Source organism: Scomber scombrus, chromosome 8 (assembly GCF_963691925.1).
Source record: "Scomber scombrus chromosome 8, fScoSco1.1, whole genome shotgun sequence".
Classification (NCBI taxonomy): domain Eukaryota; kingdom Metazoa; phylum Chordata; class Actinopteri; order Scombriformes; family Scombridae; genus Scomber; species Scomber scombrus.
This window is the reverse complement of record NC_084977.1, coordinates 21,630,725-21,691,672: the sequence shown is the minus strand read 5'-3', so window position 1 is coordinate 21,691,672 and position 60,948 is coordinate 21,630,725. Positions and strand designations below refer to the sequence as shown.

General features: G+C 38.3%; 5 protein-coding genes across 6 annotated transcripts in view; 1 reads left to right on the top strand and 4 right to left on the bottom strand.

The window, feature by feature from the left end:
- Nucleotides 1–659: 659 nt before the first annotated feature.
- On the bottom strand, nucleotides 660–21,087 carry dazap1 (DAZ associated protein 1). Of its 2 annotated transcripts, XM_062424375.1 has the most exons (14): nucleotides 20,983–21,087; nucleotides 19,890–19,930; nucleotides 17,961–18,127; nucleotides 17,347–17,412; nucleotides 15,964–16,071; nucleotides 15,683–15,731; nucleotides 11,675–11,757; nucleotides 8,464–8,611; nucleotides 8,211–8,243; nucleotides 7,411–7,560; nucleotides 6,256–6,420; nucleotides 3,863–3,872; nucleotides 3,424–3,566; nucleotides 660–1,521 (listed from the first exon to the last, which is right to left on the bottom strand). In XM_062424375.1, exons 1-14 carry the CDS (start codon nucleotides 21,012–21,014, stop codon nucleotides 1,349–1,351), a joined length of 1,368 nt encoding a protein of 455 aa, XP_062280359.1. In that variant the 5' UTR covers nucleotides 21,015–21,087; the 3' UTR covers nucleotides 660–1,348. The 2 variants fall into 2 exon arrangements, with proteins under 2 accessions (XP_062280359.1, XP_062280358.1); XM_062424374.1 differs by lacking the exons at nucleotides 3,424–3,566; nucleotides 3,863–3,872.
- Nucleotides 21,088–29,630: 8,543 nt separating this feature from the next.
- On the top strand, nucleotides 29,631–34,857 carry gamt (guanidinoacetate N-methyltransferase). Its single transcript, XM_062423989.1, has 6 exons — nucleotides 29,631–29,861; nucleotides 32,599–32,744; nucleotides 32,940–33,003; nucleotides 33,442–33,509; nucleotides 33,774–33,884; nucleotides 34,602–34,857. Exons 1-6 carry the CDS (start codon nucleotides 29,684–29,686, stop codon nucleotides 34,740–34,742), a joined length of 708 nt encoding a protein of 235 aa, XP_062279973.1. The 5' UTR covers nucleotides 29,631–29,683; the 3' UTR covers nucleotides 34,743–34,857.
- Nucleotides 34,858–36,753: 1,896 nt separating this feature from the next.
- ndufs7 (NADH:ubiquinone oxidoreductase core subunit S7) lies at nucleotides 36,754–43,055 on the bottom strand. Its single transcript, XM_062423988.1, has 8 exons — nucleotides 43,027–43,055; nucleotides 41,693–41,729; nucleotides 40,881–40,952; nucleotides 40,668–40,788; nucleotides 40,107–40,286; nucleotides 39,681–39,727; nucleotides 39,120–39,208; nucleotides 36,754–37,876 (listed from the first exon to the last, which is right to left on the bottom strand). Exons 1-8 carry the CDS (start codon nucleotides 43,040–43,042, stop codon nucleotides 37,779–37,781), a joined length of 660 nt encoding a protein of 219 aa, XP_062279972.1. The 5' UTR covers nucleotides 43,043–43,055; the 3' UTR covers nucleotides 36,754–37,778.
- A 4,583-nt stretch (nucleotides 43,056–47,638) lies between these two features.
- On the bottom strand, nucleotides 47,639–53,918 carry LOC133984286 (uncharacterized). The gene is made up of 4 exons (XM_062423484.1): nucleotides 53,645–53,918; nucleotides 51,360–51,926; nucleotides 50,539–50,752; nucleotides 47,639–47,894 (listed from the first exon to the last, which is right to left on the bottom strand). Exons 1-4 carry the CDS (start codon nucleotides 53,916–53,918, stop codon nucleotides 47,639–47,641), a joined length of 1,311 nt encoding a protein of 436 aa, XP_062279468.1.
- A 5,433-nt stretch (nucleotides 53,919–59,351) lies between these two features.
- ctdspl3 (CTD (carboxy-terminal domain, RNA polymerase II, polypeptide A) small phosphatase like 3) overlaps nucleotides 59,352–60,948 on the bottom strand; it is an 8,581-nt gene continuing 6,984 nt past the window's right edge. The window contains exons 9-11 of the mRNA XM_062424196.1: nucleotides 60,825–60,948; nucleotides 60,483–60,578; nucleotides 59,352–59,836 (exon numbers count right to left, since the gene is read on the bottom strand). The exon at nucleotides 60,825–60,948 is cut by the window's right edge and continues 3 nt beyond it. Of these exons, the coding sequence (XP_062280180.1) occupies nucleotides 59,771–59,836; nucleotides 60,483–60,578; nucleotides 60,825–60,948 (286 nt within the window). The 3' untranslated portion in view covers nucleotides 59,352–59,770. The remainder of the gene's footprint in view (nucleotides 59,837–60,482; nucleotides 60,579–60,824) is intronic.

The window sequence follows — 60,948 nt, the reverse complement described above, 5'->3', positions numbered from 1 at the left end:
ATTCCCAAATGAACATTGAAATAGTTTTTTCTTGCCATAATCATTCCTCCTGTTCCTCCTGGCCATTAGATCTCTCTATAATGTACTTGCAATGTAAGTGATGGGGGCCAAAATCCATCATTCTTCTGAACAAAAATGTGTATAAAAGTTTATCTGAGGCTAATATAATATGAAGCTTCAGCCTTCTAAATTAGTCAAATGAAGTAGAGATCTTTTTATTTTTAGTACCAAAGTCCCTCTATTTGTTGTTCTTCCACCACAGCTCAACAGGGAAACACTGTCTTTAATACATTGAAAGCACATTTGAATCTGATCTTTTAATAGCCAGCATGAAAAGGAGGAATAATTACAAAGATTTTCTTCAGAGTCCATTTTGGCACTTGACTGCTGTTTTAAGGCAGACTTAGGAAATGTAAGGATAATGTTTCATTTTTAATTTATCTCAATTTACAGCCCGTATGTGAAACAATTACACCACCTAAAAACTACTTAAATGTACTTGTGGTTATCCACATATTTTTTGAAAATGTGAATCAATCGTTTAATTTAGGTAAACGTACCAATGACACTTTCCACTGCAAAAAAAGGCAAATACAATCAAAATCCAAGACAAGCATTATATCCTTAAAACATTTATTTTTGTAATAATTTGTCCTTTTTTTCTTTTTGCATAAGTGCAAAATGCACCCAAAACAGCCACCTGAGGGAAGTCTACATCTTTAAATAAAAAAACAAGCAAAGTGTACATTTATAGTACAAAATTCTCTTTTTAAAAAATTGCACAGTTTGTGTATAATATATATATTCATAATCTCCATTTTAAACAAACTTTAAAGGCTCAGAAAGTAAACAAAATTCACCAAATGAAAAATAAAAACATTTTTCCCTAGAATTTAAAGCTGAGGAAACTTGAAACCCTGTTTTCATTTGTGTCCACCATAAATATACATATTTATATGCAAGTCTCTTTCCATATAGTCTCTGTGCTAGTGTTTGACCAGACAATCAAAATTATTGCAAAGTAGTTTAGTTCTACTATAAAACATGGGGTGGGGGGTGGAGGATAAAAGCTTCTTTCTGCTGAATGTTCCTTTAGTTATGCAATTTTAAAAAAACAAAAAAAAAACAACCCCTGGGGATTTTTTTTACACCCCTTTTTAACTTTACTGGAATACCTGCTTTCACAAAGGTTTCTGTTTCACAAACTGTGTGCATTCAACATTCCCATCGAACAAATCCCGAACTCCAGTTTTGCTTTTTAGCGAGAACACACATTTTTTCCCTGACTTTTTTTTGTTTTTGTTTTTGTTTTCAACTTTACACGGCGGCCCTGCACCAGAAGTCGCGGTCAGCGTCGATACGGGTGGAAGCCCTGTACGTTGTGGTTCTGCCCTCTGCCGAATGCGTTGGCGGCGGACTGTGGAGCGGTGGCGGGCTGTGCTGTCGGTGCCCCGTATGAGGCCGTCTGCTGGTTGGGGTCTGCGAACGTGTGGCCGAATGCTGTCAGGTCCTGACCGTATCCTGGTGTGGACGACAGAGAGGAGAAGCAGTGGAAAGGAGAGAGAAGAGTTTTAATGTCAGGGTCACCAGAGTGTTCAGGAAGAAGCCTTACTCCTAAAAAAAAGTATCCAGTAAATAAAAGACTTTATTTTGATGAAAAATCCACCTGATACCCTGACACTGTTATATTTCTGATATAAAATTATTCTGTATCTGATGGAATTATTGGGACTTCACATCAAAATGATTATGATTTCATTTTTCAATTTTCCAATCTAATCCCGACATCTACTTCATACCAAGCTTTAATACCCAAGACCTCTTGGGTTGTTTTTTTTTCGTCCCTGATTACAGATACATTTGATAAATTTGGTAGTCCATTATGTCGTAGTTACTGTTATTGTTGACAAGCCCTATCTAAATACTTGTATGTGAAGGACTTTGAGATATTTTATGCATAATTTGCTATATAGATAATTGAACAAGAGCAATACATCAAACAATTAAATGAATTAAGAAATGCAAATCTGCATTACTAATAGCTGATTTTTTAAAACAGTATTTAAGGGCTTCATGGTGGATTTCCCCCCCAGATTCAAACACTGTATTCCTTCAATGAGCCCTTAAATGTTGAAAATGATTTAGGCAAACAGTGCGAATAAAGAAATAAATTATGGTTTCAATTGAATTTAAAAAGCAGCTTAAAGCTGAGCTTCATTGAGGAAAACCATGTATAGATTGACTTGAATGATCAGTGCAGATGCACAATGTTCCTCTGTTTAGACACTGGATGGCACCATCTCCCTGCAAACAGACAAGGGAACCACAGTGACACCCAGGCAGGGCACAAAATTAGAACCCGCCACCAGCCAAATGCTGGTACAGGATACGAGTGGCTGGTAGATTCACTCACGAGCCAAAAGAAGGGGAAAAAAAGGCCAATACAGTAGCCAATTGGCCAGTGGACAAAAAAGTGAATTTTGCACCCTGCACCCTTGTGACAAAATAAACAGGCTAATAAATGGCTGGTGCAACCCAAATATCAAGTAGCCACTGGCCGAGTCAAAGGGCCTTAATGGTTGAAAAGACAGATCAGTTTGCTTCCAAATGACTGACCAAATATTTCCAGCATCTTTCTGGTGATTGGTTATTTTCCCGCCCTGCTAACATCCAGTTAGCATACATTTAAAAATATCACCAATAAATACTAGAGCACAGAACATTAGAAACAACTGGAATGGAAAGACAAAAGAGAGGAGAAAGAGAAAGAAAGAAAGAAAAAGGGGGAAAATAGAAAATACAACATTTCTTTTGGGGTGCTTAAAGTGCTTCAAGATCAGAACGAATTCTGCAGAACAGGGAGCGGTCCCAACAGGACCGCAAGACAGAAGAATCTGAGAGAAATTGGAAATTTACTGGCTTCGAGTCCTTCTTTAAATCTTCTTTCGTTTCTCACCCCTTTAGCTATAATGTGGAGACAATACATGGGGAAAAAACAACGGGTGAATGGACTGCTGATGCATAGAGACAACTGAACCATGAACACATTTTCTGACAATTAGATCATCCTTTTATAATCAGCAAAGCAATGCGGACAGAGAGTGGACAAAAGAAAGGGGGACATGGTAAGTCTTGGTATAGTAAAGCTACAGCCGCTGAGGGATAAGACGCTTAAGAGCTCCGAATGCTAAATTTTAGTGTTAATTTCTTATCGAATCCACTCAGCTAAGGTACAGCCCACAGCTGTGTTTTACTATACAAGAGTACACAAAGTAATTTGTATGTACATGAAAAATGTACATGCAAAATACTAAACACAGAGCAAAAGAAAAGAGGCAAAGAACCAGGTTGCAGCTCTATAAACACTACAGTACTCAACAAATGCTACTTGTTGTGGTTGGAGAAGACGATGCTGGCACCTACCTGCACTATATCCTCCCTGCTCATCCTGACCATAACTGTGAGAAGGACGCGTTGGTCCGTAGGCAGAGGGGTCCTGAGGGTAGTTACCCAAGCCTATCAGGGAGATGAGGAGACCAGGTTGACTGAACCCAGATACTGCTGGCCTACTACTTTACATAGTTCCCCCCTTTGCTGAGCTAACAGAGCTTTACATTTATACTCATTTACTGGGTCTGCACTATGCTTGGTGAAGCATCACTGCTCAGCTTCATCTGGAAGTCAAAACAAAATGGAGTGTGAGCATGTCAGCTATCTGCTAGCGCGCCTAACTTTTTTTTTTTTCATGCCAGCCTGGTCTCATGAAATTTTGTGAAACGTGCATGATATGCCGAGATGCAAGTAACGTGAGAAATACGCTTTCCCACCATGAAAATATTAACATGAGAAAGCATCTAAACACAGGAGATAGCCTGGCGCTAAAGTAGCGTGGTATAGCAGAGCGGCTGCTTCAACTCCTGAAAATGTATTGTATTTAATCTGAACCTTAAATGACCACAGTTTCCGAAGAATGCCATCAGCTTCTAGATCAATATTTTATTCTGCAGGAAACCATTGGTTTCCATTCATTTCAGCACAATGCGAAAATCAACTGAACTTGAAACTTGTTTTAGGTGCTCCATTGATTAAAGTTAAGTTACTATGTGTGTACTTAAGTTTTACCAGCAGACCACCATGTTCAAAACTTTAGGTTTCATGTGTAACCCAGATTCTCTGAGTAGCATGACATCGAGACGCACTGCGAAATAAATCTCTCCTTGGTGGGGCATTTAGGGATGTTTCAGCAATTTCTAAGCAACATACTGATGTCTAATACATAAAACAAAAAACTCCTGGGATAAAGTGAAGTTTCTTCTTTAAAAAAGGCAGCAATAAATTCTCAAATTTCAGATATTCCTTGTTCATGAACACCAAGAATTCATGACAAAAAAAGTTATTAAAATATTTATTGTGATAAATGAATTGTCAAGTTTCAAGTTTTAAGTAATCTGAATGTATGATTGGCATTTAAGTAAATATTGACAGAAATAAAATATTAATGGATTAAAATATTCAAAACCAACCACTGGTTTGATCCTTGCTCTAACCCTAACCAGATATTTGAACTGCCTAACTCCACACAAAACAAGTTATTTTATTTGCCTGATATCAAACTTTTCCTGATGTTACACAGGTAAAAACAGCATGTCCACTCCTGCTTTTGTCACTTAAGCCTTCATGGTGGAGGTGCGTGATCTTCTCATTATTTATGTCAACAAACACACCAACTTTATCAGCATTTGTGATTTTTGGCTCATTTCACACAAAATAAACTTTGCAAGGCTGACTTCGATTGCTTGACTACATGCCTGAGCAGGCAGTGGACACTAAATGCAACAAGCTGGATGGACGATAAGCATAATCAGGAAACACTGAACATGATGAGCACCTGTCACGACTGACAGAAATCACATGACTGCTTTAAATGTAAATCCAGCAGTGCGAGGCAGATGTAAGCCAAGTCAGAAGAAAAATACCAGCCAAAAAAAAGACTGAATCTAACTTCTGAATGAATGTCTGACTCTTATGTGACTGAATGAATGAATGCTGAATAAAGACGAAGCTTGGTCCCTTTTCCATGGATGCTGGGGAGTTTTCACATTATCTTTTTTTTTGGTTTCAGAGTTGAAGACCTCCAGCCTCCATTTGTGCTCTCAGCATGATCTCAAGCTCTTAAGCCTACCTGTGCATACAGCGCATTTTTGGAAAAGCTACCTAACTGCAGCATTACATGGCACTTAAAACATCTTTTAATTGAGAAAATTAATAAAGCACATGGTTTTCTACACTAGTGTTACTGTTGCTTTATGAAATGTCTTTTCTAGTCCCTACATGCTGACTAAAATTTTGCCAAGAGTTCACCAGCTCAATAGATAACCAGGTGAAATGATAACCCAGGCCCAGCACAGTCCGAAGGTCATGTTAGAAAAGACTAACAGTCCAGCTCAAAGACCGCAAAGATATCCACCAAACAGTCAAATCTATAAACACATTAGTCAAAAGTGACTTGCCCCAGATCCTAGCTAAGATCTGTATGTTTTTACAAGAGAGAGGGGCAAAGATCAAACTTTGCTGACAAGCATGCAAAGCTCTGGTGTGAAAAAGAAAGATTTTGATAGGTAGCTTGGACATGCCTAATTCCTGAAACAAAGTTTCAATTGGCATAATATTGCCATGCTGGTGCTCTACTATGGCGATCATGCCAAGACCAGGAAAAGAAGCCAGCAAAGTCATCACCAGGGAAAAAGAGGAGGAGATGTAGGAGGGAGTAATTAAAAGGAAGGAGGATTTCAACTCAGTCAAATGTCCAGTGCAGTCAGTCTGGAGAAGACGGTACTCCCTTCAGAATCAAAACAAAATAAAAATGCAAAACAAAAAAACATTGCAAGGCAGGATGATCTAATTCAAACCTACCAAGACCTACCAATCTTTTTTTACCAATCCATAGCCCAGCTGGAAAAACTTGACAGAAATGACTGCTGAGGACTCCTGGATATGGTGGAACTTCAGCAGCATCTTCAAGGCAGAGCCAGGGAGGTTCATGTATGCAAGAAGCATGTATGCATGTGTAGCTGTTCAAGCTAAATGGTACCAAGAGCAAGCTCCTGCTTGTTTAAGGGTTGTAGTTATGCACTTAAATGAGTTGAGTTGCACCCAATAAAATATCCAGGGACATGGGCAGGGCTGAGAGGTGAATAAAAATAAAATAGGAGAGAAAAGGGCAGCAAACTGATTTATGCAAAATTATTTTCTTACCATACTGGCTATAAGAGAAGTCGGGCTGCCCAGTGGGAGCTTTGCTCAAGTCCTGAGTTGGTGTGGTGGCGGGAGCAAAGCCCAGCGGTGCAGTTCCTGGAGTGGTGGGCGGAGGAGGAACCTGTTGAGCATACTGGTCTGCTTGGGGTGTGCCAAAACTGTAACCTGTTGGAGAACAACAACATCATGTCTATGATGGTTTCTTGGTGGTGTTTTAATCACAAATGGTGTCCTATGTGGGAGTTCAAACAAGTTTCTTTAACCATATGACCCCGTTCAAGCCCCAGTGTTGCTGTTCCTGAGTAAAACCCACATTTTCTTCCACAAGTCAGATTCAGTTCAAATCAACATTAGCCCTGTGTGAAAAAATGCAGCCATCTCATTCATTGAATTAAATAGTACTGTATGTTGACGCTGTCGATGCAGATTCTTTATGGATTATTTTATAACAGGAACATAATATTTCTGCTGCGTACCTCAAGCAGTTGCCGCCATGATAACTTTCCTGAGTTGTAAAATCACATTTTTAATGTAAAAACAAAATATAGTCTACTATCAATAAGTCCTCCAGATCAACTTGTGACCACTTTGCCAAGGACCCTGTGATGAATCATTTAAGCTTCTTTCTCACATGCTTTATATGTTGTCCACCACATTCAAAGTATTGTCTTGGTACTTCAGATGAACCCGCAGACAAGTTTAAATGGTGGACGGCAGTAATCCAACCACAAGCTGCTTAGCAGAATTTAAATTAAGGTTTGACCAATATATAGTTTAGTATTTCACGACATGCTGGCTATCTGCGAGTCACTCTGTCCATCTGTGATAAGCTGGAGGATCCTCCCTGACCACAGCAACAGAAAAGCTGCCTGGAAAACCCGACATAGATTGGATGTTCACATTGTATTCACTCCCAAAAACAGTTATTGCCTCAAAGACTCAAAAAATAATTTCACTTTTATTTCAAGTGATGTGTTTTTTCCCCGTATATGCTGTTTGAGACTTTTGCACTCTAATAATGAATAATGATTTGCATATTAACTATTTGTGACCTTTGTCGTTCATCGCTAATCTCTTACATATTCTACTTAACCTATGAGCATTTTGTTGTGATGTCAAACATGTGAAATGAGTGAGTGTATTAGTATCACTGACCAAACTGAGGTGCTGTGCTGTAGCCCTGTTGAGGGTAGCCCTGAGGTGCAGCGAAGCTGCCCGCTGGGGTTGTGACCAGGAATGCGCTGAAAGGTGACGGAGGCTGTGTGGGGGTTCCCCGGCCTGCTGATAATGGAGGTCCATACCCACCTGATCAGACACAGAACAGGCAGGTTTATGTATGTTTATATATAAAAACATGCATAATATACATACATTTATCGCTTTAAATAAACAAGCGATAATTGTTAAATGAGCTAAAGTGTCAGCAAAAGCTAAAGTGTGAATTACACCTGTTTGAATATGTATTGAAAAACTAAATAACAGAAACAAATGTGATGTATAAATTGTTTAAAAAAAAGAATTTCACGACACAATCTGAAGCTGAATGAAACAAAGTATCCTCTGAGCATGCACAGGGTCGACACTGCAGCGAGCGCTGCAGGTTGACCCGGAGGTGGTGATATGAAACCGAGCCTGACCAATAGCAGAGGGAGGCCGGAATCCATTCAAGGCTGCCATCTGTCTCGAGCAGCAAATTATCAGCAGCTTCAGCCATTATGAATCAGTGATAACACGTGCTGCTAACTGTCATCAGCCTATTGGCCCAACAAGAGTGCAAACCCATTTTCTGTGACACAAGCATTTCAAGATAAGCACATGAACACACGACAAGGACACAAATCTATCTGTACTTTGATCATTAACCAGTTATGGAACATGCTCATAACAAGTAATTTACTAAAATACAAGAGAAAAGACACAGTATTCTGAGTGTTAAGTGGAGGTCAAACACTTACCTATGGGTTGGCCGGTAGTTGACACCCACACCCCTTCATGAAAAGAAAAAAAACCAGTAAGACTAAGGACAATATTGTTTCCTGAAATGTAAAATGTTCACAGAATCCAGTCTGACATTCAATCTGACAGTGCAGGCAGTGACCTACATGAACAAGGTTAAAGTTAAAGCAGAGGCTTCAACACATTTTATATTTTTTTCTCTGAACAGCAAGCCTCTCTATTCGCTCTGCTCTGGGATTTGTTCCCACTCACCCTGTGGCCCGTAAGGCTGTTGCCAGCCGTGGGCAGGCTGTGCTGTCCAACCATTAGCTGCACTCAAGATGCCCCTGGGTGCCCACTGGCCAGGGCCAAGCTGGCCAGGAGCTTTGCTGTCACGAGGTTCGGCCTTCTTTACTTCCACCTGGACAAAGGACAAGGAGGGCACATTTGGCAACACCAGTATAAGGTCCATGAAGTCCCTCACCTAGACAGACCTGTCCTACCACTGATATTTAATCTCAACGTTTTGGGCCAGTTTGAAATCTTTCACTTTATGTTTATTTGAATAAGGTGGGGCAACTGTGTAAAAATATATAACTGTGTAGCCAGGACAGCTTTACAGTTATGTGTCTCAGGTACTAATAATCAAGTGGGAATTTCACAGTGCCCAGAATATATGACAGCAAATTATGCAAAAACAATTTCTGAAATACAGAATGGATCTTCTGAAAATGTACCTGAGAAACATATATTTTTCCCTTTAATGACCTGCACTATATATGATAAAGACATCTAATGGAAGGTCATGACTTACCTTTCTCCATCTAACGCTTATAAAAAATCTCATTTTTATTTTATTTGGAATAAGTTTTACGGGGGAAATGGATGTAGAGAGAAATGTTTATCTCAGTTCTAACAGAATAAAGGGTAAACATGCAGATAGTACAAATGAGCAATCTTTTCAGTCAATCTAAAAATCGAATCTTCATACTGTGTCAAAATTGAAGTTCAAGTGACTGATACACATTGACCCCAATCCAATTAATTGCTGCAGGACACTTTAATTTTTTTAACGACCAAACCCCAAATGTGAGAATGAAAAAAAGTATAATACATAAGCGCCAATTTCATTTACTGCACTGTAGATACAGTAACAGCTCAGAAACCAGCTTTAGCCATCTATCCCTTTACATGTTATCCATTTACTTATCATCCATCACTGTGAAGGTTTAATGCCTTGCGTCAGAGATAAATTTAATGCCCCAATAACAAAACTTTCCTCCCTGTGACTAGGCAAAGCCACCAACAGTTAACCAGAGCAAAGAAACAGGCTGAGACTAAGGGGGAGCCAACCAGAAATAGACTGAGGGGTTGAGTTATTGGGGTCACCTTGCAGCAGGAAAATGAATCGCAAATTCATCCCTGCTTTAAGGTGTTGCCACCTTCCCCAGCCTCCCCTCTTCCTTCTCTGTCGACCTAATTACATGCACATGTTTCCGGCAGCGGCACTACCTGAGCACTTTCTCCCGTGGGCATCATGGCTACGAGTGATGGAAAGCATGACTTCTGTACAGTCCCCAACAGCAGAACTGGGATTTGTTCCAAAGTTTGATGTGCTCCAATTTCTAATTTTGTAACTCATATCTCCCAGTCTCCCTCAAGTCCCAGCGTAAGGTAATGTCAAGTCAAGAACAATGGATTAAGACTAGCCTTGATTCCTGCTGAAAACCAGGGCAAAGTCAAGGGGGGCGCGTTCCAGTGGCGAGTGTACAGGTTGGGCTGAATCATTAACCAATGAGATGGGATTCGGCTCATGTTTTAATGTAATAATCAGTTACATTTTAATGAAGATATGCTGTGTTGCTACTCCATGAAAATGCATGAGAACATTTACATTTCCTGGTCTAGACAGAGGTGTCCAGTTTTTTTCTGGGGGAAAACCATTTTGGCACAAAGGAAATTATGCTCCTAACTTTCTTTTTTGTTTGTTTAGAATAATTAAATGAAGTGGGAAGTTAGTGTGAGCGGTGATAGCCACTTCCAGACACTCCAAGTTGCTCGAGAAAAAAAATCTAAGAAAAAAAAAAAACACACTAGTTACACTATCCTCAGAGCAATGGACACTCCTCAGTATAGATGGAGGCTGCTTTAATGTTGCCCAGAGGAATTAAAAACCTCACGTAAATGTTCAACGGTCTACAGAGTGTCAAGTACCGCAGACTGACCTTCAAATATTTAAAAAAGTTGTTCAGCCATGTAAAGACCAAAGATGGAAACAGGATATGACTGAGTGTACCTACACTGTTTGACTTTGATCGTTTTCTTATGCGCACACATCATTACTGCCAGCGTAGAGAAGCCGTCTCTCCTCTGGTATCTCTGATGAGTGCTTTAAAAGCTGCTAATTACAACACATCTCTACTGGGGAGAAGGGGGAGGATGTGAATGAATGAGAGCTTTAAACGTGCCTTTAAAGCTGAAGTGTTGGGACCAATCCTAATAAAGATGAACGTAACAGCTTATACTTGGAAAACATTTTTTCATGGTTTGTTTTACTCATCTGAGGTGCCAGGTGGGTGGTGTTTTGTCACATACAATAAAACAATATAATCCAGGAGGTTAAGAGGTTTGTTTAAATTACTGCAGTGACTTTGTTGTTTTTTCCCAGATGGACCGCTTACCTGATACTATCTGAATTGACTTTGTGCAGTGAACCTCATCCATCTGTTACACCCAACAAACATTAAAAAGTGTTACCGCGTGACTCGTGTCCCTTCCTAAGCAGCATCTTAAAAATAAATCGTTTTTTGGTATATTAGATATATTTGTCAGAGAAGTGACGGACACAGTATGGAGATTCTTCAACTGAGGTCACTGAGTTGAGCTTTTTTTTTTTTTTTTACTTTTCAAAACAAACAAAAAAACATGTTGAAGTGTAAGTGACCTGCCAACAAAATATCAAAAAACAAAAAGAAACAGAACTGATTGGACCAATCCTTTAGGTGATTTTTATTCAGTGAAATTCTGTGAACTTTAAATGAACTTTTATATTTTTTATTGTCAAATTATTATTGTCATTTTATAATTTTTTGGCACCTAAAAAAAAGCCAGAAAAATCATATAACTTTAATGTTTAAGTACAATATTTTGCACTTAACACAACCTAAAGGAGTGGTCAATTTAAACAAAGCCTTGGGCGACAATAAAACTGTAAAATAACAGAAGAAATCTGCCTACAGAAACTATTAAAAGACAAAACAATAAGATTAACGGTACAATGTGTTGAAGATGAATCAATTGAAGTACATTAAAGTTAGCTGATCATTTTATGATGTTAAAAGCCAAATTTAGTGGTATTTGATGCTGCTGTGACAGAATAACTAGAAAATGAGCCATAACTAGTAAAACAGCATCATAATAAATCTTATTTATCGCCCAAGCCTCTGTTTGATCTGAAGGGTAAAATAAAACTACAACTACACACTTTTTTGCCCATGATGTCGTGAAAATGCATGTTGACAGCCTGGTCCACTGATTGTTCGGCCTCGAAAGTAATAAATCCAAAACCTAGCCAACGACCAAGAGTGAATCAAGGTAGCAGGGGGGTTGTGACAACACAAGATGAAGAACAGTATTGGGCTTCAGCAGAGTGAGGATCCATCAAGACTGAGCAAGAGGCTCCTGGGGTTCGGATGATGTCGCAGACTTGCAGAACAACACATATCCAAGACTAAAGCCTGGGGGATTGAAGGAAACTTTTCGCTTTACTTTGCAGTGAAATAATTTGTGAGATAGCAATTTTTTTTAAAAGAGCTTAACTATTACACATCAATAATGACGGGTGTAGCATTTGATTTAATGTTAAATGTCAAATAAAAGGTCAATTCAATCCATCTTACACCCTTTAACAAGACTGAACATGCAGTTACTTTATAAAATTTTTTTTTTTAAAAATCAAATAAGCCGCTAAATGCCAATTGTACCAATACTACAAGATACTACATGGTGTTACTTCATGCTGTTTCATCCAAACCCCACCTTGATCTGTCCCTTGGTATATTGCTGTGGAGCACACACTCGCAGCAGCCATTGTTAATGCATCACAAAAATATGGAGAAACACAAACTGTAGAATGCCTAAAGCTTTCTCCAAGCTTTCCCAAATTGAGTATTTTACTTTTGAGTCAGCCAGGATAAGCCTAAAATGGACAATTAAAATATTGCTTATGGTAACACAAAGATATAGGCCATGACTGGTTTCCCAAAGTAACATGTTGCTGATTTTGCTGAGGAGTTTTAATGGGGAATATTCAAAGTTCATCAACAAGAACACAAAATCCAAAGTCAAAAAGGATCTTGTAGCTGAGGGATTACAATTTGGTGAAACGTTTAGCCTCGCCAAATGCTTCGTAAACTACTTCATCTGAAAATATGTAACAACACTTTTCAGAGCGCAGAAACACGATGCAGTGATCTACTTTCAATTTGATTAACTTTCCGCTATGGCAGAATTGGGTTGTGTGCACATCTCTACTTGGGGACCTAACCTGAATCCAATTAAATGTCCTGCGAGATTTTAGAGACCTCTCGTTCCACGCCAAGCGCTCCAAAGCTTCATGATCTATTGCTATTAATAACATCTGTCAATGACCCGTCCCCAAATCTAAATCTGAAACCAAGCTGACATATGTTGGTTGCAATGAAAATGAAATATTACTATTCACAAAACAAAGATGTTTTCTATTACAATTGAGACGCGCAATGACCCAAAATTATAATTGAATGTCTTTATAATTATATTGTCGTAAGATTCTCAAATTACAGAATTTTATTCTTTTTTTTGGTTCATTTGTCGTCATTTCTATTTTTATTTTACAGCTAATAGTGTGATGATTACCACAGTACTGTTGGTCCATATCAGCCACTAACTAAATAACATTAAAAGGGTAACAGCCATTCGGATAATGCCACGCATCATCAAAGAGTCGCCATCAGGTTCCCATTATCCCAAAAATATTTAAACACAGCGATTTAAAAATTTAGACTTCATTTACTGCTAAACTGTCCCTCAAATAACTCTTTCCATCTAAATTTCAAGAATAAAAAGGTCTTCAGTCCAGCTTATAATAGTGATGCAACTTTGTGTACTCCCCATTTTAAACAAGTGAAAACTGGTAGATTTTCTTTTTCTTTTTTCTTTTTTAACATTTGGCCTGTACCTCTGTGGTACCTGTCAATGCACAGTAACCTAAAGGAGAAAAGACAAATCTTAAGAGACACCGTTAATCACATTCAAACCATTCACAAAGGAGAAGGGGGACAGAAGAAAGAAAAATAGAAAGGGCTTACTTACAAAAATACTTAACTTTCTACATATGGGAAAACACACTAAGCCATTTAAGATACATGTATCAGTTACATCTAAAGTCAAGGTAAAGAAAACTTATTCCAATGTTGAAAATCTAATGGTTTTAGTAAAAGAAAACAGTTACTATACTATTAAAGATTATGTAATGGTTGTTACTGGTGCATTGCATCATGTTAAATTCCAATGACAAACTATTCTGGGTTTCTCCCAACAGAGAATGAACTGGGTTTTGAAAGAAGAGCAGTGATACAGTACATGTTGTGGGTCAGTGGCCGCTGCATCGTTGATATATAGGACAAATGCAGATAAAACAGCTGTGAATGTAGCTCAGCAGTCAGAGTGTGACACCGACACTGCTGGTGGCACCGGTCTGATTCCCAGTGAGGCCATCCACACTCAAAGTGTCAGAGCCACATGTCAGTACACACATGATAGATTTATGACTTAACTGGACAAACTCCTCTGAGATATCAAATCATTTCTACTGTCAGGAAGTATGTTGGAGAGACTTTTTGAAGTATTAAGGACGCTTTAAACCTTCCTTCACTGATTCCATTGTTCTTGTGACAAATGCTGTATTTTATCACCTTCAGCATTTGGCTGAAACCAAACGAAGCGTCTCTGAAGGACGAATCCACTCTTGGATACTCAAACTGTTCTAAATATGCCAGTTGCATGTTGTGATAAAGTACTGCAGGTTTTTTTTGGAGCACCTACTTTCCTCCAACCTGTCCCCTTTTCAGTTCAGTTAGTTTCCTCTGCTTCCCAGAACGCCTTTCAACAACTTTCCAATTAACTGGATGAACTTCTTGCATTTGATTTTATGAGAGATTTTCATGAACTGAACACATCTTGTCGCTGTATTATAATTTGCTTTATTGAGGCTAATGTGGGGACACATTGGTACTCCTATTTCTCTTTTCTTCTTTTTACCTTTGATGGTTCAATAATCTTTTTTTTCCCTTTTGTCAATACTGTTATAGATCTGAAACAAATTAGTCGATTGATTTGTTAATTAATCCACAGAAAAGTACTCAGCAACCAGTTTGATAATCCATTTTCTCTTACTCTAAATTTCCAATCAATCAATTAGTAATATAAATTCAGGATAATATCAATGATGTTCACTGGACTGTTGGTCAAACAAAAAAAAGGTATTTGAAAATGTCACCTTGGACATCATTTTTCACTATTATCTGACATCTGATAGAATGATTAATAAAAAAAAAGTTGGCTATAATTTGTTAGTTGCAGGCAGCCGATCTTCGTTTCAAATGCAGTAAATACTTAGAGGTGATGTCATCTTTACATTCAGCCAGTTATCCACAGGAGTAGCGAGAAAATTTAAGGACAAATGTAAAGTACATCAGCAGCTAATGTTCTCATTTGTTTGTTTTTTCATTATAAATAAGAAGCTGGTGGACGTAAATCTAACAATTCTTTCTACATCCTCAAGCAAATCCAAATGAATCAGTGCTAAACTGTTTGAATCAAACAAATCTTCCCTCATTATCTTCCTCATAATTTTTACAATGATAATAAATGTTGACGTGGTCGTCCTAATTAAATCATCAAGCATACTCAGCAGAGAAACCCCCAACATATTTAACTTGAGTAGAAATGTGTGCATAAAACAGACTCCTGTCGTCCACAAGGTCATGAAGGACACTGCAACAATCAGAATCAAAGCCTGAGATTTCTACTAACTTCTATAATTTCAGATGTGACAGGCCATCTACTGTTGTGTTATTTAAGCTGATAACATCTAAAAAAAAATGTGTAATCTTCACATCCATTAAAAAAGGTACTGCCTTAATGCTTCTTTAGGGCATAAATATTCAAATTTCGTGTTAAACTCCAGAAATGACAAATTATATATTTTTTCCGTTTCATATACACTGTGGTGACTTTAGGTTTAATCTAAAATACTTCTATTGTATTTTATTGTGCTTCTTCACCATAAACCCTATGAGCAAACAAAAATTCAGATATGAGTTAACAGTGTTTAAATTGAATTGAATAATCTGGGGCTTCTTTCTTTTCTCTTTGGGCCAGAATAGTTTGTCATGAGATTTAAGATGGTACGGTATGGAGAGGGGAGAGAAAAAACGGGATCAGCTTTTACCTCGGGGCCTCTGCTTCTCTGCATCATAGATCATTACCACCTCTGTGACCTTGAATGGGACAAAGGGAAACAGTGGCTCCATTTAGAAAACTAGACAGGGTCCATTCTTATTCCAATTAAATATTCTGCCTCAGTTTGGACAAATAATAATTGTTCTTTCCTATCACACAAAATTTCCTTCTTTTTTTTTTAATACAGTAATATTGACCCTGTTCAATGTCACATCCATTCAAGCAGTTATAATGATGATATGAACTGATTATGCACTCGGCAATACTCACCACTCCGAATCTATTGAAATAGTCCCTGAGTTCAGGCTCGCCGCAGTTATGGGGGATTCCACCTACAAATATCTTCTTTGATTTATTGCTATCGGCTTTGCTGCCCTTCTGAAAGAAAACAGGGAGTGTATGGATTTCAATATCTGTTAAAGGATCACTCTGGGAAGGGGCCAGTTAGCCATCATCTATTCAGACAGTGCAGAAGAAATTAGGTTCTCCTCTTGCCCTGGGGTATAATTCTTAACATGTCATGTCAATGCAAACACTAGTCTCCACAGATCAGAGAACACGGCTTCCTCCACTCATTCTCTCTCTCTCTCTCCCATCGCTGCACACTGCACTCACACTGTAAGGGCTAGAGGCTGCTTACTACAACAGTGATTTTTAACAAATACATCTTCTGCTTTGTTAGTAAAACATTCAGTGCGAGCTACATGGCTTAAAGTCAGCGAAAGGCGTTTCAATAGCAGGCAAAAGGGCCTCATTTATAAAAGTCTCTGACATGCAGAGTCTTTGCTTACAGCCAAATATGTGACTTATAAAAAACGTTTTATGAACAGTAAAGGTGCAATAACTAAAACCTCTGCTGCCCAACGGGACGAAGTGACTATAATAGATCTGCAGGGGCTTTATTAAAATTGTTGATCGACCCACAAATTATCCAAGTTGGGGAACAGATTTCTGCCTTTTAAAAGATTCACTGCTGAAGCAATTTTCTGCACCACACAAAGCTAAACTCGTCTGCAAGCCTGCTTGTGTTTGTTTTCTCAGTTTCACACAGTGAGGGAGCACAGTTACAAGAACAACATATTTTAAATAATCAAGGTTGGAAAATGTTTCTCAATCTTCAAAATAATTGTTTTTTTTAAAAAAGACAATAAAATTCAATAAAGTTAAAGTATACGTGGTTTTATAATTCCAGTATTTGGCTGGTTGTGTTGGCTTATGACTTCTTCATGAGACATATTTGTTACATCTAGGAAAATATGAGCTTATTATGTGTCAATCGCAGGCCTGTGTAAGCTGTGTGAGAGATCTGCTGATATTGTTGCAGTCCCTAGGTCACAAATAGAAGTCGATGCAATAGATTCTTTAATGCTTCTGTGATTTATCAAAACCCCAAACTAATTTCTATCATTCTCAAAAGGCATGAAGGCTATACACTGATGATTAAAAAAACATCTCACTCTTAGAAGGGGGGTAAAAAAAAAAAAAAATAGGTCAAAGTCAGACTGTTTTTATAAATGAAGTTCAAGGTCTCCTCATGGCCCATAAAAAAGGCAACTAAAGTCCAGCCTCGGGAGGAGGGCATGGACGGAGCTGCCTTACTCCAGCAGAAACCCCTAGCCTAGCCTCCCCAGTTAGAAATCATATTCCTCTTACCCAGCCCTCCTTGGTCCGAGACTTTTCAGGTTGCATTCCTCTGGGAGTGCATGGCTTCGGGTCAATCTGACAGCAGAGAGAGAGAGAAAAAGAGAGAGAGAGAGAGAGAAAATGTTTGACATTAGCACCAAATAAAAGGCACCTTCAAATGTTCTTTCTTTACACTGGCCTGCCTCAAAGCACTGACTTACATTCATTTGAATATATGGCCAATAAAACTGTAAGTGCTTCTACGCCTCCATCAACAGAACAAAGGAGGCAATACATCATTCATGGAGAGAAAGCTGTGTGGCAGACTGGTAGTATCTAGATAAATGGTGTGTTTCTTTTCAGCCATCTTAGAGAAACCAGACAACAACTGCCAATTTTTACTAATTTGACTACGAACAGGTAAGTCTAGTTAAGCAAACAAATGTCAGTTTCTGTAAAGTGCATCATCTGTATTAATGGCTGCAGGCAGGTACAATTTCTCCTTGAACAATTTCTAACCACTGTTGATGAGGAAATACAGTATTGAGGGTTTTTTCCCCCCACATTGCTCACACACAAAAGCGCAGGCAGATTGCTCAAGTTGATTTAACTACTATCTGGTCCTTTTGAATTAAAATACTCACATTTCTTCCATCGAGATTATGCGGCTTTGTCTCCAGCACTGTCCGTACACAATTGGGGTCTTTGAATTTGACAAAGCCAAAGCCTCGCGACTGATTTGTAGTTTTGTCCTTCATGATGACACAATCCACCACTTCCCCATATTGTGAGAAGTAGTTTCTCAGCGTCTCTGAGAAAAAAAGAGAAAAAAAAGGAAATTATAACACAGCATCAGAAACATAAAGCACAGAATCACTGCAAATGTGAAATTACAAATCAAAAAGATAAAATTCAGCCCAGTTTGCCTCCTGAATGAAGAATGTGTAGTCTTGATTTAAATAACTGTACTTTCATTATAATAAATGAAGCTATAAAAATATCTCCAGCACTTCAACCTGCAATGAAAGTGTGACTGGGCACCAAAGCAGGTGTTGAAATAAAAAGCAACACTCCATAAAATTACGGCGGGAACACTTTAAGTCAACCAGCCACCTTGATTTTGAATCATGGCAGAATATTGAGTATTTAACAAGTCTGTTTTTTAACACTCAACTATTTTAAAAAACACACTGCAATCACATTCAAGTGACATATAATTTCCTAAAGAGCAAACTAAGCACTGAACTGCTGTCATCTTACATGCCGCCAAATGTACACCCAAGTACTGTAAGAACCTGCACACGCCCACAGAGGCAAGGCGTGCAAGTTTGAACAAATGGGGAGTCACTTTGGAGAGCGTTAGCATACAGTAATTGCTGCTCTCATTGCTGGGAAGCCCTGGAGCACCACAGAGGAAACTCAAGCTCAAGAGTTACGCAGCACTGTGATTCTGATCTTAACGTTAAAAGTACTGTTAAAACAGACACACACACACACACACACACACACACACACACACACACACACACACACACACACACACACACACACACAGGCCTAAGTACAAAGTTACACAATGACCAACCGAGCAGGAGGGGAGAATGTATACACGGAATCAATGTACACTGTACAACGTAGACTCCAACACCAAGACAAGGACTAATAAAGAGCAACGACCTCAAGTAGACTCAACCAACACTTTCTGGGATTTTCCTTTGAGAAACCGCAAACTGCAAACTCAATAAATGCAGATTTCAGTGTTTGGGGGGGCTGTAGAATTGCATTGTAAGGTGTTTCTACTCTTTTCACCGATTAATATCATGCAATTAATTGTATAATATCAAGATTGCTCTGATGTGTAATAAATATTTATGGTATGTTGTTCGCTCCATGTCATATCAGTACAATAATATTATCATACAACATTTGATATCATCTGTAATTATGGTTTCATTTCATTTCAAATCTGTCCAGGTGGCCTGAAGACAATTACAATATTTGTGGTTTATAAGATACCAAAAAACATGATTTTCGTACCTTGCATTTATGAATAAAAATACCATTTCTACAAAATCAACCAAGTTAAATTCAGTAAATGTTTCAAGTTTTTAATGTTATCTTAACAGCAATTTCCCTAAACAAAAAGACTAACAAATCACTTATTCAGTCTATCAGTCTACTTCTGGTCAAAGGAAGTGACCATAAGAGCCATGTTAATAATGGTTGTATGATGAAGACCAGGTCACACATATTTTAATTATTTATGTTATCACACCTGAAACATCATCCAAGCATTGATATCAAGGCAAGGGATAAAAAAAACACCAACATTTTACTTTATCATCTCCCAGTTCTACTTTTTGTGACCTAAAAAATCTGTAAGGAGTAAATTTCCCTTCGATTCAAACTCAATTTTTAAACAGAAGTCCTACTCAGTGAGCAGCCAGGTCCTCAAATCTGACTTCAAAACCATGAAGCTAAAACAGTGTCATAAAAAGGCAAACATCCTGTTCATTTACTAAACTTTGTGCATGTAGTGAAGTCTTTATAAAAGGTTAAACAGTGTGACTCACCTTGTGTGGTACTCCAGTCCAACCCACCCACAAAAAGTTTCCTGAAAATAAAGGATAAATCACCCTCAGAGTTGATCACTGATCATCACTTTACACAGTAAATGATAAAAAATTATAATTTATACATGCGTCATGACGGGTATTACATACAAAAAACGTGATACAAGTCAAACTTAGAAAGACTAAAATCATAGAGGACTTGGCGGAATTTTTTTTTTAAAAGCACAGTTGCAGAGCTATAACACCACCACAGCTGACCAAATACAGAGTACACAGATGTGAGGCACCTCTGCAACCAAAGCTGCTGCAGCATGAGGAGGAAGACACAGCTACTGGGACTCCTGCCTGATGTCACTTCGCTCCTCTAACATTAAAATGAAACGGCCTCGACTACAAAAAAGGTCTTTCTATGAAGCTCTTGCCACGTAAGTTATCTCGGGACAGAGCCGTAGCAGAGCATTGACCTGCCCCCGGATCCAGCCCGTCAGAGCGGCTGCTCGGCTCGCTACATGCGGGACCGCTGAGCTCGGATGCTGGCTGACATGACTGGAAGTTTACCGGCACTTTAAACACCGCCACGATCAAACCTAGCCGGCAAGTTCACTAATGCGTGAGTACGACGGCCGATTAAAAACCTGTGAGTGGTAGATGCGGAGGGTTAGTGCAGACGAGGATGCTCCATCCTCCAGCAGTGCCCGCTAAATGTCCTCGCTTTGGCGAAGTCAGAAGAGGAGACTTTCGCTTCGCTGGCAAACCTTAGCCTAAGCTAGCTGCGAGCTAACAGAAAACAACACTGAAATAAGTAACTACACTTTCACACAATCGCCTGACAAGCCAAGCAGCAGCACTTCAGACCAACGCGGTATATTTAGCTACAAGCGACAACCCTGACAATGGGACCACTTTGGTGAGAGTAGTTTCACTTTTTGTCCGTCTTTTCCTCCAGCTAGCCATCCCGCTAACTTACAGGAGCTAGCCTAGCCTGCTAGCTAACATTAGCTGTCAAGAGAGAGAGAGACCGCAAACTAAGTTACGATGCAGTTTACAGACAGCTGCTTCCCGAGGTAAAAGCGCTGCGATAAACGGATCTTACCCGACTTCATCTCCGACTAAGTTGTTGTTCATTTCTGAGGCTAAAGCGGGGGGCTGCGGGAGCTGTGACCGGCTTCTTGCTTCAGTGCTGCCCCTCTCAGACTGAGAGCGGAGGAAGGTCACTCCGCTTTTTGGTTCAAACTGTTCTGCGCAGTGACGCCGCTGCAGGGGGGCAGCTGCCTTTAAAGGAACATTACACACAACCAGTGTGCACCTAGCCCCACTGCTGTCAAAGATACCCCCCCATACATGCTTTAAGATGTATATAAAATTAAGACGCATGTAAAATATTGAATTATAATTTTATGTTTTTTCTTTAAAGTGTCCAATTATGTTATTAAAATCTACTCCTTCTCCATCATTTCATACTCTTTAATCTATCCATCCATCCATCCATTTTCTTTACCATTTATCCTCTTGAGGTTCACATGGAAGCTGGATCCAATCTTAGCTGACAATGGGCGAGAGACACCTTGGATAGGTCAGTAAATCACAAAGTGAAAATGTAGTATAGAGATAGACAACCATTCAAATTCACAATCACACCTACAGGCAATTCAGAGTCACAAATTGACCTACCCTGCATGTGTTTGGTCCGTGGGAAGAAACTGGAGAGAACCGACACAGCACAGGGAGATCATCCAAACTCCACATATCAGGGCCTCAGCCAGCCGATGGGTTTGAACCCAGGACCTGCTTTCTGTGAGGAAATAGTGCCAACCAGTGCACCACCATGCCACCCTTTGTGAGTCTATGAATATGCTAACATTTTTAATTTCAAAATTTTAACTACTGGACACTTAACTCAAACCCCATTCTCAGTGAAAGTTTCTACATCTCACACTTAAGTTGTAAGTTACATACTGGACCACATTTGGCTTCAAACTAGTTGTAATGTCACATATCATGCTCCAAAGTACACACCTTTCCCCCTTCAGTAGATGGATGTAAAAACAGCTTTTTAGTGTCAAACACTGCACATACATCAGACCACATAGTGAATCTTTAACATCCTGCTGAAGGAACGATAAGAAAACATTTTTTGACTGGAGGGAGACTTTAAACATCCCACAGGGTTAGCTAGATGCTTTAAATCTGGATTTTATTTTATTTTTTAAACTTGGATCTTTTTTATATTATCAAACAAAGAAAGTAATTGAAGGCAGACAGACTCTCTTAAGGCAACATTTTAGTCATCATCAATTTCAATGTCAATATTAGGCTATACTTGACTGATGATAAAATACAAGAATGAAAGAGGTTTAAAGGAGACATTCACCCTTTTATAAGTCTGTCTTAAAAGAACAGTCAGGTGTCCATATCAACACTGAAAAAGGTTTTCCTCGCTGTCATCCTTCCTCCTGTTCATACTGGCTGTTAAAGATCCGCTTTAAATTTGCTTTCAATAATGGTGGGGCACAACCCACAGTTTGTCCACACAGTCATTTTGTGAAATAATGCATTTTAAAGTTGATGTGAAACTTACATGAGGTTTCAGTAGTCTGAGTTCATCAAGTGGATATCTGCCACATTTACAGTCTTTTGTAGCATCAAATTTCTTCTTTTGTGTCTCCTTGGACAGTGTTTCCTGTTGATCTGCGGTAGAAGAATAAAAACAAAAAGAGGGACTTGGACACTAAAGAGAATATAACATTGAAATTTATCAAATTGATTTGACTTGTAGAGGGGTGGATAAAAATCTAGTTATTAATTTAAAATCTAGCTGTCTCTTTGCTGAAACAGGAACCCTACTACATCACATTTTTGCCCTGTTGCATGTGCCAAGCCTTAAGCTTATGGTGGGATAAAGGGGAAGAGGTAACTAAGATCTAAATGTTCTCTTCCTGTAAAACATGTGTGTGTGAACAACACATTCTGTGTCTGTATATAAATACCCTCCATATGGACAAACAGTAAGCCTGCTTTTGGCTGGTTTGCCTGGTTAGTAATTCATGAGCAAAAGTCAATGTCCTAGTCTCCAAAATCTTTGCATAAATACGTGCAGCAAATTTAATGCAAATCCAGCCATTACTTTTCAAGATCTGCTGCTGACAATATATAGACTGCATGATCACAAGACATCCATCTGTGGCTGTGGTAATAAAACAGCAGACAAAGTGACAAGCATTAAACAGTGATATTTTAAACATGAAAGTGACAGAGGTGACACATAACTATGTGTGATTAAATAACATCTTACAGCAATGCCCATTATCTCCCTTTAAAGTAGGTTGTGACAGCTACTGAAGTCTGTGTCCTGCAAAGTAGTGTGTAAAACCATAATTTAAGCCACAGTTTCCAGATACCATGTGATAACATTTACAGATGGGAATATATATCAGTAGATTTATATACACAGTACCTACAGAAAGAGCAACCATGTGTAATTTAGGTAACAATTAACACTGTTTAAAGACATAAAAAGATCTTCACTGTCACATCTGTCTTCAGTGTACATTCCTAATTAACCAGAAATTAGACACATACATTGTATATTGTCATTCGTTTGTTATAAATATCCCAAATGTACTATATATGTATTATAATTTTCATTGCCGTAACTATTACCAAAAATAGGCTACTCTCACAAAAATATGTCATCTATACAAAATTTTTACTTGGATACAGACCTAAACTACTTTTTTACATACAAGTATCTCAGAAATACAAACAGGAAAGCTTTTATCTTCAGGATCACGTTGTATTTTACATCTACAAAAATGATATTGTTAGAGACACAGACTGTGAGTTTCACTGAGCAGCCCTGTGGTGCACTTTTCAGTTTTTGAATAGTTTAACATCCTATTATAGAGGTTTTATTGAATAAACGCCTCAACACTTCCTGAAGTCTCAACAATACCTGCATTCAAGATATGTCAGATTTAGTTAAATGTTCTGCAGCTGGAACAAAACATTCACATCAAACTCCTGCTGCTGCTAAGCTGGATCTTTGTCATAGGCCCTTATGTCAGCAAATACAGCAGTGAATGAACCAAAGCTGACTTTAACAAGATCTTTGAGAAGGTAAAATCTGTAATGCAAAACTACTTTGAGCATGTGACAATAATTAACAATAAAATCAGTACATGGATATCACCTTTGGTAGTATTCCCAGCAGTGTTACAGAGCTCCCAGAGGGAAACGTGAATGTCAGAATGAATTGACTTTCTCATTCAATGTAATGTTTGTCTTTGGAAGATATTCTTGTCTCTCTTTATTGCTTCAGTATAATTTTTTGGAGGGCAAAATGAGGTCACACATCGGTATGTCAAATCAGAGAAGAAGATAATGTCATGATGTCATGATATACCTTTTTCACAAAAGACATTTTGACACGTCAAAGCAGGAAAATCATAGGTGCAATAATAAAATAATGATGGTTGAATCCCATTTAAATTAATGACCCTGGTATCGCGCGTGATTGTTCACCAATATGGTTTTCCTTGCACACCTAAATGGAACTGAGCCATCATTAATATTAGCAGTTCTTGTGCTTTTCCTGTTATAACAAGTCAAAATGTCCGCTGTGAAAAAGGTCAATTGCCTCGCGTCCTCTAGACTGTCTGTAACTGTTCTCTGCTTAAATGGTTTTTAAACACTTAACCACAGAATGTCTCCAGGGTTATAATCATCAATCAATGATTACAAATGTCAAGTTATGTTGAGCATCACTGATACTGCAGATAAAAGTAAATCCATTTAGATTGTCTCCCTCACATGACATGAATCTAATCTTTTCTAATCAGGGAATTACATTTTCTGATTTGGATCAGGATAAGTGCATATGAGCCACATCTACATATTCAATCAAGATATCAAAGCATTTTGTGACTAAAATCTGTATAGAAAAACTGTCATGAAGATCATCTTACATCTTCAATTTTCATAATGTAATAAAGCCATTTTGAAATCTCCAGCGTCATTGGCTCTGAGAAAACAGTGCCCTCTTCCTGTTGTGTACTGTATGGCAATCAGTCACATTTCCCTCCAAATCTGAGCCTGTGGTACCACATCCTGGGGTAGAATAGACAAACACAACAACCTGTGTAAACCTAAATCTGCCATCATTGTATATGGGTCTACAATGGTTAACTTTGTCCCCCAATCTGCATGCACACTCCAGTTTGCCAACAGGTCTGACAGGGTTAACATGGTTTACTACAGCTATTAAAGTCACTACATGGTTGCCATAGTAACAAAGTGACTGATGTATACACCATACCATAGTAAATGTGGGCATACATTTCCTAGTCTCTGTTCACACAAAAAAACAACCCCAATCATGTGTTTCAGTCATGCAAAGAGCATCCACCCAGCCACCCTAACACAATGGAAGTGGATGATATTTTGTTGAGGTGTCAGAGCCTCAGAAAACTCAACAGTGTCTTTTTCATTAATGCCTCAGTTATTTTGGTTTATCCACACAATTCAATGTCAACTGCTTTTATTGGGGCTTAAATATTCTTTAAAAAAAAATCTGTAATAAGATGATCTTCACACTAAAAACACATTTCTAAAAAGGTATAGCTGCTGCCTTTGATTGACAAAAATAACAAAATTAGGGTCTAAATCTCTTTAATTTTATGCTACAACATCGATTGATTTACTGTGTATTATATGGCTGCTTTTGTTGTGTGAAAACCACAAAATACTGATTCAGCTGCAATCATTTCATGCTGCTGTAAACACTGTTTGATAGGATAACAGTGACAGATAGCAATAGCCACAGTAGATATTGCAATTGGGAAATAAACTCTGCATATAAACACAACATATAGACTGAAGTGAGCAAGATGGCAAACTGTAGTCTCCTCAGTATTTCATGTCCGATATGAAAATAAGAGCTTTCACAGGTGATGTGGTGTATAATGACTGCCTACACATGGTTCAATATGCAATCATAGAAAAGCTTGGGTTATGGACGGATACGAACTGTAATCTGACCAACTGTTGGTGTGTTGACTCATTTCTTTGTTACTACAGCAACAAATAACATCCTGTAATCTCCTCAAACTGCTCATTCGGTAGCAGGGCGACTTCCTGAGTGCAGTGGAGCAGTAATGTACCTGGTATTCAAATTGGGGTTTGCAAATGATGCTCTACCATATTTGCAGTATATATGGGTGGTGTTTGTCTCAGATTATGAAAGAATGAAAACTAAAGAGTTTAAACTGCTTATCAATTGAATTGCTCACTCATTAAACCTCACTCATCGGTCTTTCAGAACATTTAGTAGCTTAGATGTCATTTTTGGGCAAATAACTGCAGTCGAAATGAGGATTTGTGCATAAAGTATCTAGACTTGTGATTTGGTCCAGCTCCTTTCAGATCTCAAAAAGCAGGAGACTGTTCTGTCATCTTATTGCTCCGACTGGGAAACATCACTGTACTGTTTCACACCAAATATCTACATTCAAAATTATTTAATCATTTTTGTATAACATGTAGATTTTACTAAGTTTGGTGGGTTTGATGCAGTGATTAAAACCTGTTTTGACACATTTTCATTTGTGGTGCAAAGTGAGAGATTATCAGTCTGAGGGCCACATGAGAGCTCACGTCATAATACTAATTACCACCAGGGGGAGGATGTGCATGATTTGTTCCAGCTGGTAGGGTGTGTTTTTGTAAAATATGATGTGACATAAAATGTATTTTTAAACACAAAACAGCTTGTCATAAATATGATAGACAGTTAAACTTGATCCATGAATAGTATGAATGACCAATAGGTTACCATAATCAATTCAGCACCTGTTTTCAGTGATAAAATACAGTATTACAGTACAAAAAATATAATAAATCAATATCCAAAATGACAACATACTAACTGGACTGCAAAATGATTTTTTCTGAATGAGAACCACTTATTACAATTCATGCAGTTTTGCACAAGGATACCTGATTAAGGATTTGTTTTCAAGTTCTAGAAAATGTGATTCACATTTTTGTTTCTTCAAAATCAGACAATCTGCTGGAGCGTGAACTGAAATATGCACGTGAACTCTGCACTGACTGATAATGAAGTGAGGGGTTATCTTTCTGACCTGTGAAAGACAGGCCATCTCCTGACCTTTACCTTTGATTAATGGACGTTATCTTTCATTGAAGCTGAGGACTGCAGCGTTTTATACTGGAGGAGACCTGTGTTGAAACAGAGCACAGGACAAAACAATACCAAAGGCTTATATAGACACTGTATTGTTTTGAAAAATACATGTGTGAGAGCAAAAGAAAGAGGTAGTTCTGTGTGATAAGTGCATATTGAGAGAGTAATCCAAAGTAGATAAGGAACAACAGGAAACACATGATCACCACCATGGACTGAGTATCTAACCCTGATATCAGGACCTGAGGGTCTTTACAGAGGTGTGAAGGGAGAGCAAGTTTGTTTTGAATGTCCTTAGATGAACTGCCTTGAAACCACTGTGATAAATGATCCCAGTTAGGTTACACTCTTGCCTAGTAGCAGCACAATTCATTACCAACATTTATTAAACTGGAACAAAAGAACAAAACATGGTTTCAAACGGGCTCTGCAGGGTCTGTGACATGACAACATTTGAGAACTACAGAACAAGAGAAATGTTTTAGCTCCACTCAGCTTCACCTAATGGGAGTGAAGTGGATGATGGGTAACCGGGGCAGAAGGGATGTGAAGATGATCAGATGAGCCATTTCTTGACTGTATCATTCTCTCACCGCGCTGTGAGTCATGTTGCACACAGGAAGAAGCTAAGTGTGAAGGATAATAGAGGATTTATGATTTATTATGGGCTAATTTAATTTTCAGGTCCATTATTATTTTTAGGTAAATGTTTTACACCATAAACACCTTAAATGAAAAATAAAACATGATCCTGACAATTCTCTCAGAGTTACGCTGTATTTGTTTTCCTCGAGCAATCTATGACAAGCTGAAATGAAATGCTTTCTTATGTATTTTTATAATATTGCTATATAATGTCTAATTATCACTTATTATACTCCTGTAACACATCTATAGAGATTTGCAGTGTCTTAATCAATCTGTTGTGAATTTATAGTGACTTTATTATACTTATTGCAATATTTACATACAATAATATCTCTGCAGGACCTTACAATACTTGCACACCATCACCCTAACACAAATATATGAATAATTGTTACTTCTATTAGGAGCAGCTGCAACATTTGTGTTCGTAAACAGAAGAGGATCAAATAGTTTTGCACAGACAAAGTAGTGGCATTCAAAAAACAGCTGTGTACTTGAAACATATACTTTGTTTGCATTTAGAATTAGAAGTGGACAGTAACATTTAGTGCAGTAATACATTCACATTGTTTTCAAGTATTGTAGCTTTAAAAAAAAAAAAAGTCTAATAAGGTCTTTATGTTCCATAACAAGTTTTTGAGGCTACTCAAATCATGTTATGCAACATGAGAAAATGCATAAGGTGTGGGAATAAGATCCAATGCAATGGTTGACTTCAGCTGTACATACCAATACTCAAAGAGCAGAATAAAAAACAAAGAGCTCTCACTCTGATGCTAGTTCAGATGACCATGCAAATCATCCAGTCTATTCCAAACAGCGAACACCAAGGCTGAATATTTTGAAGTTTATGAAAAAGATCCTTTAAATGGGGTTTAACAATGGACTCTGCTGCACTGCACTGCAATAAATTATGTTTTTACATCAACAATGGATGACATGACTTCATGTAATGTGAAAAGTGTTGTTTATATAAACTTACCACTTGGCTAAACAGTTCCATTCCAAGCTCAGTGGACCATTTGAGCATCTTTCAGATCACTTGTTTTACTGCTCACAACTTGAAAAACTGTTAAAGGACCAGTATGTAAGATTTGCGGGGCTCCATTAGCAGAAATAACGCTGCATTCATTCAATTCACAACTGCCAAACATATGCTAGGTAACATTTACCTCAAAGTTGAAAGTTGGAGCTGGAAATGACGTCCTTGATTTGTTCCAGTTTAAATTCAGAAAACCATTCTAGCGAGGTTAGCCGTTGATAGCAATACCAGTTATTAAAAACACATTTTGCTACATTTTGCGCATACAAACACCACAACAACAAGTTGGACAGTGCTGTGTGTACGACTGATTTAATAGCACACAAATACCGGTAAACTGCTAATAAACAGGATATTAATACAACTTTTACACTGTTGATGCACAATGGCTACCATTTTGGATTTAGAGTTCGGGGCTGGAGGGTTTCGTACGACTTCAGGGGGCGCTCCAGTTGAAATTTCCGACTGGGAACTCGGAAAATTCCAACATCGGAGTACAACACATTGAGTCGAACAAACTAATCAATGTAATAAGGAAACATTTTACTTTTAATTGAATGAAATGCTGCTTTTGTGTTGGTTTCTTCTACATGAAATTAACATTGAGGAAGTGTCTTGTCCTGAAAGCATGATGTGACACCTTGCAGAGCTAAAAGTTAACGACTTCTCTACCGGAGTGAGTCCTCGCCTCATTAGAGGATCTTAGAGGATCTTGGGCGCGGCGACCACCGTTACTCTCGGTATTTGTGACTCCCCTTGACCCGTAGTAGTGCAGGGGTGCAGCGTCAGCAGTCCTGAGCCCGATATAAACAGCTGCTGCCTGCTCAAAACCCTCTTCTGTGAGGACACGGTCTGTCAAACCAGAACCAAACCACAACCACTGCCGTCTCCATAACAAACAAAATGACCACCACCGCTCAGCCCATTTTCTCCAAAGGAGAGGACTGCAAGTCCGACTGGCACAACGCGGGCGCTGGCTACAATGAGACCGACACTCACCTGGAGATCATGGGCAAGCCCGTCATGGAGCGATGGGAGACCCCGTACATGCACTCCCTGTCCACTGTTGCAGCCTCAAAAGGTAAAAAAGTAGTTCTAGGTAATTGAGTTTTGGTGGCATCCATTATCGGACAGTGCACTCTTTTTCTATGGTGCGTCCGATGTTGGACTCAGGCAAGTTGACAGATCAAGAGGCACATATTTTATTCATTATTTACAATTATAAAAACATCTTTTGCCAACAAGTGTCAAAATAAATAAATAAATGCCATTTATTTGTTACAATATCAGTGGTTCTCAAAGTAGGGTCCCGGGACCTTCAGGGGTCCTCAACCCAAAGGGGAATAATTTATTTTCACTATAATTCCACATATAAGTAACACAATGACAGAATGTAAAATTACTATTTTGGTTACGGGTTTCATATAGGTCTACTCTCTGTAATAAAATATCTAAAAGCAAAAATCTTATCAGTTGGGGGACCCGCAGGATAAGATGAGGGTCTGTGATATAATTTGTGCCAGTTTAGTCCTTTATGGGGAAAAAATTGATAACCATTTTGAATTTTAGCTGTTAGGTGTATATAACCAGAAAATAATATTCTCAGTAAACAGGTGCAGTCGTCTACTATTACCCTAAAACAATGAGTGTTGGGGGTGGTGGGCAAATTGGTTTTAGGATGTGGGAATGACTGTGACTTGATAATTTTATTACTGCAACTTTGCACAAATTTGTGAATTCTGTTATTGATTTAAATGTATTGTTCCACCCACCTGCCTAGGGACTACAGGTGGAAAATAGCACCTTGCTAAAACCTGGTGCAATGCATCTCTCCTTGTTTTATACAAGGTTAATGTTGTATTGTGCACTGCCCCTGTCTAAATAAAATAAAAATTGCTAAAAATTACAAACTGGGGGTTGAAAAAATGGTTTTATTTTATATAGTTTGTATAATCATTTTATGTAAAAATATTTTTAAGTTGTGCCAGGGCGACTAACTGGAGTTTTTCCAAACATATAAAGGTGTTTCCTTCACTTTTGGCAAATGGTCTCAGGGACACGTGTGAAAGTGTGAGCAGCATGGTGCTTAGTGCTCTGTGAGTACTACAGCAGCTGTTACTCTGCTCCTGGAGAGCAGCCAAGAAGTCCGCACAGGGAAACAGCTCATTGTATTGTTGCTTTATGAGAAAGTAGACTGATCCTTCACACTCTCAAACAGACATGTGGGACTGAAACTGTCTGCATTACACTGCTAAATGCGCATTTCACGTATTCTTTACAGCTTTCACATTTTAAACATTTTAAGATGTTCACATAACCATGTTGTGAATTTTGGACACTAATTAATCATGTGTTTGCTGTTTTGTTGATGTTTTTCCTTAAACTACAGTATTTCGGCAGGTATATCCATTATCTTTATTATCATTTCTGTTTCACTTATTTCTCTTTTTTTATTTTTCAACTAATTATGCTTGGACGAGATGTGAAAATGTAATTTATACAAGAGAAACAGCTGTACTATGCTCACCATTATTTTTTAATGCCATTATCTAGAGATCATAGGGTAATTATTTAATTATCGTAAGAAAATGAGCTTTGCTATCTCAAGATAACGAGATAATCAACCCATTATCACAGTGAAACAAAAGGTTACCTCCTCCTATTATTTGTAATTTTTATCAGCGATCAGGAGCGTCAATTAGGGCAACTGATTTAAAGATGTCAGATCAAGGAGCAAGATTATTGATCAACACATCAGACTGTACTTCGAACCCAGAAATTGCATTGTGTCTTTCTATTAGAGATAACATTCAGATCATTTATTTATTCATTGAATCTCATGCATATGTATATTTTCTCCATATTTAAGCAAGTGATTTCAGATGACTCTTAAGGGTTAAAATCATTTCTCTAAATAAGTCCAATAAAATTAAAAATGCTTGAAAGTTATTGTTTTTGTCTTCTCCTACATGAAACATCTCATCATATAAAGACCAGGAGTTAATCAACCTGCAATTTGGCCTTGACAGATGTCATTAATAAAGGTGCTGTTAATTTGTGATTAATTAACTATAGCTAAGTTTAGCATCAAAGCAAAGCAAACAAATAGAAACTTAGTATTTTTCCTTCTAAAGGTTTCTTCAGGGCCTCTTTCTTTCAAAAAAAAGTTTTTCTTTTTTAAATAGAAAGGCTTCTTGGTATAGCCATCTGCTTCATAAGAAACAATAAGAGGAAATAGATAAATAATAAAAGAGGAGACAACATTTTGTTTTCTTGTAATAATGAATTGATTATCTTGCTATCTCGTGATAATGAAATAATACATTTTCTGATCTCGAGATAACAGCAATTGCAAGCATGGCCGTTCACGGCTTCCGTTACCAATACCCCTCATCTATTTATAATTTTCTCTGAAGGAAAATGAAACCTTTGGCCTCTCTGTCCTGCCATATGTTACAACCAACTGGCTTTCCCTCCACACCCAGCAGAGGGAGAAACATAAACCAAATATAGCGTGTAAAATCAGAGGAGAGGGTATGGTTAAATATACTGTTTTTGTTTTGTTTACAGACATTTTGGCATTTTATTAGTTTAATATTGTATAGAGACGGGTATATATTGATGTTGCATATATTCATTGCATCTTAGACCACTGGTATGCCAGAAACTGAAAAACCTGTGGTTGACAAAAAATGTCAGTGTTTTGTAGACATTCAATAGTCACAAGTCAATTTGCAACAAAAGTAGGGAAATACAACAGATATTTAGAGTACATATATTTTCTAACTGAGTTTCTTGTTATTGTGTTTCATCTGTAGGCGGTCGGGTTTTGGAGATCGGTTTCGGCATGGCCATTGCTGCCACTAAAATCGAGTCTTTCCCCATTGAGGAGCACTGGATCATTGAGTGCAATGATGGTGTCTTCGCCAGACTGCAGAACTGGGCCAAGGCTCAGCCTCATAAGGTCAGCACAACCCAAGTGGTATATTTACATTAAAGCATTATCTGCCAGAATGGTTCATCACAGATATATTGGTTATACCACATGCTTGGAAGCTGATACATCTGCTTGCAAATCTAGTTTATAGTAAAGTTTACTGTTACTGTGCTTAAGTGTGAAGAAGCTGATTAATGAATTTGTTTTTTTCGGCTGCTGCAGGTCGTCCCTATGAAGGGCCTTTGGGAGGAAGTTGTTGCCACCCTGCCAGATGGCCACTTCGATGGTAAGAAATCACCTCAGACACGGGGGAACTTTGGTCGTATATATTAAGATTTAAAGTTTACAACTTAATGTGTTTTGAGGAAAAACTGGACAGTTGGTCCAGATTAAAATACATCTATATTCAAAACCTTTTTTTAAAGGCAAAACACAATTAAACTGCACCATCTCTTCAAGTTTCATCAAAATCTGAATAGCGAAGTCTGAGATATTACATCATGTTAAAAAACGGACTACACTACACTCTGATGCAACAACTCAGTCGAAACGGTTAAATACTGCAAGTCAGATTGAACTCAGATGTATCATTGACTCAAGTGTTAATGAACACAGACAGTCTGAATCATTATGCTTCATAGATAAAAGTATGAAAAGACATAAAGAACACTGTATAATTGACCTGCTGTGTGTACACTGCTAACACTGTGTCTCTCCTCTCCAGGTATCCTGTACGACACATACCCTCTGACCGAGGATACCTGGCACACTCACCAGTTTGACTTTATTAAGGTAAAGCTTAAAACACAGTAGTGTGTCACCCAGAAATTATACAGTTTCTGGGAAAAAATCACTTTGTTTGCATGAAGCATGAATTAATTTCAAAATGCTGAATATTGGTAGAATATGTCATTAAAGAATGTAAATGACTGTTGTCTAAAAATAATATTATTCTTCATTTAGTACATATACTGTAGCCTCTCAGCGCTCTTCAGACCACATCCTGACTGGGCTGAGGACTGATTAATCTGTGTGTGTGTGTGTCTTTCTCTGCAGGGTCACGCTCACAGGCTGCTGAAACCTGGCGGCGTCCTCACCTACTGCAACCTGACCTCCTGGGGCGAGCTGCTCAAGACCAAATTCGACAACATTGAGAAGATGTTTGAGGTGAGTCTCCTTTAGTTTTCACTTTTGATTCATCTGAAACCTGTTACTTTTTGAGTATACTTAATTTTGTCCGTTTTTCACTATGAATGCTCTACATACCCATAACATTAAAAATTAGTTTGTAGTGTAAAATTAGGACACAGCTGTTGTCCTTAAAGTTATTTCAACCCCTGTTTGGCAACAAAAAAGAGGTTACTTCTGTGAAAAATCCAGAAAACAAACATTATTTGTCCACATTATGACCATCATGTAAAGTACTTGTTTAAATTTAATTCATTATAACTTGAATTTAAAAATTAATTCAGGGTGTCTGGTCTCTTTAAAGACCTAAAGCCAGAAACAAAGTTTGATTTCAATGAAGTTTTGGTTCAGTGTAAAGAAGTAAACAGAGTATTTAGCATTTTCTTGGCATAAAAAGGTTAAATGATCAAGTTACTGAATACTGTCAGTCATAATAAATACCAGTATGATCATTCAGTCGTTGACAGTGGTGTTGACGGGCGTTTTCTAAACTGAATGAAGAGTTTTAATCATTCAACTCATGTTTCATTCACTCATGTAACGCAGAGCTGACTGCACATCTCCATCAGTCGTGTGCGCCCTGAGTTACATGCTGCAATAATGTCAAGGTTATTGATAAACAGAATCGGGTCGAAGAGTTCGTTAAAGTCAACAGCCACCTCACACTGTCCGGCTCTGTCTGTTAATGATTCACAGGAGACCCAGGTACCTCATCTGCTCCAAGCCGGATTCAAGAAGGACAAGATTAGCACCACCACCATGGACATTGCACCACCCAGTGAATGCAAATACTATTCCTTCAATAAGATGATCACCCCCACCATCGTCAAGGAGTGAAGTCCGAAGACACTGCTGCAACCTTTTTTTTTTTAAATCACTAATGTGCCTTCTCTACTGACCTCCTCATTCAGTTGATCTCACTGTCTACCATCTTTCAATAAACCCAATTCCATCCAAACTCAGTCTTCAAGCCCCTTTGTTTATTATATATATTCATCTGGCACTCGTGTATTTTCCATTGAGGTTTCAATTTCCAAATTTCAGGCTATTGCCGCAGTGTAATCTCTTGATCTGAGTTTAAGTTTTAGTGTTCAGTATTTAGCTGTCATATCCCACAGACTGTGCTATTATATCCGCCACTAAATATACACGTATTATTCTTCACAGCAATGAATATGCCCGAAAACAGCAGGCTGAAAAAAGAGACAAAAAGCATTTACACCCCACTGAGCCTCAGCTGTTTCAGCTCTTCTATCACCCAGCAGCTTTATTGCCATGCACTGCCCAATTTTAGACCAAGCAGTAGATAAATCACATGTTTAAATGTGTGCTTTGTCATGAACCTCAGAAAATATAGCCTAAGTCACTGTTACGCTCTGGACTCATATTATTCATGTGGAAATCTGACTATAAACACCACATCTATGCAGAACTGCACAGTGTGGTTTACCAAACTGAATCTGCAGTTTTCATAAATACCGAGAAGCTTGAACATTTACGGGAAAACATGTTTCAAATGGCATCCTAAAACTGATCAAAAACAGCAATAACCTTACATTTTAGTAAAGTGAGAATTATACTATTTACAATATACGTAACCGCATACTGCACATTTCATACAACTTCAAAAAAGTGTTTAATGTTCAATTTTCAGTATGCTTAAAATGACTAATTCGTTTAAAAAAACATTGTATTAGCATTATATTATTCCAGTTAGATGCATGTTTTTATTCATAGTCAGAGATAACATTGTTATCTGAACACGTGGGAATATGTTACCACCTGGCGAGTACACATTACTCATTAAATGTATGGATGATGCAACACCATGCTGCAGTCAGGTGGGGAACTACAGCAGCTGGCAGATCTCAGGTCTGAATCAGGAGCTCCAGACTTCTGTATTTTAGCAAGTTAGTCAGCGCTCTCATACAGAGAAAAATCAGGAGGAGAAAAACAGATCTCATAGCTAAGAGGGCAAAAAATTACCACCAATATCTACAAATTAACACAATCCCTAATAGAGTAGGGGCAAAATATATACAAATATTAAGATGAATTATACTGTATTTATGGCAGATGGTTTTTAGTTATAAGTGACATATCCTGATACATTCTGTTGTGATATTCAAGCAAACTATTGTAGATATTTAAATAACTGTTCAATCCTTTTTCCTGTTTACAGATGCTTGAAATGACAGCACATAGTCACTTATATTGTTAAAGCTCGACCCATACATCAGCTTGGTCAATATTTACAGATCTTGGTTTATCACAGAAACATTAGAGGGTATAAAACACTGGAATAAAATAAAATATAAGGTAAAAAAGGAGCTAAGCGGCCTTATAATATAGATTTCTTTTTTTTTATGCTCCAATACATGTTTTATGTCTTTATTAGGTGTTTTACTTGATACCATAACTGTAGTTATCAAACTCACTTTTCATAAGCACATATTCAGTTTAGAGCTATCTTTTTCTCTTGAGATTGTTTTTGCCTTTATGCCTACACACCTGGTATCATGTTGAGATTTGCATAAACTATCTTTATTTTCAACTGCAAAATGTCCAGCTCAGTACATATTTAAACGCATGGGATCACTACCAGATGTTTTTATAATGTTAATAGACAAATACTGATTAGTCCATTGATATATCAGATTTGTTAAAACTCAACACAGGCCTCAGAAGTCCAGTATCTGTCAGTGAGTTAAAACCAACTGATTAATCGCTGCTTTCTGGAAACCAAGAACCCTGCAACTCCTTTAATATGTGAAAGAACACCAGAATCTGGGTATACATTATGTAGACACAGCTTTAAAACATGAAAAACAATCTTTAACTAGATGTGTCACTGTGACAACGTTTTACTTTAATTTCTTTGGAAGTGCACAGCCATCACAGCGTAACAGCAAACTATTATCCAGAGCAAATTAAAACAAATAGCCAAGTAGGAATTAAGTGTCTCGCTCAAGAACCCTTCAGCAGCACAGACCGCAGAACCAATCATTCTGTTAATTAACACTGAAGATGCATAAAAGCTACTCTGCTGTCTGTCTGAATACATAATTATAGGAGCAGGTTTACAGTTGAATAGATGAATAAACTAAAACACTGCAGCTGATTTTGTACAGACAACACAAACAGATTCTCACAATCTTGTTAACAGAAACACTGAACCTGGGCATTTCACTCTGTGTGTTTGCAGTGTTTCAGCAGACTGTGATCTCAGAGTTAAACAACACATAATTAAAATGCATTTTCCTTCTAACCACTGCTTTGTGTCAACACAGTGAACGTCAGAGTTAGTGATCACTGGCGCCATCTAGTGGCTCTGTTGGTGACAGTGGCTACAATGATAACAGATGTTATAACAATGCTTCAACCTGAGATCCCAGTTTGCTTAAAATAATATTCCAGATAATAAGATAAGATGCAGGGTGCAAAATTAACTTTTTTGTCCACTGGTCAAATGGCTAATTAATTTTTAAATTTTACTAGCCACTCAATCAATTTTGGCTGGTGAGTGAAGCAAATCTACCAACCATTGTAACATTTGTCTGGTGGCTGGTGCAAATTTTGTGCCGTGGTAAGATGAAACACATACAGTATCTTCAGTGAAACGGTTGAGTAAAGATGAATCACACATATGGTTGAAGTTCTAACAAAAGCTCAAACTGTGGACATAAATACTGATCTGACTGCTTCTGTGTTTAAAAAATAAAATTAAAAATAAGCAGTAGTGCTTCTTGCGTAAATTACAACAATGATTTTATTGAAGTGAGTTCCTGCAGCTCTACGTGGAGGAGGAGCGGCGCTCCAAATGAAATCAGAAATACATCATTTACATACCAGATACACTAACAAATTACACATTTACTTCCTATACCAGATCGTCATCTTCTTCTCACGTTTGATTTTCTTCTGCAACTGTAAAGTCCCGTAGAGAAGAGCCTCTGCAGTCGGAGGACAACCTGAGGACGGTGGAAGAAAATATCAAATATAAGCTTCAAAAGTCCAGTCCTGTTGGTCTGTCATTACTTCTACTACAAACACTGCTGCTACTTTGACTTTTACAACTATGTCTACTCCTAAATTTGATCCTAAATAACCTGCCAGAGATACAGTTACCATGACCCCTGAATTTTAGCTGTGATTGAATTGTTAACAGGAAATTGTGTGAATTGGTCCCATGTGGCCAAAATAACAGCCTCAGCTCTGCTGGTGAGGCTTACCACATGAGTTTTGAACATTACTGCACAGATTTACTCTGATTCTGACACATGAGCAGTAGTGCGGTTGGGAAAAGGTGTTTGGGGTTGAGGTGAACTCTTTTTGGACTCGGCTTTGGGCACAGGACACTCATGTTGAAACAGAATGGGCCTTCCACCAAAATCTCTTACCACAAAGATTTCCTTTTTTGAAACTAAGGGGACCACATCCGGAAAAATAACCACACTAAAAGTCAAATCTGAGGACATGCATGTCTGACATGTTCCAGTTTTAATGCACCATAGTTTTCATTATTCTGTAGGATGATGGATTTGCAGGTTTTACTTTAGTTGTTCTGATACAGGTAACAGTATCAGAAATGCCTCCAATATTAACTAAATGTTAGATCAAGTATCTGCAAGAACAGGAGTCTACGCAGTAATACAATACCATGTAATTTATCAATAAACTTTTAAAAAGTTTCACGCTCCGATAATTTGCCACTCCAAAACAGCAACCAACACAGCAAGCTGCACTGTGCAGCCGATGGCAGCTACTGATTTAGAGCGGCAAAGAAGAATTGATCTCCGGTAAATAGTGTGACATTAGCAAAATGTCTGCAATTTGGTAATATTTTACACCGGAAAGTGCCAAATCTGTAAAAGACAGAAGACAGTCTGCACACTAGCTCCCAGCGCAGATGTAGTTTTATGGGATATTAAGAGTGACCTTTTGAGCATACTACTCTTCTTCAGACAAGAGAGAGCAGACTTTCTTTTGTCTTTTACACATTTGGTTCTTTTGTCCAGCACCTAGTTTAGATTTTTTTGTTCTGGATGTGCGCATCTACCACACAATTTTAACACTGGAAAGTCCCGCCGATAAAGTATGCATGACTATAATTTTGCTGGTCTTACAAAGCATTTAATGACACAAGGAAAAAATGGTATCAAACGTCTCTAGGTTTTACACTTGATATTGTATAGTGAGTACAGTAAACTCTACCTGGAACGTAAATGTCCACTGGTACGATTCGGTCACAACCTCTGACGACAGCGTAGGAGTAGTGGTAGTAGCCTCCTCCGTTGGCACAACTGGAGGAGCAAAATTATGAGGACAGTGGTGGTTATTAAGACACTTACTGGTGTAGGTTTAGACCCTAACCCTACACAGCTATAAAAAAGGCACAAAAAGTGTGACTTTTACTGGCTGGCAGAAAACCACAATGACAATATACAGTATGAGTCAATAACTGGATCAGATGTTGAGGTAAAGCTTTTAAACATGACTGTGCGGTGTATCACTATATATCAAAGCTTGCTATTAGACTAGAGGCTACAGGGAAAAAGTCACAGAGAGAATACTGAACAAAAACAAGACGAAGAGAAAAAACAGTAAACATTAGTATTAGCTCAGCTGTGGAGGCTTTGTGGATGCTTGAATACACAGGCTACAGATCAACAAGTTGACAGGTGCTGAGGCGTAAACTGCTTCCCTAAGAAGAGAGCTACGCTAGTAATAAAAGCGCTCAGTTGCTCAGACAACCGTCTTCAGGAGTTAGCCTACCTTCCCATGGAGATGACGTATCTTGGCTCAGGCATCTGATCGTACACCTGTTGGGAAGAGGAAGTTCAGTCGCTGTTATATAATGTCTGACTAACAACTAATCTGTCCTTTCAGATGCAGGGAGGATTCATCCACAGAGGCTAGTTATAATCCTGCCAGCATTTACACAGCTATACTCCCATCCTGCAGATAGAGAAGTCTCAGCAGGAGCATGAGTATATGTACAGTGTAGGAAAATATTTCCTCCACATAAACAGCTGAATTATGTCCCATAAATTACGAGGCTACATATTTAATGAGCTCAATCAAACTTGAGACAGTGGTCATGTTGTTAGTGGAATTACACATTTAAATGTTAGATGCTGATGCTTTTACATCCCCTCACAACAGCTGCTGTTACATCCCGTACTCTCCCTCCCTCCTCACCTTGCGCAGAGCTGGAGCCATTTTATTGGTCAGTGTTCCTGCCACAATCATGACATCAGACTGCCTGGGACTTGCTCTGAACACGACGCCGAAGCGATCCATATCGTAACGGGGTGCCGCCATGTGCATCATCTCCACTGCACAGCATGCCAGACCAAAGGTCATAGGCCACAGAGAGCTCTGTGAGGGCGAAACACAACAGAGAGACATCAATGACACACTGACTGTTTGTGCCTCTTCAATATACCTTTTTTGCCCTGAAATCTCATAAAAATGGAGACTGTTAACTCACACATAGTACTGCTTAGCTGCCTTTGCAAATATGATTCATGGTGGTGGCAGCTTCAGATGATTAAAAGCTGAATCAATGGCAATTAACATGACAACACGACCAACCATGTGACATTTAAGACCAAACAGTCCCACGCTGTCACATCACAGGGCAGAGGACTTGATCTTATTTTCAGGTGTAAAAATGAGCCATAGTAAAGTCTAGAATGATGATTAATCCCTTCCACACATGCTGGGTGTTAAAAATCTAAAAGCCTCCCATCAACTCACCCTTCGTGCCCAGTTAACGAGGTCGTCCAGCTTGGTGATGACATACTCGCCCTTGCTGCTGGCTACAGCTGCTGGTTTGGCTGCTGCCACCGCCGTGCTTTTCTCTCTGACTGGAACCACGCTGCAACAGAAGGACGGAGAGGATGTCGCTCACTGTGTGCAGAGTCTTTACTGGACATATTTTCTCCACTCTGATAATTACATGAGTCTTACCTCGTGGTGGTATTCTCGCTTTTAGCACTGCTGTGCAGGCTCTTCTGTTGAATAGCAAAAACTGAAATGGGCCTGTCAGGTGGAAAGAAGGTCAGACGGATAGTTCAAATTGGTGGCATGAAAATAAATGATTTCAGAGTTAATGGTGAAGTTAATTTAAAGATATACAGAATATGATCATGTCACTGACAAAATGCAGGTACCACTCAGTTTCAGTAGAGGGCAATGGTGTAATATTTAAGTTGTAAAATGTATTAATTCCAAGATATTGTGTGTGATGGATGGCTTTCATTGTAGGGGCTGAGGATTTTTTTCTAAGCGTCTAAAGTTCTAAAAGCTAAACTCTAAATTGCTACTGAGAGAACTAACAAGAAATATGTCTGCTCTTGGTTTTAAGTGAAAATTGTCTGTTTACCTTGAAATGCTCTCTGACAGGAGGAAATCTGACCTTTAAGGAACAGACAAATTTACAGAAATGCATGGAATAAAAATGGGATTGTTTGGCTTTGATATGTGTATCACATGTGGAAAAGAATTACATGTTCTATCTATGTCACATGACCTATTGTGATGTGGAAAATAAACAGATTATATTTTGGGTAAATATATTCTTTTCTACATTTTTTGCCTACATAGTGTGAAGCAAATTAGTTGGACCTGTGCGCAGGCTCAGTAAAAACTGAATTAGTAGGTATGAAAGGCCAACTCCTCCTCTGTAAAGGGCACAAAACTGTCACAGCTGTGGGACCAGCAGGGCAGAGCTGGATTGAATTAAGTTTCGGAACAAGCAACAAGATTAAAAAGCTTCTTACCTTGTTGAAAAGGAGCCAAATATGGCTAGGCGAGGCACTGCAAAATAAAAACATTTAACAAACTTAATAAAGCTTATAATAATAAAAATCTACACAATGTTTCAGATGTATTACTGTGGACTGCTGTTACTATGAATGTCACTCATAACTTAGATCATAGCAGGACAAGTTATCTTGTTTAAACACAATTTAGCTACAAACAGCACCAAGAACTTAGTGAAGGGCACAAATGCTTTAAGTCCTCCTTCACTCAAAATTGTTACTTCAGTTGAACATTTGAGCTTTGCTGTACAAAAAAAAAGTATTTGCAGAGTTTGATGCTGAACAGCTGTTTCCACATTCATCTGTTGAAAGTGGGACGTTTCTCGGTGCCACTTGAAAATCAGATTTTTAAGGGTTGAGTCTATGAGCAGGATTTAAGATGTAACAAATAGTTTGGAGGCCAATCCTGGCCCAATATTCAACTGGCACAAGTGTTAAGTGGAAACTTTAAGCCTCCAGTGCACAAACACCGAGAATAGACTTTACAGTGAAGTAGGTGACAGCTTGTGTCTTTAAATTAAAAATAATTAAATATTATGGGGAAAAATATCAGACAAAGTATAATTCAAAGTAGAGTATTTTATATACGCCATCAAAATGCAAAGCCAAGAGATAAATCTATTACATGATAAATTAATTAGTTGTTCTAGTAAAAATCATAAGTACGTTGCATTTAAATGTAATATACATATTAACAGCTGCTCGACAGTGTTAGAAAGATCCAGTCACCTTTCATGCTGAAGGAAAAAGCCAAAGCGAGTAACTATTTAAACTCTTATATTGACTGATATTTTACTGTATGTAATGCTAGCTAGTGTCTTCAGTTTATTTATAAAATATATAATATATAAGTGAGAAACACAGACTGACTGAGCTTTATAAATGAAGTTTAGTTAGACGACACATCTGACATAATAGTTAAATCGAATTAGATACAATTTAACACAATTAAGGGACACAATGAGTATATCAGAGCTGGGCTGTGTTATAATACATGTTAATATGCATATTGACTTTATTATTATTGTTATTTATTGTTGGTTTTCGGCTCGCAAATAGCTGCTTTCATAGTTTGTGTAAGCGCTAACCTGGTTAGCTGCCATGCTAACACAGACGCAGCAAGGTCAGTGTGGGCATTCACTAAAAGCTACAAATCCAATCACCGACACAGTCAAAGCACTCGGCACTGCACTTTAGTGGGCTAAATCTTTAACCATTGTGCATATCACACGTCTAAAAAGGCTGATACGGTTTGTAAAAAAGATTGATATTTTAGTCAAAACATCACTCACCGACCAACGCCGCCATCTTTGGAATTGTATATACGTCACACTCCTTCCTGTGTTGTATGTGAGCGCGAGCTGCTGGGGGCGCTGCTGTAACCTTGACAACCAGCAGACGGTCAGATTATAATAGTCCGGTTGTAATTTCATATTTTATACTATTTATAATATGTATGTTTTTTTTGCAGATGTAAAAGGGTTTTCTAAGTGTTCTCCGCATTTCCATGAATAAAACATTTAATTGGGGAAAATACAGAATACTTAATTTCTATGTTAGCCTATATTCTGTATTTTAATACTGTTGATTTAAAGGATTATATAATATGTCACCATGTGTTACTTGGCTGTAAAATTATCTCTTTACATCATCTATGAGCTACTCATTTAACGTTTAAAATATGTTTCATGTCATTTCCCCCCATGTTTTTCGTTTTTGCATAATTAAAAATTTACATTCACACTATACAATGGACCCATGTTACATAAAACAGAGGGCATACATTGAACGATGAATATTAATGTGAAGAATGCAACAGTATTTTTTTGTACAAATATGTGTCATACACTCTATAAATTGTATATCAGCCGCACACAAATGTAAGAAGTTGAAATATTTCTGTTTTTTCATACTCTGGGTCACATTAGGACAATATTTCAATTTTAGGGTTTAAGGAAAAAGTATTTAAGGGGTTTTTACTGCTGAAATTGGACCCTGAACAGTATGAAAGGGTTAAAAAAAAAAACCACCAAGAGAAATATATGTGTAACTGTAGAGTATTCATGTCATGAAATTCCCAAAAGCAACACTAAGGACATCAATATAACAGGTATTTTCTATTTTAATAGTTTTATACATTCTTTATTATAGCTTTTTAGCGCCTCCTAGTGGGTTGACATTCATGGTCTGCATGTAGGAATGGGCACTATTGTAACACATCATTTTTTAAAGTTTAAATACCAAGTCAAATGGATGTGTAAAACATGTGTGTGATCATTATAAACTGAGCGCTGAACACATGTTTGCTGTTTAAGATCTGTCAATTTTATTTGTGCAAAATATAACAATACCTTTCATTAGATTTAATTTATTTCAGGATCCCCAACATTTTCTTCCTGGGGTCCGCACAGCATATCATTTTTGATTATAAGTGACTGATAAAAGTAAAAACACATGAATTACAACATGGAGACACTTCATGAATTTTATAGAGACTGTGTAGCCCCATTTATTAAAACAAAACCTGCACCTTTTATTTCATATGAGGTGTGAAACCATCAGTGAGTTCAACTTTAAATTGTAGATCTTGACTAAATATCTCGATTACTTTTGGAAATACATCACAAAGTAACCGACAGTCATGCTGTTACGGCGTAAATACTGGGGATATTCCATTAAAAGCAGCTTTGATCTTCTATTCTCACACTCGGTAATCTGTGAGAACACATGGTCACAATTTTGTGGAGCATGTTTGGAGCAGGATAAACTGTACATGTGTTACTCACAGCAGGACTGATTTTTATACTTTCACTTGCAGGAGTTGGGTTTGTGTGACCCAGATAATAACACTGGAGCAGCAGCAGCCTGGTTTTACTGGTTCAGCTGCTTTAATTAACGAGTGTTGGCATAATAAACACTTTTATTTGATAACATCAGAGAATAAAACAGACCTCTCATGTAAGACGCAACAACCAGAGAGCGATTGATTCATCCTTAATATCTGTGAATTGAAATGTGCCAATAAGCTGTTAAAAAGCACTGAAGGCTCATACATGCATAGTTATATTCTTCCAACATTATGATAAATTAGAGGAAGAGCTTGTGTAATCTGCAAGTCCCAATCATTCAGCAGACTATAAACTTCCTGGACTAACTCTTTATGGAAAATGGAAAAGGTGACTTATAGGCCTAACTGGAGGAGGATTTTGCTGGTTCAAATCCTCAAATCATCTCCACAATCTGGACAGAGAAAGAGAATGAGTCTGCACTTACTTTACTTCTGATATGGTCCATTTACAAATACTGGGATCATCTGAACTGCTGTATGTTCTGTATTTCTGTATTGTTAGCTAATTAGCCAAACATATATAGGATGTAACCTGCTAATATGCACAATCTTTTGCACAATCCATGTTTATGAAAGCTGCTACAGTTTCAACTGTCTGCACCAGCTCAACCTTACAAACCACATTCTTTTATTTATATGTTTTCAACCTTAAATTTTAATTCTTCTAACATTTTAAAATGTTTCTCAACTTGAAATACACTCTACTTTCTCACCAGAGACTCAGGAAACACAATTTCATGTCATCATATGGGGCATTCAACTGAGAAGTATAACTTATAACTGTGGTGAAATGACAATAAAGGTCCTTTTATCATCGTAAAACGAACGGCCAGAGGAAAAAATTCCACCCATAGTTTCAGTAATGTAGTGATGATCCTTCTTACATGCTAGAAAAAAAATCTAACTGCAATAATAAATGTTGAAATTCCCAGAGAGATTGTGAGATGAAAGCTGCAGAAAAAAAATAGTAAGAGGGTTCCCTTAAAATTAAGACTGTTCTCAATGTAAGGAAATTAACTTCCATGCTGAAGTGTTGCAGGTTTTTTATTAACTAGAATAATCAGTGTAGAGATCATTTGTTTGAATTAAGTTCAACATAGGCGAAGTTAGGCTGCAGTTTTGTTACTTTCCCTTAGTCACATTGGTTTAAACTGCATAGTTGAAGCTCTTGAGCAAGGCACTGGGTAGAACTCCTCAGTGGGTGACAGCAAGAGACTGGTTTCACTGGGCAGCTACCAGAGCAAGAAGAGAGCTGATGAATGGGAGGTGAAGAGACATTCATCTGTCTTTCCACAGATTTAAAGGAATATAATCATAAATCCAATGAGGCTATGGCAAAAACAGCATCACACACAGAGCAGAGCAGCCTGGCACTGAAACTAACGACTGTTTGGATTATCAGTTAATCTGACGATTATTTTTTGATGGATCATTTCGTCTCCAACACGAGTCTCAATATCATATTACCCCAGACGCCACTGGCCAAATTGAACCCTCAGGAGAGAATAAAAAACTCACAGTTGAGATTTAAAGTCTCAGAAGCAGTACTTGACAGAACAATCTCACCACAAAGTCCATTTAGTAGCTGTTCTGGAGCTTTTGATTGTTTCACTGCCCAGAGTCATGGGATTGTGACATTTCACCAAGCAAGATTGAGCAAGATTGTGTGAAATTATTAAAAGAACAGCTACTCTCTGGGCCTATAGGTGAGATTTTTTAAATCCAAACTCAATCAATTTTACCTGTTTACATTCAAAATTTGAGTAGTTTAGATATATCGTAGTCCTGGAGATGTGCAGCTTTCTACTTGCAAATCGAGACTCTTCTTTTAGCTTAGACATGTTAGTGTTAGATGCACCACAGCAAACTGATGCTGTTGGTCAGAGTTTAAGTGTTTATGTTGCTGTAACAAGTTGCACATTTACACACAGCTTGATAATGTCACATGTATAATTACATTTTAAAAAAGCAATATTTACACTTTTACAAATCAAATGATTGCTCTAAAATAAAGAGACAGACTGGGAGGAAAAGTAAAACTTGCTATAAAACTGATTACTTAGTGTGACTAGCAGTTAAAACGTATACATTTTTAATTTATAATAGTAATAAATTGGTAAAACTTGTAAGAAAAGGAAAAAAAAGAAAAAAGGTTGAATACAGTTTATTAGATGCAACGTTTCAGACACTAAATCTTACCATTTGAGCCTGAAAAAGGTTTCTTTTGACTTGATAAATATGGCTTTAGCCAAATAAATTGTCTTTAATTATAGTAATTTGGACAGCTCATTAATCTTGTGTTGACTCAGTGGTCAACAGAAAGAATTAGAGCAGCCATCTTTTGCATCCGGTTTTTGTTTTGGCCTCATTTTGACGCCACAAACCCAGCAAGCGACAGCAGCAGCAGCAGCAGAAGCAGCAACGAGGACGCCAGCTGGGTGGAGATGGAGAGCAACCAGAGAATCATCGAGAGCATGTTATCACATAATGACAGTCCCGCCACTGCAAACACACACTGCCGTTTCTCCAGGAATAGATACTCAGTCAAGGCAAAAGCAGCAACTGGACGGCTGAAAACCCCCGCTGGGAAAGATGAAAAGACTTTTTCACAAATGGCTTTTATTCTGCCTTCATCATGTACAAACTTTTTGGACAGTTGAAACAATAATAAAGTCTGAGAAATGAAGTTGCTTTGCTCGTGGTTTTTTAAGTTAAACCAAAATTCAGCCATATATATAACAGAGCTTTTAAGTACTTAAGAGTTCAAAACATTAAATATAGGCACTGGAAGAGCTTAAAAGAACAAATAAGACTGGAGCATTGTTCAAAGGCTTCCTCTGCCACTAGCAGGGAAAGAGCTCTTGCGTTTCAGATAATAAGCATGAATCCACATTTAAAGAAGTCCTGTATAGGAGGAGCGAAAATACAAGTTAAGCCATCACAGACTTGGAGGTTATAGTGGCAGCGTGTGTAGCTGTGCTGAACTGCAGACCACAGGAATGGACTATTTTTGGAAAGATCTCCTCCTCTGAAAGAAGAAAGCCCAGCTCGCCTCCTCACTGAGCGTCCAGGATGTCTGTGGGTAGGATGTCTGGTTTGCCACTCGGGCTCTGTGATGTCTCCCCTGACCAGGAAGAGGGGGTGACCTGATTATAGAGGACGTCCTTGGAGCCAAAAAGTGGCTCTTTGAGATTCAGGTTGTACATGATGAACAGATTGAGAGCCACCATGGCGAGGAGCGGGAAGACGGTCAGGCCCGAACCGAATCCTCGCCAGCTGCTGCACACGTTCAGGCTGACCCAGTAAACGAGCCTGTTGGGGCGAAAATAACAACAAAACAGGAAATCAGATTAAGTTCAACATCAGTGATAAACACTCACAGCCTCCCTGATGGGTGTTTGAAGCAAGATTACCGGCTTACTCAGAAGAAGTATTCAGATCCTTAAGTAAAAGTCCCAAATCAACAAAGTAAGTATCAAAATACAGGCAATGTTTTTGATGAAAATGGCCTTTATTTGTGATATCATATTTAAAGCTAATCAATAAATTGCCATTTATTCAATGAATCTGCAGCTCATATATGATCAGTTAATCATTTGGAATCATTTTTAAAGGAAAAATGTCCAAATTCTCTGATTTCAGCTACTCTCCTATGAATATTTTCTGGTTTAATTAGTCTTCAATTATATTAAGTAAAATATCTTCGTGTTATGGACTGCTGTGGACAAAACAAAATATTTGAAGACATCGTCTTGGGCTTTGGGAAGCCGTTTTTGTCAGAACAATGAAAACATTTTATAAACCAAAAAACTAATGAATGAATCTAGAAAATAAACAACAGATACATCGATAATGAAAACATATTGCAGCCCTAATTGTCTTGTATTATTAATTTGCTTATGCATCGGTGTGTAGTAGCGTTTTACTGTTGAAGCTGGTTGAGGTAGAACTATACATCTGAGAGGTTGTCAGATATAGGAAAAAATATAAAGCAAATTTATGAGACACAAATCTTATTCAGTGTTTGGGCTTTTCTCAAAGTTTTGATAGGTGTTTTTTTGTTTGAAACATTGGATAATTTCACCCCTTTATGCCTAAAACCATTTTTAAATGACAAAATCTCTGAAGTTTTGGTGGAAAAATCACTCTGAGGTAGAACTACTAGCACTCTGGTCTAATGTTTAACAAATTGTTGTATTTTCACAAACTGATGAGGAGTAAAAACTACACTGGTCAAATCCAGTCTTTGCTGGTTCCCTGGCATCTGCTCCCAGTTAAGAAATACTTCAGTCATATAATCGCCCGTAAAAAATGGTGAATTGTAGAAACAGAACACTGAAACAAACTGAGCTGGGTTCATTTCTTCTTGTGTCGCAGTCTGAGCTACAACATGCTGCCAAAACTTCTCTTTGGCTTTGCTAATGACAGTGGTTTTGTTTGTTTTTAGCCTTGCTAGCGGCGTGGCTCTAGGGCTGGCAATGTGGGTCTGTTAGCTGATCCATCACTTTGGTCCAGACTGAAATATCTCAACAACTGTTGGATGGATTGCTATGAAATTTTGTAGAAACATTCATGGTCCACAAAGGTTGAAATGTAATAACTTTGTTGAGTCCCTGACTTTACCGCTAGTGACCAACATGAAGTTGAGATTTGTGGTTTTAAGCAAAAGGTCTTGACAGACATTCAATAGCCTCGATTACCATGAAATATTAACCACACATTCATGTGCCCCTCATGGGGATTTGTAGGCTCATAACTTTCATAATCAGTTTTCATACAGCACCATCAACAAGTCAAAATTTCATTTGTCCAGTAGTTTGGTTTTTGACCAAATACGAGCAAAACTGATGTTACTCCCAAAGCTGTGCTTAACATGTTTAGTGCTGATAATTAAATTAGCATGCTAACAAGCAAAACTAAGAGAACCGTGGTAAATATTACCTACTATCAAAAAATTGAAAAGCTGCACACTTATAATTCCTTTATTTCAACAGATGAAACATAACCTTACAAACTGCCTTCCTCAGGATAAAATACAGCCGTCACCTGACTAAACTGGGACAACTTGGTGCAACAAATCAATCAACTTCAGAGGTCAAGCTATAAGAAGCCTGAAACACAGCACAGGCCCACATGAATCAGGACATCGACCGGACCAAACAGACACACAGAGGACAAAGTCAAAACAGAAGCCTGAACATTAGCATGTTAGTATGCTAACATTTGCATGTAGCTTAAAGCACCTCGGTGCCCGAGAAGCCTTCCCAAGCTGCCAGCATGGCTGTTGTTGCTGTAATTTTACTCTCCATATTAAATGTTTAACATGTGTGCTGCTGTGCAGTCACGAATATCACAGTTTTGTCTTACCATGTTTTCTTTTTTGTGAATTAGTGTGATTTGTGTTAGATGTGTTTGAAAGTTAAGAATGAACCATTTTAAGACCAACTTTAATTCACCTGTTCACAATAAAGGGGGCGGGTTCACAGTTTTTCAAATCTGTCTTAAAACAAAAGTCAGGTGCCTGAATGGACATTAAAAGAACTTTTTCGTGCCTTAATCATTTCTCTTGTCCATACTGACCATCAGAAGATCTCTTCATAACATGTGGCAGATATCCACTTGATATGATTAACTCAGACTGCTGAGGCCTCAAATAAGCTTCAGATCAAATTTAAATTGCATTTTTGCACAAAATGACTGTGTTAACACACTGTGGATTTTGGCCCCTATCACTGACATTGAACGTGCATTTGATGAACAGGAGGAATGATGACTGTGAGGAAAACCTCTTTAAGTGTTCATTTGGGCATCTGACTGTTGAAAAATTGTCTATCCCGAAACTCTGAGTTAACAGGCTATATGAAAGAGTGATCAGTTTTTAAGTGCTTTTCACAATAACTTCTGCTTTATGAGTCACCTTTATGAAACTCCCCTCTTGTCCACATTTAAGCCTCACCTTCCTAGGATGAACACGCCGACCAGTATAGGCACCAACTTCAGCTGGTCTTGAGGAAGTAAAGCGGCCATAACGACGAGGTTGAGGACGTAGAGGAGTAACTGTTCCAAGGACGCCGTGACAAACAGCTGCTGAACCGCGCGTCTTCTGGGAAATGACTCCTGCAAATTGAAGGAGCCTGTGCAGAACTGGCACGCTGCACCCATGAGCATCGCTGGAAGGGATAAAAGAGCAATAAGTCAGTTAGCATCTTGAATGTGGGCCATTTTTCCACAAACAACTCTCAACTTCAAGCAACCTCTTGCTGCACTTGATCTTGTCTGACAGCATGCTTTGTTTTTCTAATATCTTCATTTGAATACAGAAACTGCCAGCAGACTGGCCTACATGCAAATACTCTTCTCTGGCTGCAATATGTCATCAGTTTGATAAATAGGTGAGAGGAAAATGGTCTGGACAGGCTTTGGTTTTGGATGTTTTTGCCACCTGCCCTCTAGTCCTGGTGGCCCAGGTTGGGAAGTGATTAAAATGTTCAGAAACAATTAGGCCACAGCCTGGGAGACGCAGAGAGAACCAGCCAATCTCTTATTGTAGTTTCCATTTAAAGCTATGTGCAGGAGAAGGAAATTATGCTTCTCCCCAGAGGGAAACGTCTGCTGCATTGAGGTTGAAAGCCCATGAAATTAAAGGGGACAGGAGACGTTGAAACATTCCGAGACGAGGCGGCCAGACAAACCAAATCCTCTCTTAATCTTTATCTTTCATTTGTGGTGCTCACATGGCTGTTTTTGAATGTCAGTGTGCAGGTGTTTGAAGCGTACCGAAAAGGATGGGGATGGCTGCCACCACACAGCAGCAGAGGGTGAAAACAACACGGCTAGAAACATCTGGGCAGTCGGGGGGTTTAATGGGGACATAGAAATAGAGTGCATAGAGGATCCCGGCTGTGCACAGAAGAGAGGCCAGGACTGAGAAGAAAGCGGGAACTCTGCCACTCTGGCAGCATTTACACTGGCAGCAGCGGCAGCAGCAGCGGCCCCGATCTGCAGCCTCTTCTGCAGCCTCGCAAGTCTCTCCTCGCCCCTCTGAGCTCCACACAGTCAGCTCCACGCTCTCTGGCAGCGAGCCTATCAGAGGTCGACCCTCGTCCACAGAGCAGTCCAGATTGGTGGACTCTGGACTCCATCTCGGTGTTTCTGTGCCATTGGGAATGTCTCCCTGAGAGGCTGGGGTTGGACTGCCGATGCAGTTTTCCGTGGCAGCGTCCAAATTGTGCGCTGTGATAATGGGACTGGAAAGAGTTTGATCCAGCTCCCCCTCGTCTGTCTCGTCTGCTCGTGGCTCCGGTGGGAGACTGTCGCTCGGCCGCTGGTGGCAGGAAGCAGGGCCTGTTAAAATCAGAACAACACTTCATTGCAGCATCCAAAACCAGACACTGAAAGTAATCAACTGCAGGCTTAGCCTAATCAATCACTCACTGCCTTTTGTCCACAACACGAGGCAGAGGTCTGAGTCTCATTTAACATCATGGAGGGGAAAGCACATGGCCGGATTAACCTTTCAGAGGGCCCTAGGGCCAAAAATTGCCATTGGGCCTCTGTTGAACCCACCTCCCTGTGCTTTGTGTGGGTTTGCATCACAGCCACACAAACACCAAATACCATCCAAATATAATGTGACCCTGATTATAAGACGGCTTTTCCAGCACCAGTTTTTGTAAAAAGACTTAGAATATATGTTGTAGTAGAATCACATACTAACACACTCTCCTTCTAGGCTCTTGAAAGTGGTTAAAATTACTCAGTGATATTACACAAGCCTTCAGAACCTCCTGCAGGTTAAACCGAGCTAAGAAAACCTTTTTAAAACTCTTACAGACTCACTATAAACACACTTTAAAACACTCGCTGGGCTACAAACAACCCATAATGCAACTTTCTTTCTCCAGTCAAAAAGAATATCTGATGTTGTGAACACATAAATGTTTAGTATGTCAATACAGCAACTCTCTTATTCTGGATTAATATTGTGAACACAAGTTTCTCTTTGCTTGTCACAATAACACAAATGTATTTAGGAATATGCACCATGTAATCATAATAATAAATTAACTAAACAATACAGGTCCACACAATAAAGCTTTAATGTAGGACTCACATTACCAAAAAAACAATGGACAATACACTTTGCTTTTGAGTTTTTGAGGCCCCTGACTGTCTGGTAGTCAAGCTTCAGTTGTGCATCAGTCTTAAAGTTAAACTGACAAATTAATGTCTCATCTTCTATAATGTCTTATATTCAGTAGAGTTTATTTTCCCCTTTCAATCAAACATCTGGTGGCACATGTGTCAGTGTGAAGAAAGAAGACACTTCAACATAAATCCAAACTGAAACTCTAGGGTGATAAATATCCAGTTAGGAAAAAAATATTGAGATTTCAGCAGCTGAAAACATCTCACCAGGTGTTTCCACCAGTGCTGCATCAGCCTTCGTATCTGTTAAACATCTAAATGTTTTTTTGGTTGAAGCAGGAGCGATGGGAAGGATTACAAACATTCACCCACTTCACATTACAGATGGAGTCTCGCTCCAGCAGGACTGCAGTGTTTCAGACTCTAAACACTTCTCTCACATGTTAAACTATGCCTATTTTTGTGTGTCTTTTTTGACTAAAGACCAAGAAAAGACTTTTTCTAAGTCTGTATTGGATGCTGACTCAAGTTTTGCCCATGAATTTATACAAAATCAACCCTCAAAATCAACATAGCACTGCAACTTATCAGATTTGAATCTGTTTATAAAGGTCTTAAAACTACAAGAATGCATTGATGAGGTGGATGTTGAAAGATTTAGTCCAGAGCTCTTGCAGGTAGATCTGCATATTTGTGAGATTTAAGGACACTTTAATCATTATTTTCAAAATTGTAAAGACTTGTGGAACGTTTTATTGACTGCTGACTTGCTTTCCTCTGTTTTCATGAATCCTGATTTTGTCTCAACCTTCTTTGGATCCACTCAAATTCACCCGAGGTGGCCTTTGCTAATTTGGCCTCCCCTCAAACTCTGAAGCTCCGTCAGAGAGTAAAAAGCAGCAGTAATAACTCACCCTTTGGCTGATCGGTTGCTGGTGGCGGTTCAAGGGAGTGCTGGGAGCCGGAGACAGAGTGGGAGGACGAGTGCAGCTCTTCCACCGAGGACTCAGGGCTGTCTGACACTGGTGCCAAGGAGATCTGAGTGTCCAGGTCGAGGAATGGGGAGAAGGAGAGCCTGGCCGGGTCGATATCCTGGAGCTGGTTGATGATGTCGCTGATGGACTCCTTCATGCTGTCGAGCTCCTTCACGTTCTGCCGGTTAGTGGCCTGAAGCCCCGAGGTGCTCATAGTCGCACAGCCTGAGAGGAACAGAAGAGGTCCAGCCAAGAAGAAAAGTCAAAGCCAGTTAAAAACACCAAACTGTGGCCACAGAAAGCAATGACGTCATCTCCACTGAAACCATTCGAGCCAAACCAGTGAACGCATTTAAAAATAATCTATTTGTTTTCCTTTGGCTTTGTCTTAACTTTTTGTTTGTGGGTTGTATTTCCCCTTCTTTCTTTATTTATTGTGTCTCTTTTATCTCCATCTTTTTTTCCCTGCAAAGCACTTTTGTAGCTTGTTTTGACTTCTCTTGCCTACATTCAGTTTTCCACTTTCTATCGACAGGAGTAGGGTTTACAGTACCTTCCATTTTAAACGAGTATAAAACCAAAACTCCACCAGTCGAATGAAAGAAAATGTATTTGCAGCTATACTCTTCATCAATTGATCATCTCGCTCATTTTTTCAAGGCTTTGCTGCTTTTCTCCATCATATATGATAGAAAACTGAATATCTTTGGTTTGGACTGGTTGGGTGAACAAAACAAGCACTTCGAAGATGTCAATTTGGGCTCTGGGAAAATATTAAGGTCACATTACACAATTTTATGACATTTTATAGAAAAAACTATTCATTGGACATATTTCAGTTGGAGCCTGACTTGCCTGTATGTGGTGCGTTGATGTTTAATGGTTAAGTTATGTGAGGAAAGGGAGCTTTTCTGAGGTCATGTTTGTAGTTGTACTATAATCCTCACTGACAGGTTGTCAGCGTTTATCTTCCTCTGTAAGGTGTGCAGGTTTGATTTGTTATCAGTGACCTTTTCCGTTTTCCTGAGAGCTTTTCTCACAAAATCTTCACAGGTAGAAATTATAAAGTGATTTATTTTTGATGACACTTAAGAATAACATCAAATTAGATTGTTAAACCCCTTCACAAAGGACAGGCTGGTGGATGAAGTCCAGAAACAGACTGACTATAGCACTATATACTTAAAGTTTAGGCCTGCAAAAAATAAATGAATGGAGACCTAAGACTGGGTTACAGCTATCTACAGTATATCATTGCCTGTTAAACACTCAAGTTTGGAGAAACCCATTTTGACTATTTTTCACATTAAGGAATAGTTCAGGAAATGCACTTATTCACTCCCTTGCAGAGTTAGTTGAGAAGATTGATACCACGCTCATGTCTGTGGCGTCAATATGAAGCTAAAGCAAGTTAACTTAGCATAAAGCTTTGAATCCCAAGTTAAAGCTGTTGTAGCCATGTTATATCTTGTTTGTTTAATCCATTAAAAAAACTTTTTTTCAACGCACATTAAACAAATGATGAAAAATGTTCTAATTAATGAACTTTAGAGGTTTTGGTGGGCACGTTTATTATCTAGTTTCCATTGTTTCCAGATGTTATGCTAAGCTAAGCTCTGGCTCTAGCATTATAGTTGACAGACAGCTAATCTTTTCCATTTAATTCTCAGAGAAAAAAAAAAGAGAATACAGTATTTTCCAAAACTGTGGAATATGTCTTTAACAAAATATATAAAACTGCTTAATTCATCAGCATTAAAAATATGTGCCTAAATAAACAGGTTACAGTTAAAAAGTTTCCTACTTTAAAGCTTAAAAAAAATAGTGTTTTGGATAATATCAAAGTATTGAAGTTTAATCATCAGCATTTATCCACCAGAATTTGATGACTTAACGGCTTCATGCCAAATAAAATGTAGATAAAGTATATTCAAACTATTAATCTAAAAAATAAAACTGCATGCAAAATCCAAAATAGTTGTTATTTATATGTATTATGTCATGTAATCCCATGTGGGTGTGGATAATTGTTAATGGTGAAAGTATCCAGTGTTACACGTACGACTAAGTAACTAAGTAGATTTTATAGGCCTGAGGACATACATGTATCCAGTATTGAATTTCATGGATTTTAGAGGAATTAAGGAGGATAAAGGATTAAAAAAAATAGCACAAAGTAAGAAAAAACTAACAGATATTTGTTTTGAATCCCCTATCATCTGATCAAAACTTCTCTTTTTCTTCTCTTGTGACTGATTGCAGGGCTCACAACCTTAGGTTGGGAACCACTGTCATTAGCATTTAGCAGATGAGAAGGCAGCATGAGGACGCTAACAAGGCAGATACAGTGAGAGTGAACAGACTTAAAATACTGTGTGTGTGTACACATATATATATATATATATATATATATATATATATATATATATATATATATATATATATATATATATATATATATATATATATATATACTGTATATACAGTGCTGCCTCATGAGTAAAAGTAGCTGAAATCACATATAAGCAGAAGTACAAATTATAAAATCATTATGGAGTCAAATGCTCTGTAATTTAGTACAGAACCGTTTGGTTGGCAGTAATGGAAAGTAACTAAGTACATTTACTCAAGTAGCCTACTGCAATACTGTAGTACTTGAATCTCATCATTTTATGTTACAAATTAATTTTTAAGTATTTTTGGACATTAAACACAAAACATTTATAAATTGTTACAGATTAAACGACCAAACACTCTCTTAAAAAGTAGTTTAACATCAACCTACTACAACACTTAAGTACTTACATATTAAATAATGATACAATAATGTAATTAACACTGACGAGCAATTATTAGCACTACTTGTGCTTTTAACCATTTTACTGCCAATATTTATGCACATGTATTCAGGTAACATTGTAATGGAGTACTTTTATAGAGTAGCATTGATCTTTTTACTTGACTAAATGATCTGAATTGGCTTCTTTTCTTGTCATTATCTTTATATAAAAACGCGTAAAAACGCACTTATTGTACGTGACTTTGGACAAAAGGCATTTGCCAAATCAAAGTAATGTAAAATAACACCAATCACGCGCCTTTCTTTGTCGGTTCATTGGGGCAGTGTGGTGATTTTCAGAGGCTCTCATTAACATCTGCAGATTGAATTTGGAGCATTTTCTTCTGGGTTTTTTTGGCTCACATCCAACTGTGGTGCAGAGTCGGCACGCAAAATCAGCGTCGAGGATCTTTCTCCAAACAAATGTGGACTTTACCATGTATAGAGGCAATTAGGACTCGTCGCGCTCTTTGAGTCGGAGGGGTATAAATCTCGCTGCTTATCAGAGCTGGCGTGGAGGTGGAAACGCACGTAGGGGCCAATGTGGTCCTACTCCCCGCTGAAAAAATATCTTTACCCGCTGCTGAGCAACTCTTTCAAACAGAAAACAAGGTTTAACAAATCCTCCTCCTCAAACAAAAGCAAAGCCTGATCCTGTCTGGTCTAGTGAGGGCTACAGGAAGAACCTAATTTGGTGATAAATTAATCAAATGAGGCCAAAATGCGCCCGAGCGTGCGTGAAGCTGCGCGTAAAGACACACGAGTCCTTCTGAAAGAGCAGCAGGTCTCAAAATCTGATATTTTCTGGCCATTCAGCAGCAATTACAGCAGTGAAGTGAGAGACAAATTAAGCAATGTGACTTAATTTATCAACTATAAGCGCTTCACACTGTTAGAAACATGCTTTGTATAAATGGACTTACTTTTCTCGGAGGTTGCAGAGTCTATTTGGTGAGTTTACTCTTCTCGCAGTATAAAAAAACAGAGACCCTCCGTCCTTCTCTGCCTTTCTTCCTTCCCTCCCCCTCCGTTTGCTTTTTGTCTTCCAGGATCCTGAACTTCTGAATCAAATTTCAGGACGGACAAAATACTAGGCTTTTCCTCCGCCCACACAGGAGGGTTTTTTTTCTCTCTCTCTCTTCTGGGTACCATGTCAAACACCATATGGAGCAAATAAAGCAGAGGAGCAGCAGCAGCAGGAGGAGGAGGGGGGAGCAGGAGGAGGACGAGGAGGAGGAGGGGGGTTAGTACTTACTTTCAGTTTACCTTCAAATTCAACATCCATTTCCAACACACGTTTATCTAAACAGGACATTACACTGACACTAGACTTCAGTACTTCTGTAATATTTACAAGCAGGATGATGGTGTGTACTACTGACCGATGACTGTACTGTGATGTGGAGCCCGACCGATATATCGATCAGCCGATATTATCGCAGATATTGGCCTATTACAGATATCAGTATTGGCACAAATGTTGTCAATTCTATGCGCCAATATACTTTTTTAAAGTGATATAGACAGAATTTTATGTATATTTGATCATTTTTTTCCTTATTCAATTTTAAAATAGCCAAACATGTTTTTGTGGTCATCTTTTAATATATCATTATTTATTGGCCTAAATAAATACCCAGATAAATTAACTGATTCAGTTCACTGATGTCATTTTATACATAACGTTTATTATTAAACTGTAAAATATCACCGCCTCTATTACATGTCTTTGTCAAGTGTTTGATAACCACATTTGAGGGATCACAGCAAAAAAAAGTGCAGCCATGTATATATTCTGAATATATAAGATTATTGGCCAAAATATTGATATATGATTTTTTTTACTCTCTAAAATCAGTATCAACATCAGCCCCAACAAATACAGTATCGGTCAGGCCCCACTGTGCGGTATAATTTTTTTTACTAAATCTCTCTATAATTAGCCACTGTGACCAACAATTAGTTTTATGGTGCTTCTGTGTTTTTATTCACTGTAAAATAGCTTACATTAAATAGTATTTAAATGTTTTCCATGTAAGCATTATTATACTGCATTAAACAGTTAATGGTCTGGTCTATTTTTTAGCCTTACATTTTGTAAAAGTTTTTTAAAAAAGACATTCCTATATAATACCTCATCTTCCAAAACAGGATTTTTCGAAATAACTGACTGACAAATCATTCTCAGCAATAAATGAAACGTTTTATGATATAGTTATTCTAGGGATCTACAATCTGATTCATTAAGTAGTTTAAAGCTTCATGTGATTATCATATTGACACACAGTTCAGCTGCTGTAACAATGATCCCAACTATTTCTATTTCACAATTTTTTTCCATTTGCTTCTCTTCATTGTCTGGTGTCTCTTTCCTGCTGCACAGGAAGTGATGAGTTTTATTTTTTCAGCAGAATAATTAAGCTTTTTAGGAGGTAAGAAGCCGGCATGTAGCTCTGACTGACTGTGGGGTCACAGAAACTCAGGAAAGATGTCACAGATAAAACTATAACTAAACCTCCACTTACATTTATGACTTTGATGAAACTCCAGCCGCGAGCTTCAGCAGAACATGTACGATTTCATTATTTTGACGTAAAACAGTTAAAGGATCATTTCACTATAACTTCACTGATAATTTTAACAGCCTCCACAGTCTGATCTGCATCAGTCTGGAGAGTCTTCATGTAAAATAACTCACCTCACATGCTTAGACATGCAGAAGACCTATTATTTTTATCATTATTAACTATATTATACAAACCTAAGACAGCTTGCTGTGAAGAACAACATGACTGACAAGTGTTTATAATCCCATTATCATCAGGAGTCATTTTATTGCATAAAAAAGCATATCTAAAATATACAGAGATAACAGCAGTTAATCAGCGATATAATGAATAAATTAAAAATTATGAATATGTACAACATATTTAAAGTTCTGTAAATACACAGACGCTGGGTTTATTGCCCTGTGGAATGTGTCTTAGGGAAAAAAAAGGGGGAGTGGGGGGGGTTTGGTGATCAACGACCGGTAGCATGTTTGAAATACCAGTCTGCTGTCCTTTAAAGTCATCAGGGAGACACGGGAGGCGTGCAGTTCCACCACGACGCAACAGGCAAATTCCAGCTAGATTCTGCTTTCAGCCAAAAGCAAAAAGAAATGCAAACATGAGCTGTGAGAGTCACGTAAAGTAGTTAAAGCGGGAGGGGTTGAGGAAACAGTTGTTTCAGTCCTCTGACAGCAGCCTGTGGAAGTGATCCTTCCTCTTCTTCAGCACCTCCCGAAAATCCTCCTGAAAAAACAACAGGAGATATTCAGACGGTGCGATGAAACCGGAGGAGAGCAGACAGCAGAGCAAACGCTGCTGCAGATAACCAGCTGTTTTATTCACAACCAACAGTCTGGTAAACAAATCTACCTCTAATATCTACGTATGATCCAGTTCTTAGTAGAAACCGAACTTTTAACTGATCAACACAATATTAATCTAGAACTCTGATAACTGACAACCCTAACTGTTTCAGCCATTTTTCGAGCAGAAATAAAGTTTTCTTTTCCAGTTTTTCAAATTTGAGTATTTTCTGCTTTTCCTCAGCTTTTCTCTCATTGTAAATTGAACATCTTGTTATAATATTTAGATCTTTAATGGTTTAAATCTTCTTTTTGTCAAACAAGATGTCATCTTTGGCTATGAGAAATGTTGGTGACATTTTATAGACTAAACAATTTAATGTTAATGTAATGATAATGATCGTTTTCTGCAGCCCTGACTCCTAAACATCAGGTATGTTTTTATTATTGAACTAAGATGAAAATGGCGGGCAGAGGATGTGCTTAGAAGAGGAGAGCGTCTGTACAGGAGGATTTGGGGATACAGAAGCTGATTTCTGCAACTTTTAAGGTGTAAAAGACCTCGGGAAGAAACACAGATGACGCACCGCTGCAGACAGTTTCTCCATGTACGGGACGAGCTTGTGCAGTTCTTTGTCCTCGGACTGCCCGGACCAGCTCTTGATGGGAATCGTGTTCATCAGCTGAAAAAACAAAAACACCATCTTAACTTGATTCAAACTGTTTTCACTGCGCAGTCGTGTGACGATACAACTGTAGAGAGAACTAATGTGGAGGAATTTTAATTGGAAGACTATTAAAAAAACATCTTAAGAGGTTTGTAAATGTTAGCAGTCACGGACGGTAATGAAAACACCACCAGGGAGTGTGTCTTTGTGAAGTTAAGACTCTCAGATTTTAAACCTGGCATCATGAATGAGATCTCTTACATGGTACGGGTAGGTGTGAGGTGTGTTGTCCAGAACCACCGTCTTGGTGAGATCTCTCCCAAGAACATCAAGATCTTTGATGTAGTGGCCAAAGACGCAGGCGCAATCATCTTGATACAGACGA

What these genes read in the sequence shown, in the direction of transcription:
- ndufs7 (XM_062423988.1), bottom strand. An exon ending in TTTGGCTCCTTTTCAACAAG is followed by an intron (nt 40,953 to 41,692) that starts GTAAGAAGCTTT and finishes TCCACCTGACAG; the next exon opens with GCCCATTTCAGTTTTTGCTA. An exon ending in TACGTCATCTCCATGGGAAG is followed by an intron (nt 39,209 to 39,680) that starts GTAGGCTAACTC and finishes TTGCTCCTCCAG; the next exon opens with TTGTGCCAACGGAGGAGGCT.
- dazap1 (XM_062424375.1), bottom strand. Translation starts at nt 21,014, where the DNA reads ATGAACAACAACTTAGTCGGAGATGAAGTCGG. An exon ending in ATTTCAATAGATTCGGAGTG is followed by an intron (nt 15,732 to 15,963) that starts GTGAGTATTGCC and finishes GTCCCATTCAAG; the next exon opens with GTCACAGAGGTGGTAATGAT. An exon ending in ACAGCCTTACGGGCCACAGG is followed by an intron (nt 8,244 to 8,463) that starts GTGAGTGGGAAC and finishes CTTTTCATGAAG; the next exon opens with GGGTGTGGGTGTCAACTACC.
- gamt (XM_062423989.1), top strand. Translation starts at nt 29,684, where the DNA reads ATGACCACCACCGCTCAGCCCATTTTCTCCAAAGGAGAGGACTGCAAG. An exon ending in CACTGTTGCAGCCTCAAAAG is followed by an intron (nt 29,862 to 32,598) that starts GTAAAAAAGTAG and finishes TTTCATCTGTAG; the next exon opens with GCGGTCGGGTTTTGGAGATC. An exon ending in CCAAGGCTCAGCCTCATAAG is followed by an intron (nt 32,745 to 32,939) that starts GTCAGCACAACC and finishes CGGCTGCTGCAG; the next exon opens with GTCGTCCCTATGAAGGGCCT.
- LOC133984286 (XM_062423484.1), bottom strand. Translation starts at nt 53,918, where the DNA reads ATGAGCACCTCGGGGCTTCAGGCCACTAACCGGCAGAACGTGAAGGAG. An exon ending in AGCAACCGATCAGCCAAAGG is followed by an intron (nt 51,927 to 53,644) that starts GTGAGTTATTAC and finishes TGATTTTAACAG; the next exon opens with GCCCTGCTTCCTGCCACCAG. An exon ending in GGCGTGTTCATCCTAGGAAG is followed by an intron (nt 47,895 to 50,538) that starts GTGAGGCTTAAA and finishes TCGCCCCAACAG; the next exon opens with GCTCGTTTACTGGGTCAGCC.